The sequence below is a fragment of the Eucalyptus grandis genome, chromosome 9 (assembly GCF_016545825.1).
Source record: "Eucalyptus grandis isolate ANBG69807.140 chromosome 9, ASM1654582v1, whole genome shotgun sequence".
Classification (NCBI taxonomy): Eukaryota; Viridiplantae; Streptophyta; class Magnoliopsida; order Myrtales; family Myrtaceae; genus Eucalyptus; species Eucalyptus grandis.
This window is the reverse complement of record NC_052620.1, coordinates 452,226-516,124: the sequence shown is the minus strand read 5'-3', so window position 1 is coordinate 516,124 and position 63,899 is coordinate 452,226. Positions and strand designations below refer to the sequence as shown.

The following is a 63,899-nucleotide window of genomic DNA, read 5'->3' as shown; positions in this document are numbered from 1 at the left end:
TAATACAGCTGGCAAATCAAAAGAGATCAAACTTGCTTGCATATGGATTTTGAAAAGATTTTGATACTCCAGTGATCACTTCTAGAATTAATTGTGATAGCACCGTCTGTCGCTGTCCTGAATGTCCCAAGCCCAGCCAAAATTCTCCCATTTGGTTCTGTGGTAGCACTTTCTGTTGCAACCGATGTACAAATGAACTTAAACAAAAAGGTAAGATAGTTACTTCTAAAGGCAGTATATATGGAAAGAAAAGAGAAACAATCAGAACTTGCTTCTATTGTTTGTATTGGATCTTTAAAGAGAGAAAAGCTTGCAATTTGGTGGAAGAGACAGCATTTCAGCTTTTCTATTGAAATCTGTTGAAATTCATTTCACTCTGTAATTTTGCTGAGAGATTGACATGACAAACTGGCAACACATCTTTTTCCCTTTTTGGGTCCTCTGTTGATTTTGACATGCACTTTGACTCAGCCAGGGTTGGTATTCCTAACATGATTCAAACATGACATGAATTTACTGAGAAAACACAAATACAACATGACTTTAACTCAAAACTAACACGAATCACCACATTTTCAATCATTTCTAATGGAAAACCCCCAGTAATAATGCTGAATCAATTTTCTTAATGACATGAATTATTGACATGAATATGCTGACAAAACTTGAATTTCCAGACCTACTTTCTATTTTTTCTTCAATAAAATCTTTTATTAATGGGTTTTATCTTTTCCCAAAATAAATCTTGAGATGCTTGATTTTGGTAGAAGCATGTAACACCATTGAGACCCACTCTCATCCTGATGGCTGCCACAGCGAACAGCATGGTTTTTCAGTGGTGGAACTTTATTAAATACATAATCTTTAATCAAATAATTCATCACATGAAGCATAAAAAAGAAAAAACTGCATTTTCTTGGGTGAATGCAGAATTGCATAGTTGCATCTGAAGATGGTAAAAAAGCAAAGAGAAAGGGACAGAGAAGAGCACTTTGTTGCTAATGGCTTGTATCAAATCTTTGATGGACAGGAAGTTGTAGTTGAGAAATGGAAGAATGGCATTTCAGTTCCTCTTGAAATCTGTTCAAATTGTTTGGACTTGAATTATCCTCGAAAAAGACACCATAGACTGTTTTCATCTTTTCCTCTGGATTTCTATGTGTGCACTTTGATTTATCTCTTTTTCTCTTCTTCTTCTTCTTCTTCAAGAGTGCCTTTCTCATAGGTTTTGACTTTCCAATATAAATATGGGCATGCTTCATACATTAATGATTATGTGATACTATCCAAAACTATTCTCATTCTTGTGGCTGCCATAGCAAACTGCATGGGTAGTGTCAGACATAAATTGAACATGGAAATTGTGCAGATAGATTTTACTAGATTGCTATAGATTTTGACTGGTGAAGTTTGAAGTCACGTCATGCAAGAGATAGCTGATTTCTTCCAATGGACATCTTTTTTGCAGGTCCTTTTTAAACATCTACAAGAGCAGTTAAATGTTAATGAGGTGTGTGGCCTAGATTTGAGATGGCAGCAACATCATCCAACATTTGATGTGAAATTTGGTATTTAAGCTCATCTTATTTTAGGTGCTCAACAAATTGTCGTCTTTCTTGCTTCAGACCAGACTGAAAGAATCACACTATCAATTGGCCCCTTGAATTCAGAGGCAAGTCCGTCAAGTTTCGCGCTACAGTCGCCTGCTTATTCCCGTTGGTGCAGCGTTAACTGACTTTCAGTATGCAATTCGAATATTCAGATCTCAGTTCCTTTTTGCCTGTAAAGCATCTTTCCTAATACCTGCAGTTTTTCTTGCCAGAAGAGAAATGACTAGAACTGGTGCCACAACCTCCTTTTTTTCCCTAGGAAATGCACAGTTTCTTCTGATGCTCGGCTGCTGGGTGGGATGCATTGAATGCCCATCAGACTGCTTTCGGAAATGTCCTACCCAAAACATGGAACCAGATGACATAGGGAGGTATTCACCCCTTGCAAGCAGGTGAGCTTGGTCAAATGGAGCCTACTGTAACTGTGAACTGATTGTAACATTTTCAACTATCTGCGTTTGTTGGTGGGATCAGTCTTCGTTGAATTGTTGTGTTGGATTGCTTCTGCATATACTTAAGTTCTGCCCTATGGTGCTCTTGGACTTGAAATGTGAAATTCATAGTTTTTCTACCCACATGTTCTCAATATGAACAATGCTGCTTGCCTATGAATCTTGAGTAGACCATGATTACAGCAATAAATTTTTAGTATCAGCGCATGCATTTTTTTTTATCAAACATTCTGTAGCGCTATTTAAAAAGGGCACAGGAGTTGGTGATGTTTATCAGTTCTCTAGCACAGAAGATTTGCATTCACAGGTAGACTCCTTTTATGTTGGTTTTGTGATCCCAACCTTCTTCCTGGCAAATGTTTAACTTTTTTGGCTGATGGTTTATTGCTACTGTAATCTTTTTCTGCAAATACCTTTTTCCATGTGAGATGAACTTCTAGGATAATGAGTCCTTGGGTGGACCAAGAGTCTTTTTAACTGAGAGTTTCTTTGACCCTTTATTTACTATAAACACTTTAGTTTGACCATTTTGTTGAAAAGGGAAGAAAATATTTGACTGGAGTTGTCAAGCATTGTCCTGATATGAATATGATGTCATGAATCAGTTACAGAAAAGGAAAATGTTAAAGGCCCCTAGGGTACTTGTTAAGCCTCATTTATTGTGCTTTGAAGCATAATATTTCAATTTGAAATCGGGGACTTTTTTCCAAAATGAAGAAAAGAATCTGTTTTCTTATTTCTCCTGAGAGTGATTGCAATGAGTATAAATACATGAACAGATAACCTAAATTAGGTAAGAAAACCTATTTAGGTAAAGATCCTAAGTAGCCTCAATCTCTATCAATATCTAATTTATAGCTAACAAAAATCAAATCAAATCACATAATATCAATGTAATATAATCACGTAATATAATCGAGGGAGAATTCTAGAAGATTTCCTAATACATTCCAACACTCTCCCTCAAGCTGGCTTGAAGATGTCTTCCATAGACAGCTTGTTCACTAGACAATGAATTGCCTTTTATGTAATCCCTGGTCAGAATATTGCCGCAGCCCGATCATCACTTGAAATATACTCTGACATACAAATTAGTCCGCTATCAAGTTTTTCTTTGATGAAGTGTTTATCAACTTCCACATGCTTTGTCCGTTCATATGGCTAACACGGATTATGAGCAATTGCGATTGCTGCCTTATTGTCGCAATACACTTTCATTGGTATGGAACTTGGAATCTATGCGTTCATCCAAGATACCTTTAATCCATATAACTTCGCATACGCCATGTGCTCCGACCAAAATTCAGCTTCAGCACCTTCTTGCCACCACACTCTACTTTTTACTCTTCCAAGTGACTAACGTACACCAATAAAGGTGTAGTAGCCTCAAGTAGATCTCCTATCCATATTGCTTCAGCCCAACTGCATTGGTGAACACCTCAATTTCCCGGATGTCCATGTTTTCAAACATTAGACCTTTACTAAGACTTCCCTTCAAGTAGCCTAGAATTCTATATACTGCTTCAAAATACCTTGGCCCTGGTGAGTGCATGAATTGGCTCACCATACTTATAGCAAACAATATATAAGGTCGAGTATGAGATAAGTAAATAAGTCGACCAACAAGCCTTTGATACCTTTCTCTGTCTATCACTTCTTCAAATTTGGCAAGTTCAAGCTTCATATTTGGTTCCACAGGGGTCTCTCTTGCTTTACATCCTAATGAATTGCTCTTTGAGCAGATCAAGAACATATTTGCGTTGGTTTATAAAAATGCCCTTCTTGGATCTCACAAATTCTATTCCAAGAAAATATTTCAAGACACCCAAATCCTTAACCTCAAACTTTCCTACAAGCTTTCCAACTCAACTTTGTCATCACCAACAATATTATATCATCAACATAGACGATTAGAATTGCACGCTTACCTTCCCTTGAGTGTTTATAGAATGAGAGTTGATTTGGTGATAACCAAACCTTTTAACCACCTTCCCGAACCGGCTAAACCACGCTCTTGGAGATTGTTTAAGTCCATATGCTGATTTTTTTAATTTGTAAACTTTGCTCAGCAAACCCGATGGTAAACTTATAAAACATTCCTCCTCCAAGAAGAAGAATGCATTCTTCACGTCTAACCGATGTAAGGGCTAATCAAATCTGACACAAAGATAGTAAAATTCGAATAGAATTTATCTTGGCAACTAGGGCAAAGTCTCCTGATAGTCCACTTCATAAGTTTGAATGAACCCCTTTGCCACCAGCCTTTGCTTTATATCGCCAACACTCCAATCAGTTTACATTTTATAGTAATGCCCATTTACAAAATTTCAACAATCTTTTTTCCTTCGCATCAAACAATTCCCATGTGCCATTCTTCTTAAGTGCAAACATTTTCATCCTCAACCTGCTACCTTCCACTGTGTGGATCCTTCAAAGCTTCATGGATATTTCTAGTAATAGATATGTGAGATAGATTTGACACAAATGCTCTAAGGATGATGAGACAACTTTTGAATGACACATGTTACTGATTTAGATCTTGAGTACATGATCTAACTCCTTTTCTAAGAGCTATAGGCATATCAAGATTAGAAGCATTAGTATTAGAATTTAAGACATTGTGAATGGAGGGAAAATGAGTACTACTAGGGATCACGTGATGACAAAGGCAAGAGATCATCTCTCGGTCTCCAAGGTACAGATGAGGCTTCAAGACAAAGTTCTAATCGCAACATTTTGAAGAGTTTTTCTTCTAGTATAAACCTGAAGCTCGGGTTTGTTGATCACATTGTGATCTTTGAACTTTTTCTCCCTATCCTTGACACATCAAAGATTCGGCGGAGGGTGTTTTCAAAGATTCAAACAAAGGAGTAGGAAGGACAAGAGAGTTAATCTCTTCACCAACTTAGCCATTCTCCCCCAAGAGATTTGTTAGAAAAAAACGATTGTGACTTGATAAAGATTACATCCATAATGATATGAGTTTTACCAGTGTGGATTGTAACACTTGTAACCTCTTTGATTAGGTGCATACCCTATAAACACACACTTTTCAGTTTGAGGATCTAATTTGGATCAACACCGAATTGGGAGATGGACAAATGTAGTGCCCAACCAAACACCCTCAGGAATATGAGAAAAATACGAGTTGTGGGGTACACTTTTTGAAACAATCTAAGGGAGTAGTGGTTTAATGCCCGAGTAGGCAATCTATTAATTAGATAAGATGCTACACATGACTTTCCCATGAGTATTTAGGTACATGCATTGAAAAATAGATGGCACTCGATACTTCAAGGAGATGGCGATTTTCAAGCGTTCAGCAATGCCATTCTATTGAGGTGTAGTTCGGTGATTGACTGGGAAGGATGCCTTTTCTATCAAAAACTCCCAAAAGCTGGTTATAATATTCCGCACCATTATCAAGATTGAAGAATACTAATAGTAGTACGGAGGTGAGTCAACCATTTGATAAAATAATTTGAACAAGGACTCAGTCTCGGACTTGGCGCTCATCAAGTATGTCCAACATAAACGGGTATGATCATCTATAAAGGTAACAAACCATCGTTTTCCGGTTTTTGTTGGCATGGGTGAAGGACCCCAAACATCACTATGGATTAAGTAAAAGGGATGATGCATGATACTTTTTGGATTATAATGAGCACGATGACTTTTAGAAAAAAAGACAATTGTCACAATGTATTGAAGAAACATCCACATCTTTGAACAAATGAGAAAACAAATGTTTCAAATATCCAAAGCTAGGATGGCCTAATCTATGGTGCCAAACCATTATTTGTTCTTGGAATGGGAAGAACTAAAAGTTCCATACGCTTGAGGTTTTTTATCGAGTCAAAATAGTAGAGACCATCCCTCATCATCGCTCTTTCCCTGAGATCCGATCTTGAAACTCACAATGGGAAGCAAAAAGACAACACGGTCAAGACTCTTTAGGGAAAGTTTGCTAATAAGACAAAGAGGTCAAGTACAGTATTATGAAGTTTAATAGAATCGAAAGTGGAACTGATCCTTTGCCCCCAATAGATGAAAATCTCACATTGGCAATCCGAATTTTTTGGTTGCCTAGGATAAATAATATAGGATTTGAACAAATATGAAATATTAGTCATATGATTGGATGCCTCGAATCAATGATCCGTATAGATTGTAACAACAAGAGGGCATTTAGATTTCTACCTTGGTGGGCAATCACAGAGGGATTACCCGATACGAACCCGGCTTGGAAGATAGTTGTTCATTTCCTTCTAAGATGGTTTAGTTGTTCTTTGGTCGAAGGGAATGCAAGTGACTCATTAGCGAGAGGGGAGGCATCGGGATGACTTATTATCACGGCTGAATGAAGCTGGTCTCCTTGCCTCACTAGTTGTAGAAGCCGGACTCGCCATGAATCCTCCAACAGTCTCCATGTCTCTGACGGGGTTTGCTGCGTAAATCACACCAAATACGGGGTTTCCCCATGATCTTCGCAAGTTAATGGGGATCTTGCTACATTTGCCTCGGAGACTATTGTTGTAGGAACATGGCCCTTCTTGTCTTTTGAATATAGTCAATGCTGAACCTTCCGATGATCCATCCTTTCGCCGGTAGCTAACTTGCCCAAAGATATTCTCGTCTACTTTCTTCTCTCTAAACCTCAGACCCTCCAATAGGTGGAAGAGGCCGGCCCAAGTATCTCGCGTACCTCATCAAACTCATCTTTAAGCCTTGCTAGGAAAGCGTAAATATATTGCTGCTTCTACAATTTTCCCAGACGTGGACAATTACCATCTTCAATACACGTCCACTCATATGATCATTGAATACATCCAACTCTTGCCACAAATGTTTTAAAGAGTGAAAGTATTTCTGATGATTTCCTCTCCTTGTCGTGATCTTCCCCACTTCAAGGTTAACTCGTAGATTTGAGATTGATTACCCAAATTTGAATACATCTCACACACCACATCCCCGAGTTCCTTTGCGGTATAATAGCCTAGATAATTTACACCAATATCTTCTTCCATGGAGTTGGTCGCCCACATCATAATCGCTGAATTCTCTCATCCCCAAACAGCCCAAGTGGGGTCATTCGTCGGTTAGGTATCTCCGATCGGATAGCCAATTTTTCCTCTTTTCGTATATACATTCGAACGGTTTGAGACCAAAAAAATTATCACCATTCAGCTTTATGGAAGTGATCTGAATGGGATGAGGTTCGGGTGGACTTTGTGGAGAAGTGATGGGAGGTTAGACCGGTGATTGATGATTCGATCCGACATAGTGATCAAACAATCTCAAAAAAAAAATTACTCGTGAATAGATAAAAAGGACCTTTGGGCTCGATACCATGAAGAAAAGAATTTGTTTTCTTATTTCTCATAGAGTGATTACAATGAGTATAAATACATGAACATGGAACCTAAATTAAGTAAGAAACCTCATTTAGGTAAAGATCCTAAGTAGCCTCTAATCTCTATCAATATCTAATTTACAGCTAACAAAAAATCAAATCAAATCACATAATATCACGTAATATAATCACGTAATATAATTAGAGAAAATTTTAGAAGATTTCCTAATACATTCCAATACAAAATGTGTTATTGTTCTTTCAAAGTGTGTTGATATGCATTATCAATTTCAGTGGTCTAAGTGCCCACAGGCAATCGGTTACCAAGACCCCATCAAAAAAGATCATTGACAAATGTGATGTACTAATTTGCTCTCTTGATGTTTATCAGGGTGCTGTCACCCGTGAAATGGCAGGACACTTAGCAAATACTCAGGCAGCACACCTCTCAACCGTCATAGTGAAGAAACTACCAAGCAAGTCACTTTACGTGAGCCTGTTAGGCACACAGAGATGGATGATCCTGATGTAGAGGGAAGTCACAGTGAGAGAGAGTCTTTGGCTAATTGGTCTTCTAGGAATTCCCCTATTCGGCCCCATATAATAAGCCAGGCTATGCAGCCCCACTTGATAATCCTGGCTCGTTATATTCCCCTATCTACCCCAGTTCTTGAAGAACCTGCTTCTTCCCTTTTCAGAGGGTAACAGTACATTCTTGTTAGGATTGACTGTCTTGTCAACTCTGTCATAATCCTTTTTTTTTTAACAGAATTGTTTGTCATGCAGCTGCAGAAGATGATCCATTACCAGCTATAGAGGGCCTCCAAATTTCAGGTGATGCATTTCCTGGTAAGGAACTGCAGGCTTGTGGATACTCCATTAATGGAACAACCAGCTGCAACTTTGAGGTGTATATCTGGTCATAAATAACTCTTTGTTTTTTATAGTCCTGGCTGGAGACTTCCTGTTATCTAAGGTGGCATTGTGGTTCTGTTGTTTATTATTTTTCGTGGATGAGACATCTTTTCTTACAATCTTTTATGTCTTATCATGGCACGTTTCCTATTTTAAGATGAAAACTCTAGGAATGAGCTTCTTAGAGTGATAGATTATGGATTCTTGAAGTTGCTTTTGAACTTGATGGGAGGCCATGAGAAGTAACAGGATTTACCGTCTGTTGATAAAGATCTTGAACCACCAGGAGCCCTGTTCAGGATTGGGCGAATATTAAGACAAGACTCAAGCCACAGGATGTCCTAAAAGAGAGTTATATCATGTTAGACCATTCTGCTATTATTGGATAAGGGGTTTGCAGCCCCTTGTTGCCCTATAGTTGATCCTTTTACCTATAAAATACCTAACGTTTAACCATTCTGGATTTCTTGCATCTGTGAAGCTTTCATTTGTGCAAATATTTTGTTGTTTGTCATTCCTGACAATGGACTGCCTTTCTGTTTAACAGTGGGTACGTCATTTAGAAGATGGGTCGATTAGTTATATTGAAGTATGTTTTTTTAGGCTTGCACTTACATTTTCCTTTTATTCTTGAAATATGTTATCTAAAAGCTGGGTACTGTGGATTTTCATATGTTAGAGCTAAGCAACCAAATTATATTGTAACTGCTGATGATGTTGATGCGTACCTTGCCATTTGAAGTTCAACCGCTGGATAATAGGAAGCGGAAGGTACTGATTTTCAATTTTGGCTTTGGCAACTGTGGTAGTTTATGCAGACTGTTATACTGTCAAACGTGCATGTCTTTTGTTCATTGCTTCTCTGTTTTTCTCCTTGGTCTTCATCATGCTTTCTGCAAGTTTTCAGTCGCGGGTCAGTTTTGAAATCAAGAGCCCTAGAGTGAGTACACGCATATTGGCTGAATTCCTGACATTTAGGGAAAATAAAAAAGGCATGTGTTGGAGATTGGGATTTCCAAGTGCTAATAGCAATTCTTCTTATGTCATATTTTCAGCATATTCGCATGAATTGGGTTGTGATTGTTTTTCATGTGTTTTGATCTGATTGAAATTTTTTTTATCCTAGTACGATCTCATTCAGATCACAGTCTTCTTTACCTGGCTGAATCTGAAGTTAGAGAAATTATTTCAAACCAACCATGTTACAGATTCTATATGTCCTCGTTATGTTGGATATCAATTACTTAGCCTCTGACTTGTTCTCTCTTCACAATCTAGGGGAGCTTGTGAAGGTATTTGCTAATGAGCACAGAAAGATTACGTGCGGTGGGTAAAATTATGCTCCGTACTTTCTCATCTATTGTAAATACTATAATTGGTAGTTCATATCACATCCATTTATCCTCTTTAAAGTGAAAAGGATGGAACGATTTAATTACTGTCATAATTAGTAATTTTCCTCTAAGCCATGCTTGTTTGATGTTTTGCCGGTAGAATTTTCAATCTAAACTTAACCCAATTAGCCAAGGAAGCACATCATTATTTTTCTTTCTTCTTTCTTTGTGGTGTAGCTAGTTATGCTAAAAAAATGAAAGCCGTTATGTTGAACCTGGCATATTGCTTGATTATAACCAAATTACCAAACTGCTGGCTTCATGTTTCCCAGAATTCTCCATAACTTTTGTTTCACTCTGTCAGTGAGGATTGTTCCCCGTTTCATGCACCATAAATCTTCTAACTTCTTCTCCTCTTTTGTTCAAGGTCCTATACAGAATACCATAGAAAGGACTTTTCATGAAGGGCATGCATCATACAAAGTTTCATTATCGGTATGGAATCCTCAATGATAATTGTGATTGTTGCCTCAACTGTTCATTGTTCTCTTCACTTGCTAAAAGAAGCATGACTGGCTTTATGTAAGCTGTTGATGGCAGACGGGATATCTTGACATATGGGAACCGCTATATTGGCTGTTAAAAGGGAAGGATACAGCATCAAGTGTACTGCCAGTGATGATGTATTAACAGAAAAGTTTTTCTCCAAATATGAAAGTATGATCTTATTCCTTTTATCCTTTTTTGATACTCTGATCAATTTGTTTCTCAAGCTGTGATATAAGTGCTTGATTCTAGACAAGGGGCCTTATCAATCCTAAAGGGGTAAAAGAACTTCACCTATTTCATCACTTGGCATCATTAAACCTGCAATATGCCTGAGACCATTTACGTTCTTTTCTACTTTAACATCCATCATTTTTGTAAATTCAATTTTCATCTTGAGAGTCTAATTGAGTATTGAAAGCATCATTATCCATCCTTCCTATGTTCTTTGAGGGAAATGAAAGGGGGGCATGTGAACCAGATTTAAATTTAATTCACTAAAATCATGAAGGAAGGGACTAGACACACTTTGATTCAAATTTAAATTTAGTTTACTAAAATACTATAGTATTTTTGTGTTGATGCCTCAAATGTAGAAAATGTGGAAGCCACTGTAACTGGATTGTGTTCTGCATGTCCTTGTCCCCATCAAAGTAGCTATTAATTAACTAACTTTGTTTAGATACTTTTGTTGTCCAAGTTACCTATGGAGAATGTGTTGAGCTTCAATATTTTAGCCATGAGATTTATATATATATAATTACTTTTGTACTGGTGAACTGGAACACCAGAAGTCAGTTTGTTAGCCAATATTTATCTCTGGAAAGAAGAGAACTAAATGAGTAGTATATTTGACTAGAAGAATTCCTGGTGTTTGGTGTCCGTCATCCTTTGTCACAGTTTCCATATTCAATATGCATAATCAAAAGGCTGTTGTGCCTATAAGAGTTGTGTTCATTTCCATAATTTAGTACCATCACTAAGTCGTCATTTAAACTCAATCACTAATATGGTCATCGACGCTCAAACTCTTGGCCATGAAGTTTGGAGCGTGTGTGGCCTGAAGTGGTGGGTACTTTCTTGCCGAAACATGGATACAAATGCTGGATGTAGAACAATGGTAAAAGTTTATCTTTAAAGCTTTAGCTTTCTTGATATGCACAACTTTTTAGGTGGAAGCATGAAGTGAATGTTACATAAGTAGGAAAAGATGTGCTGTAATGAAAGGAAGTCTTATCAGTTCAAACCTTTGCTTTCTTAACAAATATCGATATATTAACTTTGTAATTGGACTAGAGTTGAGTAATAGCTTTGTCCAACATTCCTTTTTCTTCCCTGCAGATTACAATTCCCTATGGAGATGACACGGCGTTCTGGATAATAAGTTCAAATGACAGTGAGCGTTTCTTAAGAGCAGAAAACACTGCAGAAGACATTAGCTGGTAAATGATCCATGCTTGTTATGTTATGTTACTTTCCTATGCCATCTGAGATCCCTATCAGATTTAAAATACGTTAAGACTTTGGAATAGAGGCCAATGAGGTGCTAATATTTTTCACACGGCATGTTTTGTCTAATGTTGGATGGTAAAGAATCGCATGGCACTCTTCCTCCACTGAAAGTGAGAGAAAAGAAGGAATGAACAAGTTATACGTTAGTTCAGGGAAGGATTTTCTTATATTATGATCCTGTTATTTGGCATCATGTTGAAATGTAATTGCTGTTCTCTCTCTCCCTGCAGCTCAAGAGATACGATTGTGCTGACTCTGAGGCTGTTCATCTTAAGGGTACTTTTCTGTTTTTCTTCTCATCACATCTCTTTCCTTATTAATATACGGTTTGAATTATGTACGATAATAATTGTACCGTCCAACAAGAAAATCTTTCAGAGTCAATATCAGAATGTTGATTTAACATAAGTGAAAGTTGAAAACCAGAGTCCCCAATATTCGCAAAATCTACTTCCTAATCATCATTTTTATTCTGTTTTTCACCCTTCTCAGACCCTGGGAAAATATTTCGTGCATGCAGAAGTTTCAGTTAAATGATATCAAGGGGTAACAATGCATTCAGAGGAAGCATCTGTTGCAGTCTGTAGGATGTGCCAGATCTGACAATTTGAATGCCTTTATGAAGTTTCAAAAGTAAAGGCAAACCCACGGCAAGCGAAAGTGATTAATGACTGCTCTTGATAATCAGCAAACTTAAAGTTCACAACCAAAATTAGCAAAGGGAATCATGAAGCAGCAACCCTTAAAAGGGGTCCACGATCAAACTTAACATTTGAATATAACTCAATTTATCAATTATGGGTTTGTACGTGCCATCACCATGTTTCATTAGGGCTACAATTGACTCACTGGGTCTCACTCAAGGACCATAAACATCAGTCTGTTTTCTTCTGAGTTCTGTGTGACTGACATTTTTACTAACCTGACTATGGACATGTATATTGAAGCATATAATTCACAGGGTCCATATCCTGTTGCTTATGCAGGCTGGTGATAAAAGGAAAGGGAGGAAAAGGAGTCTGTTCTTCAACAAGTAAAAAAAATCTCCTCTTTTACCTTTCACAAATGTTCATTGCCTCATTGAGAATTGCAAGTACAACACAGAATCTTTGGATAGCATGCTGCATAGTTCATTATTTGAATTCAGACTATCTGAAGGTGAGTCAGGTATGCCCAATGAGGGCTGGTTGTATAGTTTTTGCATGAAACATACCCTTTCTTCCTTCTGGCCATAACCCCTTTCTCTTGTAATCTTTTCGATGTAAAACCCCTAGGAAAGCCAGAGGAGGGCATTTTTCACTTCATGTACAAAAATTTTGTTTATTGTTTTGGCTCAATATATATGGAGGAGGTATTCACTCATCAGATCGTTTGTTGAAGCAACTTATATTGCTCTAAGTGTCCATGGCCTTGTGAACTGGTATGACAATTTGTCTTGGTTTTGGTTAGTTATGAGATCTTGCCACATGGGGATTGTAAGTGAAGGCTTGCAATTGATGTAACCATTGGCATGACGTACTCTTGTTGAGTCTTCAAGTGATGTCAATGGATAATGTATCCCGTGATTCATAAGTTTAAAAATGAAGTCATGGCGGAAAAAGAAAAAGGATGCTAAGCAACTCACACAGGCAAAAGAAACAGAGTAAGGCTATGTAATCCTCCGGCTGTGTAAATTGTCTTTGGGTTGTGACTTGAACAAGTTGATTATTCAGTTTGTAATTGCTTGTTGAAGCTTCTCCTCCTCATTCAGCATACATTCGCTTGATGTTGTTGGGAGATACTAATTTAGATGGTGAATCAAAGAACAAATCTATTGCAAGTGCAAAATGACATTGTTGATACCGAATGCAACATACTGTGAACTACTTATCTTACCGAAAATCATGCTGTGAATATCATGCTGTGAGGAAGGGGATTTCGAAGTGGATCTATATGCATTTCGTGATGGCGTGTGTGCTTAGGCTTGAAATGTGGATGTGGAGCACTTTGATCCTCTCGTGTCGCCAAGCGCCCTTGTGCCACTAACTTTCCGGCGAACACGTTTTCATTGGAAATGGACATCAGAAAATCTACTCATCACCTTTGGAGCTCTGTAGTAAGGACTGATACCGGCTTGATAATCGCTTTTTCATTCTTAAATCACGCTAGAGATGCTCAGCTGGCGAATCAAAATGCCTATGGTGATTTTGTTGAAATACCTCATCGGGGTCTCCATTCAGAAACTCGATACGTGTGCATACTGCTGCCTGATGAAAAGAAAAACCAGTGATGGGCGAGCCCTGTTGTTTCAATCTTAACAAAAAGATTTTTGTAGGGTTGGGTTCTCGGACATCTAGAAGTGCTCCTTGTACGACCTAATGTGGACGCTACTTTTCGCAACTCGCAAGTCTCTCCAAAATTGGAATATATATAAAATTCAATATTAAAGGGCATTTGGGAGTAGCATTTGGAAAGGATTTTATACACTATTGAGTGTTTGGCAAAAATTTTGTAAACCCCTTGAGGAAAATTAAGCATTTAGAAGGCGAAAGCCCAAGATAAGCAGGAGGCCGCCTTAGGTTTTCGCCGCCTGGGGCTTTCACTTTCTGGCATGTTCATATGATATCATACAACTCTTTTTGTGTTTTTGAAATTGTCTTCACCAAACTTTTTGTGTTTTTCATTTTACCCTCGTTTTGTGACGCTTTTCATCTTCCTTGAGCTGTGAGGGGCCAACAAAGCAGCTCGAGACGCGGCATGCTCGTGGTGACCGTTCTTGGGGGTTGCCTTTTGAGTCACCACGACTCGCGAGGTAAATCACCCAAAACAGCGGCCCCCTTGTTGTGGTCACATGGCGTGGCGACCCATGAAGGTTGCCGCGACCTAAATCTAAGTTGCGGCTTGGAGAGGTCGAGGAGCAAAGGGAGTCCCCACGGCAATGGCGAAAGAGCGTCAATGACGCGAGGGTAGAGGGGGGAGGTCGGGGCGGCGGCCTTGGGGTAGCGGGCGAGGGCAATGGGGAGGTGTTAGATTGTTGGGCTTTATGCCTCTTCGTGGTTCTCAAGAAAAGAGATGGTGGAGAAGAACATGGAGGAGAAGATGTTGTGATGATGAGTTTGACAATGCGATCTCGGCAACACACGACCACTGTGCCCGTCACCAAGGTCACACGACCTTAGGCAGCCTTTGCTTGGGTTGCATGACCCTATTGACCCCTCGGCGGCTCTCGTTGACGGTCTCCGACAATTGCTTGAGGTCTTCAACTTGACGTGTTGACCGTCAACGTTAGATTTTGATAGCTAGCGACCGCTTGCCCTTTGCCAACTAACTATTTTTCCCCTTTTTTAATTGCAAAAGTCCTTTGTAAATGTAAATTTCTCAAAACACTATTATGCTCAAAGGTACTTTATAAATGACTTTTACATTACAATTTACTAAACGCAATTTACATTTTACAAAACTCATTTAATTTAAAGTTTTTTGCATTTTCCTAAAAAATTTCTTTAAAAGTCCAACCAAACGCACTTTATATGGAAGTTGAACTCAGGATATCAATAGTAAAAGCATAAGCAGAAAACCAAAGTACTTAGAGCATGAGCTCCTCTTTTTTTGACTCAATAGTCCTACTTGGGTTTTACTTTATGTTCTATTCATCGTACAAAGCTATCATTCATCAATAATTTGGTCGATTTTATCATTTCAAGAGGGACGATAGCACCTCTGAAAGAGCATGCGACGTGTCCACGCTTTGAAAATGGTCGTGCCGATTTGAGACAAAGGCCAATCGACTAGCTTGGGAGATGATTGCAAAATTGGACCTATCATTAGGAGAAAAACATGTGTGCTTCCCGTCATCATTCAATGGATGTATTGAGAAAATGTACTAAACATTAGTCCAAGTGCTGTACCATGTTCGAGCACAACAATGCGAGATAATTTGACGGTTGCTTTTCAAAATTTCTCACTCTAGAATAAACATTATCGAACCCATTCATCATAGTCCTTGTCTAGATTGAACTTCAACATCTCCTTTGCAAAAAATAGATCTAGTAAACCTTGGGAGGGGAATTTCTTCCCCGAAATCAAGTCAACTAGACCTGGCAGACGTCAATTGTTATTTATTTATTTTTAATTTTTAATTTTTTTGGATTCTAGAAAACCAACGATGATCATCCATTTGGTCCACTAGGCTCAGGTAAATACAAGAATTGACCAGTTGCGAGTCGCTATCCTCTACATATTTTTATTTTTGCAAACATGTCGCTTTTTCTATGATGTCAATTTATATTCGGTCTATGGATCGATGCCAAGTGGTTACATATTTCTATTTTATCGGTCATGCACGTTTCTAAAGTCAAAGTGGTGATTATAACCTTGGCAAGGCAACAAATAGATGGTTAGGCGTGTGTAGGTCCTAGAATGGGTAGGGTGTTTGTCCAACCTGAGCCTATCCTATGAGTAGGGGTTCCAAGTTGGAACCACTTTTAAATATTGTTTCCATGATACCTCGTACTACCTTGTATTTTTCAAATTTGTTTTGTTGAATAAAAGATTATTGCAGTTCTAGTTCCTAAAACGTTGAAAATTCAGTGCAAAATATAAGTAGATAACAGTGTAAAATAAACGTCTATGGGTCTAATAGTAACATGATTCGAAAATGATAATGATATCGAGAGAAAAAAAAAAAGCAACGAAATTAAATCAGCTCTAGATAGGAGCGAGGTGAAATGGGGTTGGAAATTGCTGATTAGTTATGACTTTACACATCTAAATGTGTAGTCTTCATAAAGACAAAGTAATAAATAATCAATTACACATATATCTATTTAAAAATATTATATAGGCTACCATATGCCTTTGTACGCGATACCTTATATAAGGCACGAGATGCTAGGTACTAGGTGTATTTGTCAAGGTAAAATTACAAAAAATTGTTTGTACACCTATTATACGAATGTTAATTTAGCTCTAAATTTTTCGATTTAACAAATTTAGTGCTAAATCTTTTAATAATATATCAATTTAATCATTTCAGTTAATTTTAATTGTAAATTGCCGATGTAGATGCCAATTGTTTTAATACACATAACTAATGCTGACATTGATATATATTTTTTTAATTTTTAATTTTATTTTTCTTCTTTTTCCTCAAGTGTCAACTGGCCAACCTTTGTCTATTACTAACAAAGGCGAACAACCCTCATCGATCTTTAGGTGATGGCCATGGAGCTCTTGTTGGTCGCAAGCAAAGGCTGCCCAAAAGACCCTTGTAAAGCCACCACCTCGATGGTCACCTTCACTTGTGGTTGGCAGGCACTGTGTGACCTTGATCTCTGGCCAATCCTCGCCTATGGTCACATTGGACTTTCTAGAAAAAAATAAAAATAGTTGACAAAAGAATTCCAACATAAATCGACTGTGCCACATAGAGTGACTGGTGTTCAACACGCCTTTAGCCAAAATTTGATTACAAAGATTATATTGACAAATCATTAATAGATCCGATGACTCATTTAACGGGTCGAAACATTGAAAATCGAATCACGTCCGTACAACGGGCTATGACTCTTTAATAATTCTCCCAAATGCTAAACCCCTAAACCGACCATATATCTATTGATTCCATAAATCGAAACGCAAATTACAATTATAAAAAGCTTTTGAAATACGTAACATGATCGCTTGGAACGTCATAAATGGTTCCCATCAGATCGTGTGTATGATAAGCGTATTCGTCGCCCTCGATCCAAAAGTCATGATGATTAGGATCGCTGTGTATGATAAGCGTATTCGTCGCCCTCGATCCAAAAGTCATGATGCTAGAATCACTACTAACTCCTGCAGACGTGGATCGCCTGTTGCCATTTTTCCAAGAAGGAGAAGGAAGACCAAAGACGAAAGAAAGGGAGGTCGTCGCACTCTTTCACGTGGAGGGCAGGAGCAAATTTCTGCAGAAAGCAAGCAGCAGAAGAAGAGAGAGAGAGAGAGAGAGAGAGAGAGAGAGAGAGAGTGTTTGACCGATGGCGCCAACTTTTTGGGTTTTAGGCAATTTCGCATTCCCGCCATTTCGTCTTCCGCTAATCCCTCTCCTCCTCCTCCACCTCCTCCCGCCTTCGATCCCACCGCTGCTTCTCCCCGCCCCTCTCCTCCCGCACGACCAAGCTTTGATCTTTCCCTCTCTTTCTCTCTCTACCTCCTTCTCTCTCTTCTGGGTTTTCATTGCTTCCCAGTTCGAGCCCCCCCTGATTCCCCGATTCCCCGATTCGGGTTGCGGTTTCTGGGGTCCTGATTCGACCGAGAGAGGGAGGAAAGATCTGGGCGGGCGATGGGATCCGCTGCCTTATTGGACTCCGCCGCCGCCGCGACGGCGGTGGGTAACGCTCCAAGCGCCGCCTCCACCGATGACGACTCCTCAAAGTCATCGCCCGGTAAAAGATTTGAACTTTTTCGGTTCTTGTTCGATGGGGTTTCGCGCATTTCGCGTGTTCCATTTAATGTGCCTCTCGCTCCCCCGCTTTTTTCTGTTTCGCGTTCGCCCCCTTTTTTCTGGAAGGGGTGTCATTTAAGGACTTGCTTGATTCTGATTCCCCTTATCGGATTCGGGTGTTGTTCTTGCTTGCATTCCATATGGGTACTTACCAAACTCGCCCAGTTCTCCTGGATGTTTTATGAATTTTCTCCCGGTTTGGTATCTTTTTGAAATCTGGGTTTCGCGTCGCTTCCCCGGCCGAGACGTTTCGTGCTGTTTCGTGTTGTTAAGAGAGTCTCGCTCTCGCTCTCGTTCTCTCTCGCCTCCCTTGACTGGGTTTTCTGAGATTTGCATTTTTTGCTGCTTCTTTTTTGCTGGGGTTCTTTCACTGGGGTTCTTTCACTGGTATCGTTCGTCTTACTTTTGTCATCTTCGTTTTCTTTGGGTTTCTTTGGGTTGATCTTGGTTTTTGATAGTTGGACTGAGTATTTTTGTTTTTTGTTTTTTTTTTCTTTGGTCTTCTTTATCTTACCGTGTTGAGTGTTGAATGGGTTGTGTACTCATAGGGATGGCGAGGAAACAAGGCAAGGAGAAGGCTGCTGTTGGTAATCCTAAGAAGGCATCAACAGCCAACAAGAAGGACAGGAAGCGGAGTTCACCGCAGGATGGTGAAGAAGCTGCCGGTTCCCGCAAGATGCCGAAGCTGGCTGCTGCATGCACGGATTTCAAGGAAAAGTCCGTGCTTATCGATGACAAATCGTCTCTGATCGAGACAAAGAAAGCAAAGTTAGCTGATGAAGAGATTCTGGCGATTGGCCTTACTGCTGGGAGAGAAGAGGGTCGGCCAAATCGGAGACTCACTGAGTTCATTTTGTACAATGAAGAGGGAGTCCTGCAGCCCCTTGAGATGTTGGAAGTTGATGATCTGTTTATCTCGGGTCTGATTTTGCCTCTCGAGGTAAGCGCTGAAAAGGAGAAAGACAAAGAGAATGCTGTAAGGTGCGAAGGGTTTGGACGAATTGAATCATGGTCTATATCCGGTTACGAAGAAGGGTCGCCGGTGATATGGCTTTCGACTGATATTGCTGATTACGACTGCCTCAAACCGCAGCTAGCTACAAGAAATATTACGATCACTTTCTAGAAAAAGCCCGTGCTTGCATGGAGGTCTACAAGAAGCTCTCCAAATCTTCTGGAGGAGATCCTGACTGCGGTCTTGATGAGTTGCTCGCTGGGGTGATACGTGCAATGAGTGGAAGTAAGAGCTTTTCCAACGGATCATCGATCAAAGATTTTCTTATTTCTCAGGGCGACTTCATCTACAACCAACTGATAGGCTTGGATGAGACTTCAAAAGTGATCGTATGTTTATAGAATTGCCTGCTCTAGCTGCTCTTAGAGATGAGTGTAATAAGCATGGCAATTTTGCACAGGCGAAATCGGCATCTTCTGGTAAAGGCATAGTCATTGGTTCAAGATCTATAGATGGAGAGGCAGCAGCTCAGTATGGTTCATCTGCTGGAGGGGCTGAGGAAGATGAGGACGTGAAATTGGCTAAATTGTTGCAAGAAGAAGAATACTGGCAATCAAGGAAACAGAAAAAGAACCAGGGTTCAGCTTCTGGATCATCCAAATTTTACATCAAGATTAATGAAGATGAAATAGCAAATGATTACCCTTTACCTGCTTATTACAAGAATGATGAGCAGGAAACAGATGAATTTATAGTCTTCGACAGTGAACTTGATATGGTTGACATTGATGATCTCCCAAGAAGTATGCTTCATAATTGGTCACTTTATGACTCTGACTCTAGATTGATATCTCTGGAGCTTCTTCCAATGAAATCCTGCGATGATATTGACGTTACAATCTTTGGATCTGGCACAATGACTGCTGATGACGGAAGTGGATTCTGTCTTGAAACGGACACCAATCAATCTTCCCGCTTGGTTCTGGAGCCCAGCACGTGGATGGAATGCCTATCTACCTGAGCGCAATAAAGGAATGGATGATTGAATTCGGATCATCAATGGTTTTCATATCGATTCGAACAGATATGGCTTGGTACTTTGCTGCTAAAATATTCTGCTCGTCTTTCCAGTACTTTTTGTGCACTTGATTTCAGGTTTGCATGTACTTAATGAAGTCACATGAATGCAAATTTAGAGTGCACCTGCCAAGATCGAGGCAAAAGCATATGCATGACACGTGCACGTAATGAGATAGGCGAGATTTGTTTCCATTTTCATAATTTATGAAATCCGAAAATTGAAAGAGCCACTCAGATAAAAGCAGATATTAAAGAGTGAATAAGTATCTACTGACATAAATGCTACACTCCGGAGAATCTATTTCTGTCATGACATATGGAATATGTTTTGATTGCGTACTTCAACTTAGCATTTGATTCTATAGTATGGACATCATGTTATTTAAAATAAGATAATATATCGGTCCCCTTTTTTTGGCAATTTGGCTATGATGGATATATGTAAAATGGGGCCAGATATGGTTAAATTGAAAGCATCATGTAAAGTATGAATTAAACAATTTTCTGTTTGATAGGTAAGTTTTGCGCTGCATTCCAGTGCGGGCGTCAAGGATCGAACCTCTCTTGTGTCCCTGAACCCCCAGAACCCATGCCACTAGGCCAACTACCTAGTGTGAAAACATAAACAGAGTTAAAAAGAATATAAAAGGCTAGGATATGCATAATTGACGTCATTCTAAGTGCATCTCTAGATAGAGACTTCGAGCATTGAAATATGCTAGACTAGGTTTTTGATCTATTAAGAAATATTCTAAGCTTCTTCTGTTTTGGGTATTTGCCCCTTTCCTGACTAGATTTCAATTAAGTTAATGGTATTGTGAAACGGCCTAGCTATATCATGTCTACTTAGTGAGGTAAATGAAATTGGCAGGTGTTTGTCTCTGTGCTTGGCGGGAATCGCACTTGAGTGTGCTTACCTTGCCTAGATAGTCAAAAAGTGCAAATACGTGTTTTACGTCACCTGAGCATTGAACCTATGAGTCCATCAAATTTGTTGGCATTGCATAGAACAACGTACTTTTGACCTAAGAATATACTTTTGTGTCAATGAAGAGAGTATGATGATTTTGTTTTCTCTAAATGTTGAAATCCTTTGGAAAGCGGACTGATGAGGGTTTGATTTGTCTCTGTATATTCAGGTACAGACTCGGAAACCATCAAAGCAGTATGCTTCATGGTATACTCCTGTACTTAAGACAGCAAGGGTTGGAATAAGCATAATTACAATGCTGAAGGAGCAAAGCCGAGTATCAAAACTTTCATTTGCAGATGTCATCAAGAAAGTCTCAGAGTTTGACAATTCTCATCTGGCTTATATTTCTTCTAATCCAGCAGCTGTTGAAAGGTATGTGGTGGTGCACGGTCAAATAATACTGCAACTGTTTGCAGTATATCCTGATGAAAAGATCAAGAAGTGTTCCTTTGTGGTTGGTCTTTCAAAGAAAATGGAGGAGAGACACCACACCAAGTGGCTTGTGAAGAAGAAGAAGATTTTGCTGAAGAACCTGCCAAACTTAAATCCAAGGGGAGCTATGGGACCTGTTTTACCCAAGAGAAAGGCCATGAAGGCGACAACAACCAGGCTTATCACTAGAATATGGGGTGAGTATTACTCCAACTACTCACCAGAGGAAATAAAAGAGGGAACAGGCACAGATGCAAAAGAGGAGGATGACATTGAGGAGCAAGAGGAGAATGAAGAGGATGAGAATGAAGACATATCAGTAAATCCAGAGGAAAGTCCGAAAACTGGTTCCGCACCTAGGCGAAGTAAGCCTTCCTCTACACATAAAGAAGTAAGATGGCATGGGGAGTCCATGGGTCAGACATCTTCAGGTGAAGCTCTGTATAGACAAGCTGTTGTCCATGGTGAAACAATTGCTGTAGGAGATGCAGTAGCCTTGGAAATCGAGGATTTAGATGAGCTTCCTATGCTGTATTATGTGGAATACATGTTTGAAACATCAAGAGGAAGCAAAATGTGCCATGGACGAATGATGAAGCGAGGAACTCAAACCATCCTCGGAAATGCTGCTAATGAGAGAGAGGTATTTCTGGTGAATGAGTGCTCAAACATTGCACTAGCGGATATAAAACAAACTGTTGTGGTACATATTCGTTCAAGACCTTGGGGATACCAATATAGGAAAAGTGATGCTGATGCTGATATGATCGAGCGGACAAAAGCAGAAGAGAGAAAGAAGAAAGGATTGCCACTTGAGTATTACTGTAAAAGCTTGTATTGGCCTGAGAGAGGTGCATTCTTTAGTCTTTCTCGGGATACAATGGGTCTTGGGTCAGAGTTTGCCACTCATGTAAAGTGAGGGAAGTTGAAAACGAGAAGGGAACTTTCAAATTGAATTCATCGAAGAATGGTTTCATCTACAATGGGGTTGACTATCTTGTTCATGATTATGTCTACATAAGCCCCCATTTCTTCACTGAGGAAAGAGTAGAGACCGGAACTTTCAAGAGTGGGAGAAATGTGGGCCTGAAGGCTTACGTAGTATGCCAACTTCTGGAAATAATCTGTCCCAAAGAGTCCAAGAAAAATGAGGCAAACTCTACTCAAATGAAAGTCCGGAGATTTTACCGACCGGAGGATATCTCAACTGAGAAGGCATATTGTTCTGATATCCAGGAGGTGTATCCTTGGTCCCTTTATAGTTGTCAAACCTCTTACATGTTAAATTCTTGATTTCACCATTTGATTTGCATTTCTACTATTATAAGGTACTCTTGCTGTTTAAGAACACATTTAAATTCGTAATTGTTGATTGTAGGTCTACTATAGTGAGGAAATGCAAATATTGAATATTGAGAGCATTGAAGGCAAGTGTGAGGTAAGGAAGAGGAGTGACATCCCATCTTGTGATTCTCCAATGATGTTTCAGCATGTTTTCTACTGTGAACATCTATATGATCCTTCAAAAGGATCACTCAAGCAGGTAATTTGCCTTTCTCCTAGATTCTCCCCAGCAACTTTGATTCATTTTGTAATATAAAAGAACTAATACGGGGTGTTTAGCGGGAGTGTCCTTTACCTGTTTCATTTCTATAAAATTGAAGTAGTAATCACAATCATAGTGGTCAAGTTAAGTTTTTTTTTTTTTTTTTTTTTTTGGGCATTGATCGATTTAAGGTTCCAATCGTGAATCAAAAGATGCATTGTTTGTACCATGAATCTAATTCATGGTAAATGATAAGATTCGCAACAGCTTCAATGGATTGAAGAGGTAGAGTAGCTTACTGAATTAGGTATTAATTTGGAGAATTGATTAGACGATAAGGTATTATTTAAAAGGATCGCATATCATGATTACACTGTCTAATTGATAAGACCCTGGCATACCGATGGTCAATTTATATACTCCCTAAAATGAAGTGATCAAATGTGCTTTCAGTTCTGTAGAAGTACCCATCCCTTCCTTGATGAAGCAGCTGTGTTCATTTCATCCCCCTTCCATTGATCTTATTAGATGCAATTGTTGTTAAATTGAACTCTGACAATAGTGTATAAATATAAAGCAGAGAATGGTCAATTCTCCATTTTTTTTCCCTTTGATGGTTAGCATGTCTATGGTATCTCTTTGTGTTCAAACGTAACCAAAATAAGGTTTCAGCCTCAAGTACACTGTTCAATCTTAAACTAAAGATGCTTAACTTAGGATAATGATGAGTTTAGTTCTTGAGTCTTTAAAACATCAAATCTTAGGTAGGCAATAAAAGTTAGACCTAATAGAGGTTTATTTGGCTAATTCTAGAATTAATTAACCATCAATTGAAACTTGAATGAGAAACAAATCATGACAATATCCTGACCTTATTGCATGATAATTACACAATTTGGGTAGAATGGACTTGTATATGAATCTAATAGAATTTGTACAATCTGAATCATAAGTCCCATGATTGTAGCAACATCAATTGTGATTATGGACTTTCCCTTTATTCCTTTTCCTTTTCTTGGGTTGGCATGATGGATCCTGTAAGTAAGTAAAAGGTGGAGGCGCAAGATAATAATTCTCTCTATTCTTTGTTGATAGTTGCCAAGTCACATTAAACTCAAGTATTCGGGTCGGATTGGATACTGATGCTGCATCTAGAAAGAGAAAAGGGAAGTCCAAGGAAGGAGAGACTGATTTGGAATCGGAGAAACAGAGGGAAACATCTCAAGGGAACAATTTGGCCACATTAGACATTTTTGCTGGTTGTGGAGGCTTATCAGAGGGACTGCAACGATCCGGTAACTTCTCTTCATAGCTTTTGGTGATCATCTTACTTGTCTATGCACAAGTCAGCAGTGACTTGTCTATTCTGACTTGGGAAATCTCCAATATGCAGGAATTTCGACCACAAAATGGGCAATAGAGTATGAAGAGCCTGCTGCAGATGCATTCAAGCTCAATCATCCAGAGTCGTTGATGTTTGTCAATAACTGTAATGTAATCCTGAGGTAGGCACAATCTTTAGGAAGTTTTTTCTCTCATACAACCAAGGAACCATCCAATTGTAACTGTTCTGAGCTTGAAGAGAATGCTAATGCAGGGCCATAATGCAAAAGTGTGGGGACATTGATGACTGCATTTCAACCCCTGAAGCAGCAGAGCTCGCAGCATCTTTAGATGAGAAGGAGAAAAGTAACTTACCTTTGCCGGGGCAAGTAGATTTTATCAATGGAGGACCTCCCTGTCAGGTTATCTTTATCTTTCCTGCATGCTATCCCTACTCTCTATGGTTTGTTATCATGACTCAGACGCATGCTGAGACCAATTAATGTTCCTACCAGGGTTTTTCTGGAATGAATAGATTCAACCAAAGCACATGGAGTAAAGTTCAATGCGAGATGATACTAGCATTCTTATCATTTGCTGATTACTTTAGGCCCAGATACTTCCTCTTGGAGAATGTGAGGAATTTTGTGTCCTTCAATAAAGGGCAAACATTTCGCTTGACTCTCGCATCCCTCCTTGAGATGGGGTATCAGGTAGAATCTTGGTAGTCTGCTGAAAAGGCAAATAGCTGTCAGAGAATTTCTTTTCTTTTTCATTTTTCTGAAAGATTTGTTAACTTTTGCACATGAATATTTGTTCCAGAGAGACATTAATGTGCATGCATACACATTATCTTTTTAGGTGAGGTTTGGCATTCTGGAGGCTGGAGCATATGGAGTTTCTCAGTCTCGAAGAGAGCATTCATATGGGCAGCCTCTCCAGAAGACGTTCTTCCAGAGTGGCCAGAGCCCATGCATGTCTTTGCTGCTCCTGAGCTGAAAATCACATTGTCAGAGAATTTGCAGTATGCTGCTGTTCGAAGCACTGCCAATGGAGCTCCTTTCCGTGCAATGACTGTCAGGGATACAATTGGAGATCTACCAGCTGTAATAAATGGAGCATCTCAGATAAATATGGAGGTAATATTGCAGATTAAGAATGTTGTGTCAAATCTTACCAGATAGGTTAACCTTGCTATATACTTTTCCTCTGTGCAGTATCAAAATGATCCTGTCTCATGGTTCCAGAAGAAAATAAGAGGAAACATGGCAGTTTTGACTGATCATATATCTAAAGAAATGAACGAGCTGAATTTAATCAGATGTCAGAAAATTCCAAAGCGGCCAGGTGCTGATTGGCGTGACCTTCCGGAAGAAAAGGTAGATACCAATTTTTTAAAATTTTTTTTTGGTGGCTATGATAAATAATATGCTATGCGTGATGCAACTAATATTCAACTGTTTATTGTCCTCTAATTAAATGCAGGTTAAATTGTCAAATGGACAAGTTGTTGATTTGATACCATGGTGCCTTCCAAATACAGCTAATCGGCACAACCAGTGGAAGGGGCTGTTTGGAAGATTGGACTGGGAGGGGAACTTTCCAACTTCCATCACAGATCCTCAGCCAATGGGAAAGGTTGGGATGTGTTTTCACCCTGATCAGGACAGGATTCTTACAGTTCGTGAATGTGCCAGATCTCAGGTAAAAAAGTCAATTTCTTCTCTCTGCATTGCCTCTCATGTCTATTATCATCTTCCTTTCCTTGACTTGGAGCAAGGATTATGATGTAGTTTGAAGTACAAAAAGGGATCATGTATAGCTTCAGTGTCTGCTGATTTGGATGAAGTAAGAGAAACATATCATGCTTTTCTGATTTGCAGCTTTTTTCACCTCCTTGAATGGATTGTTACCCTCCTTTGCTAATGTTGGAATCTGTCTGGTATCTGGTGTATGGATACAAAACTGAGTTGTCTTGTTAATGTTACTTGAAAGGGGACTGCATAAAAGGAACCATTTTATGTAAACACCACAGTGGAATGTGGAATTAAGGACAAATTTAACAATCCACAGAGATTGTTTTTTTTTTTTTTTTTGGTAAAAGGTAAGTATATATTGAGCTTTGAACCAAATTTACAGAGATTGTTCAATCTCACTCAACGCAAAAATTGATTGATGCATGGGTTTAAAAAGGGTGACACTCCTTTCCCTTATCACTTTTATGTACTTTGGGTAGCCAATGCTAATTTGCTTCTGTTTTATTCTTTATATCTTAGATTTATGATTGTCAAGTTATCATCTAAATCGTCCAGTGGAATGCTAGTTACCAGAATTGTGAACTGCATAAACTAACAAATTACAGAGGCTTGCAGAGATAAATAATTAATATTGAATTCAATGCGGATGATGTGCTATGTATTTTCCTAATGACAAACTAATTTTTGCTGATGGATGAAACTTGAACTTCTCAAATTGTAATTTTCTCATCTCCCTCCTCTCTGTCTACTTGTGTGACTTCCTGTTTGATTCTGGGGTGATTTTGTCGAGGATTTTGGTGATGTAAATTCATAAGCTATATCTTCATTCTTTTGAACGTTTATTGAGAAAGAACTTCTCCTTCAGCAAGTTAGCAAGGGTTAAGGGCATCTGGTTCAATAGGTTTGGCATGGCAAACAAGTTGCGCAGGCTGTTCAATCAGTGAACTGAATCTAGAATTGAATATGATTTGGATGTTCAGACTCTGGAGTAATAAATTCGCGACAAGATTGCCCTACTACTAAAATGACAAAACCATTAAGACCTTGAATAGCATCTTGTTGGGAATTGTGCCCTGACTATGGATCTAATTTGATCGTATATGAATTCTCATTATTGTATGATTCTTGCAGGTATCCTGTTCACACCTAGTCAAAAAATGTTCTGTATGAATTGCATTGTATTTTAGACCATGGATTACAGTCTAATAGACCATAATTCTATTCTCAATTAGGCAAGAGATTGCATTAAAGGTGAATTACAGTCTAATAGACCATAATTCTATTCTCAATTAGGCAAGAGCTTGCATTAAAGGTGACTTTTCACTTAGGTAATGGTTCACACTGTAGTACTTCGACTCTTTGAACTGCTATATGGCATTACTACTTCTGCATATGTTACTTGCGATGGTAGTTGATGGAATCATGCATACCAAAAGGCAGTTATTTACTCTTAATGGTAGCTGTATGAATGTCTAATTTTAATGTATTGTCAATGCAGGGCTTCCGTGACTCCTATCTGTTTGCTGGACACATTCAGCACAGGCACAGGCAGATTGGTAATGCTGTTCCGCCACCGCTGGCATATGCACTTGGAAGAAAACTCAAGGAAGCTATGGACAGCAAGAGGGTTTAATTTGGAGATCGGGTGGGCATTAAAACGAGCGAATTCACATTCCCAGATTTCTCTCTATTTTGACAGAACAGGCACAGAGCAACTGAAGAAAATTTGCTGATGGGCAAACGGAGTGTTCAGGCCTTTGATCCTTATTGTCTTGAGTATCATGTGCAGGGATTGCATTCCTGAATTGGGAGAAGTCTCATCAAACAGAAAATCAAAAACAAGACCGGCTTGAGTTGCTGTACAGAGAATTTGCTTCCTATTATATACAAACTAGGGACATGCGCGAGGGATTCATCTATGTTGCTGATGATCATGTAGGAGAACCTGCTTTGTACATTAGATTAGCTGTGGTCGCGTAGATCATTCTGGTTATAAGAAGTTTTGGCTTTTACAAAATTAGCTCTTTTACCAATGGTTGTCTTTTCTAGAATGTGAAGTAGAAATCGATCGAAAGACAACAGCGTGCAGGTTGGCTCGGGCAATGGTGAAGCAGCTCCAGGTTTGCGTAGTTTTCAGGTAGAAATTGCCGCAGCTGAAACCTAATCAGTACCCAGTCACTGAACCCATCTCTGGTATTATCATCTTTTGTCTGCGTACAACATGCTAAAAGACCCTTTATTGTCAGCCAAAGAAAAAGTACAACGGATTCCAAGTGCTTCATAGATCATCAATTTGTGAGGAAAATAAACATGCGCATCTCGATCGATATGTCTATGTACATATATAATTGGGCTTGGTCTGGCCCATCTCAGCTGCACGAGATTTGGGCACGCCTAGCTGGCCACCCAACCGTCAATCAGGTCTATCGACGCTAGGACAACAGCTTCCGAGTTTAGGTCAACAACCGTGAGCCAAACTGAATAAGTTGACTCATAGGTTCTCATCTACCATCAATTACTTGCACTTCCGGCTGCATCAATTAATGACTACTACTTCCCTCTGAGAGCGTTTGTTCACATTAATAGCTATAGCCCAGATAACTAGACTTTATATATCACCCGTCACGATCGAGTTGTAATAACTTTTCCGAAAATACTCTGATCCTCTTTCCTTTTAAGCTTATTTAAAGTGTTATTTTCTATAACTTTTTGCAACTCAATGTAATAGCAACCGCATTAATTGAATTGGAAATTTTTTTTTTTTTTTTTTTTTTTTTTCGATCTCTACTCTATTCCTACTCTACACTCACTGCGACTGCGCCCGCCTCGGGCGTGGGAGTCGCAACCCACTCTCAAACTTACGCGTCCCTACCCCCGAGAGGCGGATTAACCCCGCACCTCCCCTTCCATGCCGGAAGGTGGCCACGGCGAACCCCCGGTTATCAATTGGAAATTGAAAATAGCCATTTCCATCTATTCCTTCACAACCTAATAATCCGTACGTTACGTTGCAACAGTGTTCTAATCCCTATAAGAATTCAATTAAAATGTTCTTTCCAGTTCTTTATTTGACTTTGCTGTTCCGTTCTTTGTTAGGAAATAGGGGGATGGCTTGCATTTGGAAATGAAGAGATCGCTTGCTTAATCAATCTTCGTTCTCATGGTTTTCTCAGTGACTACCATCTGTTTGCTAGAAACATTCTGGATATGGGGAGTTTTTTGCTCTTTTTTTTTTTTTTGTTATATGATTGGTCTTACCGTATTTCTACTCTATTTTTCACTCAAACTTTTTGCTTTTGCTTAACCTCCTAGCAGAGCGTGGGAGTTGAAACTCACACATGAAATTAAATCGTCCCTACCCGAACCTCTAAAAAGTGGGAATTCGAAGCCCTCATCTCCCCATGAGAAGGGATCGAAAGACAACAGCGTGCAGGCTGGTTCAGGCAAAAGTTGAATCAGCTCTGGATTCTCGGAGCTTTTGTGGAGAAATTGCTGCAGCTGAAACCAAAGTATCATCTTTGTCTGCATACAACATGCTAAAAGACCCTTTATAGTCAGCCAACAAATTCCAACCGCCTCATAGATCATCAATTTGTCGGGAAAATCGCTCTGCGCCATTTATTCCGTGCCGCCCTTTGCTTCACCATTAATTCGGGTTACACACGGAGTCTGAGTCGATCTTCGGGGCTAGTTTGATGAAACCCAGGCCAAGGCAAGGCATTCACATGTTCACGACAATTGACTCAGCAATTCATTTCGTTTAATCAAAGAGGAACACAAGTGAAAGCAGGGAATTCTCTCGGGTGGGCGCGCCCGAGAGCACGCCGCGCCATATTCGTCCATTCAAGTCAATTATTGGGCACCTCCACGGCGATCTGACTCGGGTGAACGAGAATGCCGTGCTCCTGGAATTACATCTCAAAGTAATTTTACGAAATTAATGATGGATTAGAGGAGGGTAATTGGTGGCATGAGAAAAAAGGGAGCTGACGGGAAGTCAAACCACCACATCATCTGACAAAACAAACGGGAAGTCAAACCACCACATCATCTGACAAAACAAACTCTAGTTTATTCAATCGCCATCGGTGCCCATGTTGGCCATAACGAAAAAATACAAAAAAATCTAACCGAAACCGGCTGCCCTAGAACCACCCGATCCGTTTCCTGATTCTAATCTTTGGAGGTTGGTTTCCAGGTTTCAGGTCAGGATCCGATTGCCCCGACTCTAAACAACACATTTCCTAGCCATGATTTCTCAATAGATTAAAAAGATTTGTTTTGTGGAGAGATGATTATTGTCACGACCAACCCCGGCACATGCACATCCCTTAATGGTCGATTTTAAATTTGCAACATCCCATGAATTGTTGTCGACCCATTCATTTATTTTGCATATGCGGAAACGTAAAACAATCTCCATACAACAAAATAGTGGGATAGAAATGTAGGATATTATTTTTCACAAACCACACTTACAACATTATCGCATTTATGTAAATAGATCAGTTTAACTTTGATTACCCATTAACTAAGCTTCTATTTATAAAACTTGGGTTTACTACTACAATACCATACTTCTCAATATCTCGGGGGTGAGCTGTCACCCTACATCCAGTCTTGACGGAAAACCCGTCATTACTTGGAAGGAGATAGCGAGAGTCCTATTCCTCCTTTATCGCGACCGGCTGTACACGATCCAGCCTTTCTCCATTTAGGGACCTGAAAATGTTAGCCCATTAAGGGGTGAGATCACATCTCAGCGAGTAAATCCCTAATTCCAGATTAGGAGAAGGGTACATCCTGCATGCAATCTAATTACGTTTCTCATATTTTCTTAATACTAGTGCTTTCTTGCATGTTAGTGTAAATCAAATCATGCATAAAATATTGAGATCATATATCATTAGAATATTTTTAACGTATACATATGTAAGAACATAAATGTCACATAATTGCACGGGCCCCAATTATCAGACTAAACCATTGTAGTACGTCCCATACCGCACCACACAGTTCCGTCTTTTAATTAGGTCCCTCACTTTCACCCATTTATGTGTCACAATTGATTTCAATGCACACAGATAACAATCTTCCGGCATCACTGGGCATCGCCTTGCACCGTCGAGCGCGGCATCGTCTACATCTAAATGGCATTCCATATAGGAGCATCGGTCCAAATTTCCATCCATTGCGACCGGCATCCGTTGACGTGGGCATTCCCAAGGAGCATCGTCCGGCTCAAAGGCACGTGACGGAATCATATCGTGAATGCGTATGATCGATGTCACATTTCAATAATCAATTATATACAGCATCCACAGTATCAATTGAGCAATTTTGTAGCAAGAATACTTCAAAAAAACCATACATTCTTACGCTCCCCCAAATTCGAAATCAGAATCCCACTCGTATGAGCTCGAAAAATTCTCAAATTTGGACACATGTTAGAAAACATATAAACAAACATTTTTCATGAAGACACCGATATCCAGATCCTTCTGGATTCGGCCCAGAAATTCTTTCTATCCATCACAAAAATCGGGTCCAGTTCCAAAGAGCCAAACCTATCGAAATTAGTTCGTTTTTGGGTCGAAATCTGCTTCGTTTGACTTGAAATTTAAGTATGTTAAACTAAAAGTTATAACGAACAACTTTCATGAAGGAACCGATTGGAAATTCGACCTCTAAAGGTTATTAACAGCCCTCAGAATCATAATAGGTCATGGGTTACAAAACTGTCCGATTACTGTTATGAGGATGACCTCATTAAAATCGTCATCTTTTAAATTTCTAAAAATTAAGAGAAAAATATATGTTATTATTTAAGATGTTCAAAACATTTCTTCATAATAAAATCCTTTCAAAATCGCAACACAAAGTTGTCTACAAAATTAGCAAAACATACACGTTCTAGAAACTGTTTCAGTAATCAGCTATTGTTCTAGTTCGAATATTCCACCACGACTTTTGTTTTGCTCTCTAAACCTTATCTAAGCTTTTCTATGTCTATTATAACGTTCCTAACCAACATCTATCCATATATAACGTCATCTACATATTTTTAACTTGTACAAATTCCTAATAGAGGTACTCAACCCCTAGTCCAGATTTAGAAGACAACTCACCTAATCACAGCTAACGGCGGCTCTTGTTGGTGGTTGGACAGCAACATAGAGACCAGCCTTGATTCTCTTGGTGATGGTGTTGAGCTGAAACCGCAGCAGATTGTGCTGTGGTATGATGGCAACAGCAACACACAAACTTATAAATTTTTCGGTAGAGGAAACTAAATATGGAGTTTGGTCGGTTGTGCGGTTCTTGTGCGGGTGAGGGGAGTTTTTCCTCACTGAAACTATACGACTTATATATGAAACCATGGTGGTAGGCGGCCGACGTTTATGTGGGTCCAAGAATTTTTGGTAATGTCACGTTCACGCCTTGTTTTGTTTTGTCTCTTAGTTTTCAGTTTGTCATTCAAGAGGGAGCATAAATGGAAGTATCACGTTTAAGGGAAGATAAAGCAATGGTTTGTACGTTGAAAGAGACAAAGGAAAAGAATAAAATAAGAGGAAGAAAGGGAAAGGTGGAAGTTGTTGTGTAAAATACAGCAGAGACTTCCATGTGTGAGAAAAGGGTGGGAAATGAGAGTGGAAATTGCTTGGGAAGTTTCATTGAAGTTTCCTTCAGTTTTTGGCCTAATTTTCCATGGAAATTTTGGCCACCCATCACCATCATAGGTCCCACAAAGTTTTTCCAACGTTGTTTCTTCCAATTGAGATGAAAGAAAATGTTGGAATCCATGTGAACTGCTGAATCCGAATTTTGAAGTTGATTCTCGTGACTTTTTCCCATGGAGATTGAGTTCCTTTCCCTATCAAGTGGTCCCTCTGTCTTTCCAAGTCAATCTCCTTTAAATGTCAAGAAAATTGAGGTGAAATTGTAGGAGAGAGGGATTCATACGAATTTCCTTTTTGAGAAGACTTCTCTTCTTTATTTAATTACCAATCTAACATCCAATTCAATAGGGTCAAGTCCTTTAGTAACCACTTATAATACCTCTTAAATTGTTTCACATTAAAGGTCTTAAAATCCTACTTAAAATATGGCAATTCCTTTGCTATTTTAATTTGTTGATCTTGCATATTTCGTGAAAAATTCCCATCATCAATAAATTTTGAGAAGACGCAATAATGTCTTGGGATGAATTGTGACACGTGACAATTCTTAATTTCTATAATCGACATCATTTCCTTGGTTAATTTCAGTCAAAATGTGATTTTTAGCGCAACTTAAACTATCGGTTAGTTTTTGGGAACTTTTGGTGTACTGACCCGTGGTCGAGTATTCTTGAGCCACGATGTATATTTTCGACGCATTGGTGACTCTCGATTGTCGTGAAAAATCTCGAGATTTCAATTACGAGCATAGGGTACCAAAACAACAAAAAGATCGGTTTAGTGTCGATCGACGAGAAATTTATAATTAGTTGGAATCACCCAATCCTAATTTTGTCTCTATCGAATTGACCTATTTCCGATTTCTGATAGATTTTCGACGTGCCGAACTAATCCTTGTAGACTAACATGGTCGAGCAGTCGATTCCTAGTCAAATTCTCAAGTCTGTTGCATCAAAATTTTTTAATAACTTTCCCGATTAGTCAAGTTATCTCATGAGTGATCAGCTCGAGAATAGTGCTATAGACGTCGACGAAAAGCCCAAATTATTTAATTGAAAACAGTGTTTAAAATCGATCATTCACAATTATGGTCGAGTTTGCGGAGTTTTTCAAGGAGAAATTGTTGCTGCTGAAACCGGATCAGTATCCATTCACTGAGCCTATCTCTAGTCTCATCATCTTTGTCCGCATCCAACATGCTAAAAGACCCTTTATTCAGCCAGAAAAAAAAAAAGTCCATCAGATAAGACTCTTAGACCTAAGTAGGTCCTTAAAAGGCTCACGCCAGCCTGAGAGCGGTCCCCAGGGAATTTAACCCCGTGGGGAAGTAGGAAATAATGACTCCTAGGAAAGATTGGGTAGAGTTAGGATAGGGGCTCGAGAAAGATTCCTACCCTAGTGGTGCTTCACCAGACTCCGAAAGGAGCAGGACACCAGGCCTGATGGCCAACGGCCGTGATGCCAGCCTGGCGGTCCATGCGAAAGCATTCCCCGGAAGGTATAGCCAGATGATGGTTCTTAGGTAACACTCGGCTGGCGGTGAAAAAAAAAAGTGGATCATCAATTTGTCCAAAAAAAACTCTGTGCATCTCGATCGAATCCGTGCTGTCCTCTTGCTTCACCATCAATTCGGGTAACACACAGGGTCGAGTCGATTTTCAGGGCTAGCTTTGATGGAAACCCAGGACAAAGCAAGGGCTTCGGATTCATGAGTATATTCATTCAAACTTCGTTTCGTCTAATCAAAGAGGAGAACAAGTGAAAACAGGGGAATTCTCATGCATGATTAGAGTAATGCAAAGTTTGCCCTCAACGTGATGACATATTCCGGCAAGCACGCCCGGGAGCATGCCGCACCATAATCGTCCATTCAAATCAAATATCGTGCACCTCCATGGCGACCGACTCAAGTGAGGAAGAACATTTGTGCTACTGGAATTTTACATCTAAAATTAATTTTGTAAAATTAGTGACGGATTAAAGGAGGGTAATTGTTGGCATAAGCAAAAAGGGAGCTGACGAGAGGTCAAACCACTGCATCATCCAACAAAACAAATTCTGGTTTATTACATCGCCATTGGTGCCCAGGCAGACCATACATAGAAAAACAAGTAGTCCTAAGACCTATGCTTTTCTGCCACCGGAAACCTGACAGGAACCAGCCGCCCTCGAACCGCCCGATCTGGTTCCTGGTTCTAAATTTTAGAGGTCGGTTTCCTGGTTTCAGGTTGGGAACCTATAGCCTCGACCTTAAATAACACAACTCCTAGCAATGATTTCTGAATAGATTAACAAAGATTTATTCTGTGGAGAGGAGGTTGTGGACGAAATCCTTGACCTTGAGGATCAACTGGGTGGACTGGGCCACCTCCGGGAATATGTAGAAGGCGTGGAACATGGTCGGGAACTCCACCAGCTCCGCCGCCTTGCCGGACTTCCTCAGCCACTCGCAGTACCTCTTCTGCCAGTCCCTCAGTGGGTCGAACCCCCGACGAACACCACCGTCGCCGGGAATTCCTCCAGCCCCGCCACGTCCGCCGCGTTCGGCCCGCTCACGTTCACCGCCCAGTGATCCCGGTCCGCCCTCCGGCAAGAACGCCCCAGCACCAGTCCGTCCGGGGCACCGACACCAGCGGCGCTCCCGTCAGCCGGATCTCCGATTCCGTCCGCTCCGCGCCCCCGAAGAAGGGCTGGATCGCCACCAGCCCCACCAATCGGACCTCGCGAGCTTCCGCCCGGCAGGGAGGCCCTCACAGCCACGTGGTGCGCGATATTGGCCCCGGCGCTGTCCCCGGCGAGGAAGCACTTGGAGACGTCGGCGACGGGGGCAGGGCGGAGGGGTTCTCGTCGAGGAAGCGCAGGACGTCGAAGCCATCGTCGTACTGGGAGGGGAAGCGGTGCTCGGGGGCGAGGCGGTAGTCGACGGAGACGACGACGGCGGGGAGCTTGCGGGCGAAGCGGCGGCAGACGGCGTCGTAGGCCGAGGAGGCGGCGCCGAGGTAGCAGAAGCCGCCGCCGTGGAAGAAGACGAGGACGGGGAGGGAAGCAGCGGGGAGGCCGGGGCGGAGGGGGCGAAGACGCGGAACCAGAGGGGGCGGGGAGGGGTCGACGGTGACGTCGGAGGAGGAGACGCCGCGGACGGGGTCGGGGTTGGGAGGGGACTTGAAGTTGAGGAAGCCGAGGAGGCGTCGGTTGACGGTGCCGTCGGAGCGGCAGCAGAGGTCGGTGACGCGGCCGATGACGGCGACGGCGACGCGGGTCTTCCAGGGCATCTCCGGCGAGGACGGGGCGGGTTTCTTCGCCGAAGTCGCCATTGCGGAGATGCAGGGCACGATGATGGTGGGTGGGGTTCAGTCTCCTACTCCTCGGGTTAAAGTGTCGCGCGGTTCATGGGTCCGAGTCTGCAGGTGGGCCTCCCGTTGCGGTTGCGGATTGGTTAATTTAGGAGGGCGGGAACAGGTGAAAGTGGGGCCCATCAGTAAACACTTGTCTCTTCTGCTTTTCTGAAGGCATGCATTGTCATGATGTCAAGACCGTTCATTGACTACGAGGGCCTCGCCACAGCGCTGCTGATGCTCGTTCATTGATTGGTTGACCAGTCCACGTCACGTTACAAATCCCATATCGATATTTCTATTACTATTGATCATCGCCAACGGTTTAAAAAAGGAGAAAAGCAAATATATACGACCCGACTCTTAAAATTCACCGACGTCCATTTACGAATGATTACCGAGCAAACCCAACGACGACGGTTTGCTTCTGCGGCTCCTGGCTCCACTTCCCGATGCTTACGACAGCCCATCCTTCGTATTCAATGGCCTCCGTCATCTACGGCTCTATTGCAACATGATCTCCGGAGGACATTATCAGCATACCCGAGCGAATTGCACCCGAGATTATCGGACCCATTTCCGAGGCCCTATTGTTGATCAAACCGAGCTTTATTCATCGATCCCCATGTCTCGAAACTCAGTAATTTCTCTTTGTCCTAGTCGCTGGCGATTGTTTAGTCATCTCGTTGAACTCTCTATCTTTGCCGACTAAGAGCTCCCAACAACTACCAAATTTTTACTTTTGCCGTGTCTTCCTTGGCCTCTCCTAATCCGAATCGCCGGACGGGAACTCAAAAACCATAGAGAATTCATGAGTCGAGCACCAACGATTTGCTCGTGCAAAATTATTCTTTCGAGAACATATGGGCCTTGAGAAGTCAACGCGACTATAGCTTCTTCACCCTTTGGCCTTTTTCTTGGTATATTAGCAAAGCTGAGTTGCGGAGGAATGCTTGGTGGGGGACCTTGAGGCTCATAACTTTTTTTAATTTTTCTTTGGTTCAGAAAGAAAACCCTAATGCGTTCGTGTTTTTCTACGGGAAAAGCATAGGTTCGATGGAGAGAGATCACTTTCTGTTTTTTGCCGGAAAGGCAGGGAGAATTCAATGACGTTGTTGACCCATTAAATTGATCTAGAAACGACTCCATATTGAGAAAGGTACGTGGAAAGCCATCTACATTTACTTTTTAGAGGTGAGTCGCAAGTGGACCGGGGTTGGATCTAATGGAATTTTGCGACATGCATAATTGGGCTTGATAGGACTTGAGATCAGGACTTGCCGTGACATTTAAAGGGTCCACGTAAAATGTCAGAATTGAGTTTGTCTAGTCAAGCTTAGTTGGAGCTTTAATGAAAAGCCATTTTTGAAATTTGCCCAAATCTTATCCAGTCGAATCGAGTCCAATGAGCAAAAATCTCTGCCCAAGCCTGCCGAACGACGGTGGGCATATCTCCGACAACATCACCGAGCAACCAAAAAAGGGCCGGAGTTTTGAAGTGAAGATAAGTATGAAATTTTTTCGGCCAAAAAAAAAAAAAAAAAAAAAAACGAAAGACTAGAAAGAATGACATGAGTAAAGGAAGCTGTCTCATTCTAGGTTTGCTTGTATCTCCTACTCTTAGAAAATCCTTGGTAAGGAGCTGTGAAAAGGGCCTGCGGACAATGACAAATTCACGATCGATTTTGTTTTCAATCTCAATCAAACAAGAAAGAGACTTTAGAGACAATGACATTAATTGTTCATTGGAACAATTGTTTGGCGTTGTAGCACGATTGGTCCACCCCTTATTCTTTAGGCAAATAAATTCCTTCTTTTTAATCTAAGGAAAAGTAGAACTTTATAATTTTTATTCAACTACAGTACCGATTGGATTTTCTATAATCTTGCTTTTTTTTATTCATTACTTCTCTTTCTCATAGATAATATAAAAATCAAGCCCATATCTATTGTTATAAACAAACAAAAAAAAAAAATCCAATTGATTAAGGAGGCTCAAGATAAGGTTTTCATAATTAATGATTGAGACGATGCTAATTACGTAGATTATAAACAGTAGCTTTGCCCAAACTGTGGTAGCTAGGTGAGGCTCGAGCAGATATTTTCAAATGTTTAGGCTCAAAAGTATTTTTTGCAATTACCAAATATTTTCAAATGTTCAAAATCCCGTCCAAGAACAAAATAGAAAAAATTGTTTCCGAACATAAATTATTCTCAAAAACAAAAATGCTACCATATGCATCATAAACAATTTGCACAAATTTGTTTTTGGCAACAATATAATATTTTATTAGGCTCACATTATTTTCACCTCTTAAAATTTGCCTAGTTTTCAGGTGAGTATGAGCAAGAAAGACCGAAAATAGCTGATGCATTATTTTATAAGGCTCATGTTATTTTTGCCTCTTAAAATTGCTTCGTTTTCAAGTTGGTATAAGCAAGGAAGACTGGAAATAGCCCATGCGATATTTTATAAGGCATAGATTACTTTCGCCTCTTAAATTTGCCTAATTTTTAGGTAGGTATAAGCAAGAAAGATCGAAAATAGCAAATGCGATAATTTATAAGACTCTGTCAGAAAAAGAAGATGAAGATGCGAAGAAACAATTTTCTCCTTTTTTCATTGATTGATTCTATACATGTAATTCTATATTTAATTACAATGAAGAAAAATAACAAAGGAAATTCTATATTTGCCTATCTTCTTCTATCCTAAAGTATATTTGATTTCCTATCAAAAGAGATTACAAAATCATGTCTTCCAACACTCCCCCTCAAGCTGGTGGTTTGTATATGTCCAAGACACCTAGCTTGTGTAGAAGATATGTATGTTGTCTTTGACAAAGAGGTTTAGTGAATATATTAGCAGGCTGTTCCGAAGTCCTTATTCCTCTTCTCTCGAAAATTCCTTTTTGAATCTTTTCCTGAGTGAAATGACAATCAACTTCTATATGCTTCGTCCTCTCATGTAGTACAGGATTTGCTGCAAGCTTGAGTGCCGAATCATTATCACAGAAGAGTAAAGTTGGCCCTTTAACAAGAGCTCCGAGATCCAGAAGTAGACCCCTTAACCAGACTATTTCACATACAGTCTTGGCCATGGATTGGTATTCAGCTTCAGCCGATGATAAAGATACAGTAGATTGTTTCTTTGTCTTCCATGAGAGTAATGATTCCCCAAATTTAATGCAGAAACCAGTAATAGACCTTCTACTCATAGGGCATGTGGCATAATCTGCATCGCAATAAGTTGTCATTTCCATGTTACACTTTCGGGAAAGAAGTATTCCCAAACCTGGACAAGTCTTCAAGTATCTCACAATCTTCAGGGCTGCATTCATGTGAGACTGTTTCGGACTGTGCATAAATTGACTAAGAGTCTGTACTACATAACAAATATCCGGCCTAGTCATGGTGAGATATATCAATTTCCCTACTAGTCTCTGATATCCTGAGGGATCTTGCAATGGAGGATCATCAGAAGAAGAGGATATGCTAGTGTCATAGCTGACAGAGGTCAGTTTAGCATTTTGCTCAATAGGAATGACTAAACCTGATAATCCTGCTTCTGATATAATCTCCATCACAAATTTCTGCCGACTTAATGAGATGCCTTGATCTGAGCTAGCTATTTCAATTCCAAGAAAATACTTGGGCGACCCTAAGTCTTTGATATGAAAAGTCGAATGCGGATACTTTAAGTTTTTTAACAAAGAATCATCATTCCCCATGATAAGGATATCATCAACATAGATCATCAAAAATGGATGACATACCTTTGTCCAGGTGAATAAGGCATAGTCATACTTGGATTGCTTGAACCCAGCAGCCAAGAGTGCACTTGTGAATTTAGCATACCACTGTCGGGAAGCTTGTTTCAAGCCATAAAGAGATTTACGGAGACGACATACCTTTGACTCCCCCTCTTCTCGTAATCCTGGCGGAAGCTACATATATATTTTTTCATCCAGATCACCATGTAAGAAAGCATTATGGACATCCATTTGGTATAATGGCCAATCACGAAGAGCGGCAATAGACAAAAAAAGTACGAACCGTGACATCCTTTGCTACAGAGAAAAGGTTTCGTGATAATCAAAACCTTCTCGCCGGGTGAAGCCTTTGCCACCAACCGTGCTTTGTATCTTTCTACAGAACCATCTGCTCTATATTTTATTTTATATACCCATTTACATCCAATAAGTTTTCGATGAGCAGGAATGGAGACAACATCCCAAGTGTGGTTTTCCATCGATGCATGCAATTCAGATTCCATGGCCCTTTGCCAACGAGGATCATCTTTGGCTTCATTATAACTAGAAGGTTCTTAACCTTCGGAAATACGATTTATGCAACATAGATGGTCTGCCGACAATCTATCAAAGGAGACATAAGAAGAGATGGGGTATCGAGTACCTGATGAATGTGAAGAACCACATATATAATCCTTCGTCCAAGTTGGTGGTCGAGTGATTCGATGAGAACGCCTCTGTGGCTCCTCTGGTGTGGTGGATACTTCTTCAGTAGTGGTTGTTTCTGAAGGATCCTCCAATTGTGCTGGTTCTTCATGCATCGATTCTTCTATATATGGCTGCTCAATGAAATTTTCAGCAGGACTTGCAAGAGGTGTTGTAGGCAAGACATCAACTTCTCTTGGAGGAGGAGGAATAATAAATGTTCCTCCAGTTGATGAATCTTCCTCCAATAAGAATTGGCGATTTGTCTTCTCTTCTTCAGGTAAAGATGTTAATGAAAAATGAAAAACATCTTCATGAAAAACAACATCCCTGCTGATAAAGAAATTTCCTGTAGAGGGTGCATAAAGCCTATATCCATTTTGCAAAGTTGGATAGCCTATAAAAATGCATTGAGTAGCTCGTGGCGCCATTTTATCTCTATGGCCCACCGTAGTGACATAGCACAGACACCCAAAGACGTTGAGATGAGATAAATCCGGCTTTCTCCCATATAATAATTCAAAAGGTGTCTTTTCTTTTAAGATGCGTGATGGCATACGATTGATGAGGTATGCTGCAGTAATTACACAATCTCCCCAAAACTTTTCGGGAATAGAGGCTTGAAATTTAAGTGCACGTGCCACTTCTAAAAGATGGCAATGTTTTCTTTCTACAACTCCATTCTGCTGGGGTGTGTAAACACAAGAGCTCTCATGTAATATCCCATTTATAGTGAACAAGGAACTACATTCAGTATTAAAAAATTCTTTTCCATTATCAGTACGTATCCTACGGATTGGTTTCTGAAATTGAGTCTTGGATAAGGAAAGAAATGTCTTTAAATGAGAAAAGACCTGGTTTTTTGATTGCATGAGGAAAATCCATGTGGCACGAGAGTAGTCATCCACAATTGTGAGAAAGAACCTGAAGCCATCATGATTTAAAGTATGATAGGGCCCCCAAACATCAGCATAAATAAGAGAAAAAATTTCTGCTGATCGAGAAGTGCTATTTTGGAAAGGAGTACGTGTTTGCTTAGCCATGGGACAAATGGGACATTTAGGATAAGGAAATAATGCACTATGGCCCAAACGGTTATGATTCAGTAAATGAATGCCATTGGCAGTAGCATTACACAGAGATTTATTGAATGCAACAGGAGATAAATTAAAAGGATGTGGAAAATCCAACCAAAAATATAATCCATGGCTGACTCTACCCAAGCCCATCAGTGTCCCAGTCGAACGGGCCTGAAAGAAACATTTATTAGAATGGAAAAGAATGTGGCATGAATTTTCTTCACAGGCTCGGGCAACTAAGATCAAATTGAAATGGAAATCGGGAACGTAAAGTACATTTTTAATAGTAATAAGAGAACTAAGCTTTACATTCCCAGTCATTGTAACTTTGGTGGTATTTCCATTTGGAAGTTGTACTGATATAGGAAAAGATAATTTTGTAATATCTGAAAGTAAATTCCTATCACAGACTATGTGATCACTAGCACCAATCAATAATCCATGCATCCTTTGAAATTGAGTTCATCAAACAAAATGATGTACCGTGAAGCTGCCCCTTTATCGAGGGATCTAATTTCTTCAAAGTTTCGATCAGCTCATGATATTTTTCATGGGTAATTGATTTTCCCATTTGCTGACTGGACACCTGAAAAACAGAGGAAAATTTCCCCTTTTCTTTTTCTCCTGGCTTTCCATGCAACTTTCAACAATTCTCAATTGTATGATGCGGGCGTTTACAATAATCACATTACATCTTACCTCTTCCTTTTGGCTCATTTTTGGCATTTGAATTGGGCCTAAAATTGGTATGAAAAGATTGGGCCGAAATAGGCCCATATGGGCCATCAGATCCTCTAGGAAATGGGCCGCGCGAGCCATTCAGCCCATTGGTGCCAGGCGATTGCAGACCGTCCGATCCAATCAAGTAGCTGCTTCGGGAGCCGTCGGATGGGCTTAAAAGGACAGAATGTGAGCCATCGGATGGAGCAAAGACAATGCCACACGAGCTGTCCGATTGCGTCACCCCTTGGAACGATCGTGAGCCGTCCGTTTGATAGTGGAAATAATCTCCACCGTCCGTGCTCCTCTTAAAAGGCGTCGATCTAGGGTTTTCGTTTTCGAACCCTAGATCCGCCTCTCTCCTCCCTGAGCTTCTCTGTGATGAGCGGAAATGGCTCTTCGCGGCCAGAGCAATTCCGTCTCCTCCTATGCCGTGGTCTCCCGATCTTTGTTGGCTCTCCTCCTGTATGGCGAGTTGATAGATCTGGCCAAGACTTAGCAGAGGCTCCATGGTAAGTATGTGGGATCGAAATGGCTGGTAAGCCTCGTTGAGGATGAGGAGGAATCGCATTGCTTTCTCCCTTTCTTGCATCTGCTTGTATTGTTGTTGGACATTCTCGGGCCAGTCGAATTTTTTCTTAGCTGCCTCCAATTCATTCCACAGACCGGAAATTTTGTTGTATACTGTTGCGATGCTCATGTTCCCCTATTTCAGATCTGAAATTTGCTGTGTTAGGTAAAAAAGTTTCACTTGATCAAGTTTTCCATACATCTCCCTTATCCTTTCCCACATCTTCTTTGGATCCTCCGTCGGAGGAAGCCCGGCCGCGACCTCGGGTGCAATGCAGTTTCCAATCCAGGTTCTTACCAGTTGGCTGCATCTCCTCCAGATTCGTGCCATTCTTTTGTCGGACGGAATCGAGAACGATTCGTCAATAAAACCTTCTTTGTATTTTGTGATAAGTGCCCGTCGGAATTCGCGTGACCAACTTGAATAATTTTCTGCACCTGTTAATTGCTGACTTATAATCTTCAATTCTGGGCCGTCACCATTTGTTGTGTACAGTGGATTGCTGGGTTCCGGCCGACCACTGGTGTTAAGGAACTGATACGGGAAGAATCCCGGTGTAGGAGTCAGAAAAGGATTTGTTCCCTGACTCAAACTCCCGAGGCTGAATCCGTAATCCGCATTTTGAAAACCCTGGTCTGGTACAGGTGCTTCGCCCGTCTGCTCCAGGCTGAAGCTAGGGTTTGCCCCGTCACTAGTTGGTGGACCTGCTTCAGCCCGCGCGCTGCTGTGGTAGCCAGGCAATGATGCGTTGGGGATAGGCCTAGGATACCATGGATATGGCATCCATTGGTAAGGGTGACCTGCAAACGGTTGCCCTGCAAGTGCCTGAGCCTGTTGTTGCCATGGCACGTGCGGAGGTTGGCCTTGGATTTGTTGTTGTCGTTCTGATGCAGGGTCTATAGCAGTTGGATCTCGGTATTCCAAGGCTCGTGTTGAGGCATCGGATGTAGATTCTTCGACGGGATTGGAGGTGAGATCTGGTGGTGTTGACATGATGAAAAATTGATTCCTTTGTTATGTCCTTAATGTAGATACAGATCCTTCAGGCAATCAAGTATTTCTGATTCCTTTGGTAATGCTGTTATGAAATTCAAGGTTGGTGTATGAGTCAATCAGGAGTGGAAGCAAATCAGTTCAGAACCAGGATGGCTCTGATACCATGTCAGAAAAAGAAGATGAAGATGCGAAGAAACAATTTTCTCCTTTTTTTCATTGATTGATTCTGTACATGTAATTCTGTATTTAATTACAATGAAGAAAAATAACAAAGGAAATTCTATACTTGCCTATCTTCTTCTATCCTAAAGTATATTTGATTTCCTATCAAAAGAGATTACAAAATCATATCTTCCAACAGACTCACGTTATTTTTGCCTCTTAAATTTGCTTCATTTTCAAGTTGGTATAAACAAGGAAGACTGGAAATAGCCCATGCGATATTTTATAAGGCATAGATTATTTCTGCCTCTTAAATTTGCCTCATTTTTAGGTAGGTATATGTTGGGATATAATATGCGGAAACGACAGGATCTTGCAATTTACGTCAACATGAAATCACCAGAGAAATAAATGAGAAAAATAAGAACATTAGAAATTTACGTGGTTCGGTCCGAGTATCAGTACCTACGTCCACGGGGAGAGCCAGCGGCAAATAATCCAATATAATAGGAGAATTAGAGTTTACAATCGCTCGAACGTTCAAGTGTTTCCCACACCTAGATCTAACTCCAAACCCTAAGTATTTATAAATAAACAACTTACTTGAGTATAAACTCACACTACAAAAATTACCACACATTCAAGATTTGCGCGGCTTCAAGGATTGTGAATGTTTGCGGCTCTTTCTCAAACGACGTGAACGTCCGGCTCCTTACTTAGCTTCGGTGGGGTGTTCCTACGTAAAGGTCTTTGGCGGCATCAAAACCCAGAAGAAGACGACCTGCAAAAACATTTTCCTTTTATACGTGTGCCGAAGTCAAACTTTGACCTGGGCCCACCATCACTTTTGGCTTCACGTCGGAATCTTCCTACGTGCGTTTCTCCTTCCCTCAGCGTGTTTTATGTGTGTGCGTAAGGGCCCCACGAACCTTTACTTCAAGGTAGATTTCCTTTTTCGAATTCCGCAATAGCAAAGAGGAAACTTTCCTTTTTTATTTTTATTTTATATTTTTTTCTTTTGTGCAGCTCGAAGGAGTCTAGCAAATCGCATTTTGTGAATGCTCAAACTCTAGATATAATTTAACAATTCTTCACCTTGACTTGATTTTTGAAGCCAAATTATAGTGCTCATAATCTATGCTGCTCTCCCAATGCCCCGACGGACGCTCATTCTCCACAGACACCAATAGAGCTGCTCAAGCAGAGCTTGAGCTTTGCTAAAAGAAGAGACTTAGTCATCATGTCTGCTGGGTTATTTGCTATGACAAATTTTTTAACAATAACATTACCCTTAGTTAAGACATCTCGGATGACGTGGTACCTGATATTGATATGTTTCGTTCGCTCGCGATAAACTAGATTATATGCCAAATATATCGCACCTTGGTTATCATAGTGTATGTCCACACTTTTCCGTTCTAACCCAAGGTCCAATGGCAAACTTTATAACTATATCGCCTCCTTCGCTATAAAAGTTAGTGCCATGTATTATGTCTCAGTTGAAGACAAGGTAATGTGATTTTATAAGGACGCTTTCCAACTAACTGCACCACCCGCTAGTGTAAATATGTACCCTGCTAAAGACCTACAATCATCCAAGTCACCGGCGTGATCCGAATCCACAAAACAGTGGTCTCACTGCCATTGCTGTCCCTCTGGTACACTATACCCACGTCTGTTGTCCACTTCAAATATTTGAGGATCCACTTCACAGCTTCCCAATGAGCTTTACGAGGATACTTCATATAGTGACTAACCACGCTCACATCTTGTGAAATATCAGGCGTTGTGCACACCATAGCATACATAATACTACCTACGGCACTTGAATAAGGAACACGGGACATACGTTCCTCCTCCTCCTCCTCCTCAGTTTGTGGTGATAATTTATCTGAAAGTTTAAAGTGCTTCGTTAAAGGTGTATGTACAAATTTTGTTGATTGCATATTAAAATGTGCCACAATCTTCTCAATATATATATTTTTAAGATAGACGTAAAACTCCTGCAGTTCTGTCACACAAAATCTCCATACCCAAAATTTTCTTTGCAGCGCTTAAATCTTTCATTTCAAATTCAGTATTTAACTGCCTCTTCGACACATCAATATCAGACATATTCTTAGCTACTATCGGCATATCATCAACATATAAGAGTAGATAAATCAAAGAACCATTCTCCAATCTCCTAGAGTAAATGTAGTTATCCATTTGACTTTTCGAATAGTTTAAACTAGCCATGAAAGTATCAAAACGTTTATACCATTGCCTAGGAGACTGTTTCAGTCCATACAAAGATTTCTTTAGCAAGCAAACGTGATCTTCCTTACCCAAAATAGCAAATCCTTTGGTTGCCTTAAGTAAGTTTGCTCCTCCAACTCACCGTGAAGAAATGCAGTTTTCACATCTAGCTGCTTTAATTCAAGATCCTGCGAAGCAACTAAGGCAAGTAAAATAGGAATAGAAGTATGTCTTACCACAGGAGAGAATACCTCATTGTAGTCAATGCCCTCACGCTATGTATATCCCTTCACCACAAGTCTCGCTTTATACCTCGCTGCCTCAACACCGGGAATGCCCTCTTTTCGTTTAAAGACCTATTTACTTCCGACAATCTTTTGGCTATTGGGTACTTTGACCAGCTCCCATGTATGATTTCAATAGAGTGATTCCATCTCCTCACTCATAGCCCCTAGCCACTGCGATGACTTTGAACTAGCCATCGCCTCAGAATAAGACGAAGGCTCATCTGTCTCCACCTTATCACCTACAATCAATGCATAAGCAACATTTGTATAACCATAATGTATCGGTGATTTAATTTGCCTTCTCTATCTATCTGCGGCTATAGTTTGCTGCGGCTTTGTTGGTTGTTCATTATCATTGACTTCAGGAATTGCGGCTTCATCTGTAGTCTCAACCTCTGTTACCTTTAAGGTCTCTAGAGTCTCCACTAGAAGCTCCATCTCACTAATGACACCATGATCTGTCTTCTCTGCTGGTTGTGTCTCAGAACTCCTCTATTGAAGCATTACAGTGTCGTCGAAGATCACATCTCTGCTGATTAGAAAACCGGGTGATCTAGGATCGGTGCACTATAGCCGATAGCCTTTTACCTCATGTGCATAACCTAGAAATATGCACTTCTTCGCCCTCGGCTCAAGTTTACCATTACTCGCATGAACATACGCATGATATTTGAATATACGTAATTTAGAGTAATTAATAGGTTTCTCCAACCATACTTCCTTAGGAGTCTTCTATTCGATAGATAGCAGATGATGGAGATCGATTAATCAGGTAATATGCCATGTTTACTGCTTCGGCCTAAAATTCTTTGCCAAGCCCTACATGCGAAAGCATGCATTGAGCTCGCTCAAGCAAAGTTTTTTTTTTTCCATTCTGCCACGCCATTTTGCTGTGGTGTCCTAGGTACTGTGCGGTGTCTCATAATACATTTTTTCTTGTAGAACTTAGTAAAATCTTTATTACAAAACTCCATGCCATTATTGGTTCTTAGGCACTTAATTTGTTTATTTGACTGCTTCTCAATCAATGCATTAAATTTCTTGAACCGATCAAACACTTCATATTTGTGCTTCATAAAGTATACCCATACCTTCATCGAATAATCGTCAATACATATCAGCATATATCAGGCACCTCCTTTCGAAGGAACTATAGATGGGCCCCAGACGTCTAAATGAATATATTCAACTGGTCGTTTGTTCGGGTGAATAGTTATAGTAAACTTAACTCATTGCTGTTTCCCATAGATGCAGTACTCACATAAGTCTAGTTTCCCTATTTTTTTTTATCATTCAACAATCCCCTTTCACTCATCATCATCATACTTACCTCACTCATGTGCCCCAAACGCATATGCCGTAATTGAGTCAAGTTAGAGTTTGACCCACCTGATGAAACTGCAGCGGTTCCAGTCATGGTCTCTCCTAGTAGATAATAGAGAGTATTCACTTTCTTCCCTTTCATCACTGTCATGGCACCTTGAGAGATCTTCGGTACTCCACTTTCAGCGGTGTATCTACACCTGATGTCATCGAGTGTCCCCAAAGAAATAAGGTTATTCTTGAGCTCCCGTACATGCCTCACATTTGTTAATGTGCGCACCACCCCATTATGCATCCGGATTCGAATTTTCCCTTTCCCCACAGCCTTACAAACTGCATTATTCCCCAAAAGAACCCTACCACCATCTGCAGTCTGGTAAGTAGTAAACTAGTTCTTATGATGCGTCATGTAATAAGAACACCCCGAATCTAGCATCCATTTGTCTCTCAACGAAGTAGCAGTCACACGTAAAATAACTTCTGTATTACTATTGCTCCCTTGGGCAACCTTTGCCACACTACTTGTGGCATTCTGTCTATCAACTTTATTTCTTCGCTTTGGACAATCTCTCTTAATGTGTCCCTCCTTGTGACACTCAAAGCACTTCACGCGTCCCTTGGAATTTCTATGGCATGATTTTGATTTGCTTTTACCTCTACTGCTACTAGGTCCTTAATATTGTTCTCTACCCCGAATTGTCATTGCTTGCACTACTCCTTGCACCAAACCGTCATCTCGCAACTTTCTTTACCATTCTTTACAGAATAAGGCGGACTTTACCTCTTCTGAGATAATTATAGTACGCCCCTGCAACAGTGAATCAGTAAAGTGCTCCCATGACTCTGGTAAAGAGGCTAACAACATCATGCCATGTTCTTCATCATCAAGTATCTTACCAACGTTCTTCAGATCCAATATAAGTTTATTAAATTCATCTAGGTGGGTTCTGATAAACGTACCTTTAGTATATCTAAATTGAAACATCTTCTTCAACATGTACAAGCGATTGTTCAAACATTTCTTCACATAGAGTGTTTGAAGTTTTGCCCATAATGTTGCGGCATCTTTCTCCTCAGCAACTTCTATTAATATCTCATCCGTCAAATTTAATAGGATTATACTCTTTTCTTTTTCTATTAGCTCTACCCTTTATGAGGATTTCATTATGATAGACAACTCATCTTCACCATCCAGTGCTTTGGCCAAACCTTGTGTTGTCAATAATGCCCACATCTTGATGCTCCATAACACAAAATTGTTGCTCCCATTAAACTTTTCAATTTCAGATTTCCTCTCAGGCATAATTGCAATAACAGAATTTCCAAATAATAATTAGATAAGCAAAAGCTCTAAATCACAATCAAGAAATACAACCCCAAGCTCCGATACCAATTGTTTGGATATAATATGCGGAGACAACGTGATTTTGCAATTTATGTCAACATGAAATCACCAGAGAAATAAACAAGAAAAATAAGAACATTGGAAATTTACGTGGTTCAGTCCGAGTATCGCTACCTACGTCCACGGGGAGAGGCAACAGCAAATAATCCACTATAATTGGAGAATAAGAATTTACAATCGCTCAAACGCTAAAGTGTTTCCCACACCTAGATTTAACAAAAAATCCTAAGTGTTTATAAATAAACAACTTATTTGAGTATAAACTCACGCCACAAAAATTACCACGCGCTCAAGATTTGCACGGCTTCAAGGACCGTGAACGTCTGCAGCTCTTTCTCAAACGATGTGAATGTTCGACTCCTTACGTAACTTCGGCGACGTGTTCCTATTTAAAGGACTTCGGCAGCATCAAAACCCATAAGAAGAAGACCTGCAAAATATTTTCCTTTTAAACGTGTGCCTAGGTCAAACTTTGACCTGGGCCCACCATCACTTTTGGCTTCACGTGGGAGTCTTCCTACGTATGTCTCTCCTTCCCTCAGTGTGTTTTTTGTGTGTGTATGTAAGGGCCTTGCGAACCCTTTTACTTCAAGGTAGATTTCCTTTATCGGATTCCGTAGCAGCAAAGAAGAAACTTTCCCCTATTTTATTTTTATTTTATTTTATTTTTCTTTTGTGCAGCTCGAAGGAGTAGCAAATCGCCTTTTGTAAACGCTTAAACTAAGAGATATAGTTTAACAATTTTTCATCTTGACTCGATGTTTGAAGTCAAGTTATAGTGCTCATAATCTATGATGCTCTCCCAACACCCCGACGGACACTCGCTCTCCACATATACTAAAAGAACAGACTTAGTTATCATGTCTGCTAGGTTATTTGCTGTGGCAATTTTTTTAACAATAACATTACCCTTAGCTAAGACATCTCGAACGAAGTGTTACCTGATGTTGATATGTTTTGTTCCCTCGCAATAAATTAGATTATACACCAAATATATCGCACCTTGGTTATCACAGTGTATGTCCACACTTTTTCATTCTAACCCAAAGTTCGAGAGCAAACTTGTGACACCCAAATTCTCCTTCTCTTTTCTCATTAATTAGATTACGCATATTAGAGACTAAGATCATTTCTTAGGTTAAAAAAAAAAAATTCACGTTATGCTAGTTCGACCACGACCACCTCGTGCTTGGAGAGACAATTCAAGGAGAAGCCTTTCTCCTCCACGTGGATGCCAAGTGTAGAATGTAAAAGAAAGGAAGGGGATGAGGCAAACCACAATTCTTTTTCTTTATTTTATTCTCTTCTCTTTTCTCCTTTTAGGGGGAATGTTCAGTCGAAGGAACCCATTCTCTTTTTCCCTCAACTACATTTTCTTTTCTCCCTCTCTCTACCAAGACACCCACTTCTTTTCTCCCCTCTTCTCACTTCGTTCCACCAAAACCCGACCCAATCTCCGCCCAGTGTCCTCGTTCAACAGCGGAGTCATCGCTGCCCCGTCCCATTCGGAGCTCCCGCTGCTAGTCCCGATGACTCGACTCGCCCGACGCTTCCTCCCTCTTCTACTGGTGAAAAATTCAAGCAAGTGTGGCTGTGATTAGTGTCCTGGGTTCACAAAATGGCTGTACCTACTTGTGCATGCAAAAATCAGGGTAGATTTCAAGGTTGGGTGAGAGAAATTTGGGAACCAAAGCTCGGTTTAGGAGCTGGAATGTGAGCGACTCAAGTTCAATTCCTTTGCACTAGATTAAGAAATTCTTTTGATTACTGGGTGAGGTGCCGTTGCACGCTATCTAGTGGGTCTTCCTCTCCTTCGATTCTGTTTTGATTCAGCTTTGCTGATGGTGTACTTTTTGTAAGTTGCATGTTCGATTAATGGTCAGCATAGGTGTAGAAACTTTGCAAAGAAGCTGTGATACGTTGTTTTACTTGGTAGAAGGCTATGTGTATTGTGAACATTTGCTTTGTACTGAGTTGTGGAATACTTCTTTATAAATAAAGACCTACTATGATTATTCTTAGATGTTGTAAAAGAGTGTCAAGATGCTGTAAAAGAGATTGGTAGAGAAATTAATGGTTTGGTTGAGCTAGAAAAGAAGAAAATGGTTCAAAATGTTTATGTTTAAGAGAAATATAGGTGAAAAGCCTTTTATTTTGTGTCGCCTTGATTTCTAATGATGAAGATAAGGAAAAGAACATCCATTAGATTGAGTTCAACTTCTAGTTATAGTAATATGGATGCAAAAACGTGTAGATATGAGTAGTTTTCTTGAAACAATAAGTTGTATTGTAGAAAACAACAAGACCTTTGATGATTCCGTGAATTTTCTGTAATTTTCTATATAGAATTGAACTTCAAAACCTTATGGAAGTTGTAGGACACATCCTTAGGAATAACATATCAAAATTTGAGAGCAAATGAATAGGGTTTGGTTAGTAAAACGATTTTTCTTCTGTAGGTACTAAATCTGAAAGTAGCTGCAGAATTTTAGAAAGAACCCTGAAATTACTTTTCTTAATACATTGAGATATAGACTTAGGTTTTTTCATGGAAAATGTTAATCTATGTCTCTTCTATAACATACTAAAATTTCGTAACATTTCGATAAGGTTAGATATACTTTCTGTGTCTGTAATTGAAACTGCTCATTTTAGTCCATAGACTGCTTTGATCCAAGAACGTGCAGTAGTTGTTGTGTCGCCTTTAATGAGAGTTCCTATATATCTTGAAATATTTAATGATGTGTGTTTAGACCTATTTGTGATTGTTCACATGTTGAAGTTGTTGGTGCTGCAACAAGGGGAATTATGAATGTGTGAAGTTGGCTAAGAGTCAATGTGAGACATCGGGTGTCAGGATGCCTGGAGAAGGGTGACGAAGAGTAGTGGTATTCTCTCTAGAGGTCTGAGAAGGGTTGAATAGCTTCTTAGGGGACTCGTGATGCCAAGTTGGGTGTGAGGGGTACAGGGTGGAGTGTCATTTCTCCTTGGGTGATCGTAGACCTAGGGATGCTAGGTTGGGTGCGACGGGTTCGGGGCGAAGTGTCGTCTCCCCCTGGGTGATTGTTGCAGCTAGATTTCTATGGATTCAACAAATTGATAGTTTGTTTACCTATTTGTCGTGCTATTGACCAAATCCAAGTTAGGATTAACCACCCACTTGCTGAGTTTTTATTTTAAAAACTCACACTTGTTTATTGTATCTTTCCTTCAGAGTAGGAGGTGGCTGAGGATTGCTTGACGTCTGGGAAAATTTTGTTTTTGGTTGTCTGACAGCATGTACATACTCGATGGGAGGCGAGATGTTTAGTGTTTGTGGTTCCTAATGTTTGTTTTTTTTTTTTTGTAGAAACCCCCTCTTAACCTCATCTCCCTACATGTAAAGAAACAAAGTTTTATGATAAATAGAGCGAGTGCAATTCAGTTTCTTATTATTCAGCTTGACTGAAATTTATTTTATAATTCCTAAAATTCAAGCAAGTCATGTGACTTGATTTGAGATCCTGACTGTGACATTGAGTGGTATCTGAGCCCAGATTTGTTGGAGTGATAAGGTGTAGGAATTTTAGATGGATGGTAGTATACCTGAATGTTTAGACATAACTGTCCGTGTAACTTGGGACAATTATTTGTATGGGCAGTTAGTTTTATGATTAATGTGGTTTGAGTAACGTGGGAATATTACGTTACTTTTAACTAATAGCATTAATCTCTAACTTCTGATGTGGGTGATGTCCAGAGTGTTTAGGAGAAGATGGTTCAGAGATCGACTGGGAAGGGGAGGTGAAGGTGGAGGACAGTTGGGTCAAGGAGATCAATTGCTTGTAGTGGGAGAGTTTCTCTTTCCATCCCAGCCCGTTAGTTGTTCTCGTCTTCGAAAGATACAACAGGGCATCTGATAACTGGAAGGTCTTGAAAGAGTTAGAAAATGCCATCAAAGTTTACTAGGGGACGAAAGACTGATTACCACCTCGAACTGTTAAAGTAGATACGAACATCGAAAGAGGCTTGTCATATGCTCTTAAAGTTAAAGAGTGCCCACAAATACTATTTTTACGTGAAAATAGGATTTTGTACAGGGAGAAAGAGTTTCGAACAGCTAATGAATTGGTTCATATGATTGCACATTTCTACTATAATGCAAACAGACCTTCATGGGTTGATGGTGCAACCCTGAAGTCACCTTATTAAGTGCAAGTCAAGACCTGAAATTTTTCTTCCGGTACGGATAAGAGAGGAACATACCTTAATATAACAAACAAGGCATTATTTATGTGGGCTTTCTTCTTTCGGAGTATCTGACTAGCACTTGTTCATATTCAAATAGAAAATATGAGGCAATCGGACTGCGGAAGGAGACCGGCCTACTTATCCAATTCTTGCTTAACTCCATCATGCACTTGTCGATCCCATTTAGAAAGGCTTAGCAAGATCTGTGATCGTCCCCTGGAAGTTAGAAAATTGGATGGTTCAATTTAAAGCTTGGAGTTCTTATGCTGATAGTTTTCATTGCATTATGTTTTCTTTAGTTTTGTTTTGGTGATAATCTTTCTGTTACTGTATATATTGTTTTTAGTCACGACACTTTTGAATTGAAACTTACTTCTACATTACTAGTCCACCATATTCAGTGTAATAAAAGTTTCGGAGGAAAAGAAATGAATCTGACTTATTGGATTGGTTAGTGCACTTTTGTCTAATGGGTGCGATTGAGGAGCTTGTCTCCGCCGAGGAGAGAAGCGGCTGCATTTGGGGCGAAAGTGATTCCATTAGTTAAAGTTTTATGGCGACATCATGGGCTTGAGGAAGCGACGTGGGAAAGTGAAGAAGAAATCCGTCAACGATACCCTCATTTGTTTATTTGAAATCCAATTTCAAGGACGAAATTTTCTAAGAGGGGAAGGTTTGTGATGCCGAAATTCTCCTTCTCTTTTCTCGTTCATTAGATTACACATATTAGAGACTAAGATCATTTCTTAGGTTAAACAAAAAAAGTTCACGTTATGCTAGTTCGGCCACGATCACCTCATGCTTGGAGTGACAATTCAAGGAGAAGCCTTTCTCCCCCACATAAATGCCAAATGTAGAATGTAAAAGAAATGAGGGGGATGAGGCAGACCACAATTCTTTTTCTTTATTTTATTCTCTCCTCTTTTCTCCTTTTGGGGTGAATGCTTAATCGAAGGAACCCATTCTTTTTTCCTTCACCTGCATTTTCTTTTCTCCCTCTCTCTACCGAGACACCCACTTCTTTTCTCCCATGTTCTCGCTTCGTTCCACCAAAACCCAACCCAATCTCTGCCCCTCGTAGCCCAGTGCCCTCATTCAGTAGCGAAATCGTCGCTGCCCTGTCACGCTCCGATCCTCGATCACGTGCCCATCATTCATTATTGGTCGACTTTAAAATGTGATATCCCAGGATTATGTATCGTCAACTCTTCATTTATGATAGCACATGCGGAAGCTGTTATAAATCCCCAGACAATAAAGCAATGGGATGGAAAAGCAGGGCCATAATTTTCATATTGAAATTCACAGCCACACTTTTATACAAGCACCTCATAGTATATAATGCAATACTATTCACAGGTGTCTGATCTAACACTTATTCACATATAATCAAGGTCTAACAAAACAAGATGGGATCTCAGTCCTCATCTGGGTCGTACTCAGGATCCTCCTCGTGGTCATCTTCTTCTCCAAAATCTTCCTCCTCATCTGGTTCCACATCAGGGTTCTCCTCTTCAGATTCCTCCTCCTCAGGCTCCTCATTAGGGTCCTGAAATGGTTATTTAATAACCATTGAGACCACGTCTCAGCAGGTTCTACCCCATAAGACTTGATTAGTAAACTAATACGCTAACCGGGCTGTCTATGCACGCACAGGTCAGAGGACTTACCTTGGCCTCAGATTCCACCTGCATATTAGCATAGTTCAATAGGTACCCAAGCAATCACATCACAGATCAATATCTCGATCAATCAACCTAGTCGATTTCATGTCATCACGACCATTTCTTGGTCGGCCCATTCCATACTGTCTATAAGCCTGATCAACTTCCAAGACTACTCACCCTTGGTGATATATAGATAGTATATTATTCTATCTCTAAGTGACATATAGAGTCATCAAGCTGTCAAATCATACCGTACTGTCTCAAGATGACCTATAGAATTACCGAGCCGATATGTCATATCGTACTATCTCAAGATAATCTGTAGAGTCACCGAGCCAGTAGATCATATCGCACTGTCTCAGGATGACATATAGAATCACCGAGCCGGTATACACACAATTTATCATACCGTACTATCCCAAAATGATCTGTAGAATTATCGAGCCGATATATTATACTGTACTGTCTCAAGATAACCTATAGACTCACCGAGCCGGTAGATCATACTATCATGTCTCAAGATGCTCCGTAGAGTCATCAAGCCGATATATATGCCATTCCAAGCAAACAATCAAATAACCATTTTTATCACTTCCGATAAAATGTCGTGTGTGGATACACGGTCGGCTTTAACCAAAATATGATGATTTCTTTTTTATAAATCCCACCATTTTCTGTAGTCCACCAAAACATTTTTGCCACTGTCAACCGACGCCCAGTTATTTTTCAATTAATAACTAATGATTATCCAATTAAAGAATAATTCCCACTTTTACAAATAATTCAGCTTAGCATGAAATAGAGCTCAATTAAATAAACGGATTGCACCACGACAATCAGCATAAAATTGTGGTCATCGGCTATCCTTGCCTAATTTCCGGAAAATAAATAAATAATTAAATTAATTTCGAACATTAACAACTAAATACTAAAAATCCAATTTAGGCTCGTAATACCTAATTGAAGCTCAAACGGGTCGGGAAAAATCCCGAGATGCATTCAATAAAAATTAGTAGCTCTCTACTTGTTAATGACTATGTCTAACCACCTAACATGCATCATTAAGTCACTAATTTAATTGTTCTAAACTAATCTAACCACCTAATTGGATTTAATTAAATATAACCAACCCTTAAGCATAATTAGCAAAGTAAGAAAGCATTAATAGGTAAAACTCACTTGATTAAAAGCAGGGATCAGGACACCGCGATGGCGCGACAACGGCCGAAATTCGAATTTTCGGCAATGTCAACGATCACTCGGGCCTGGCCCAAAGGCCTTGCAAGCCCACGAACTTTTGGGCTTGGTTGATGGGCTTGGGCCTCAAAAACTGGGCTGCTAGATTGAGGTTCACTTGGGCCAAAAACTAAAGATGGGCTGCACTTGTCGACTTGGGCTCCAAAGGCTGAATTTCACATGGGCTGTAGCTTGACTCCTTGGGCTGAATTGCTGAAATCGTGTGGGCTGAAGATGGGCTTGCTGCAGGCTTGGATCCAAGTGAAGATGGGTTGAGACTTGAGTGGACTGAGCTTAAAACTTGGACTTCATTTTGCTGGGCTGATGGGCCCGAGCAAAGGAGCGGCAAGGGCTGAAATTGGCTGACTTAATTCTCTGGACTCAACTGGGTTGCTGGTGGGCCGAAGACATTGGAATCCACGGCTTGCTTCGTGCGATTCACATGGCCAGATGGAGGCAGCAAGTGGGGCAGGAGGATCGAAGATGGCGGAAGCAGCTGCTGGCATCCGTTGGTGGGCTTGATCTGGCGATGTAGGCGTGAGGCTCCGTGGAACGAGGGCTGAACGTGGCAGAGCTGGAAGAGACGCAAGCGGGCAGCAAAGTCTTCGAAGGAGGGAGCTTCGGTGGACGTTGCTAAGGGTCTTCGGTGGTAGTACATGGGGTAGCTGGAGTGGAGATTCTCTGAACTTACGGGCTTCGACGTTGGCAATTGACCGAGCAAGATGAGGATGCGGACATGTGGCGGTTGCTGGGGTAGCTTCGGTCAACAAGATGGAGGAATTGCTGGTTTCGTTGACTGGGTTGAGCAAAGCCACGAGGAAATGAAGTGGGGCGGCAGCAGCGAGAGAGAGAATGAGTGGAGAAGATGGGCTGCTCGAAGGATCAATGAAAGGAAGTTGAAGTTGCCCAGAAAATGCAATTGGAAGCCAGAGCAGTGAAGGAGATGAGGACGGAGGAGACGTGCTCGTGAAGTTGAGGGGAATAAAAGTCCAAACAAAATATCTATTAACATCATTAGCTTGTCTAAAAATTCTTCAAGCTTATCCAAGGTGTCCCCCAATTACTTTCTTGAAAATTAATTTCACAATTATCCAATTTGAGTGCAATTGTTGCACCCCCATGCCTAGTCCGAATTTCTTCAATTTTGGTCTTGATCTCTTCAACAAATTCCTAAAATTGAAGTTCAATTTTGATGTAGAATAATTCCATTCCATTTTCTGCAAGTCCCCAACACCATTAGACTTTGGAAAGCCTAAATTTCTTTAATCGTTCCCATCCGAATTTCCGCTATTTTCCACGACGTCCGAATTGATTTTCCGTAAAAATCCCAAACTCGACGGAATTTCTCCGAAAGACAAGACGACATCCTATAAATGAATTGTGATATGCTCGAACGTTCGATTTCCGAAACTGAATTCAATTTCGTGGTTAAAATCACTCGAACGCGATTTTAGTCCAATCCAACCTATCAGTTAGCTTTTAGGGATTTTACTGCGGTTATATCCCTTAACGGCTTCACCTAATAAATTGGTTAACTCGTGAGTGATCAGCTCAGAGGAAAAATGACCATAGGCGTGTTGGCGAAACGCCCATTTCATATATTCGGGACGGGGTTGAAATTCGGGATGTCACATGCCCCGTCCCATTTGGAGCTCCTGCCGCCAATCGGAAAGACCCGACTCGCTCGACGCTTCCTCCCTCTTCTACCGGTGAAAAATCCAGGCAAGTGCGGCTGTGATTAGTGTCTTGGGTTCACGAAATGGCTATGCCTAGTTGTACATGTGAAAATCGGGGTAGATTTCAAGGTTGGGTGCGAGAAATTTGGGAACGAAAGCTCGGTTTGGGAGTTGGAATGTGAGCAACTCAAGTCCAATTCCTTTGCACTAGACTAAGGAATTCTTTTGATTACTAGGTGAGGTGCCATTACATGCTATCCAGTGGGTCTTCCTTTCCTTCAGTTTTGTTTTGGTTCGGCTTCACCAATGGTGTGCTTTTTGTAAGTTGCCTGTCGGATTAATGGTCAGCATAAGTGTAGAAACTTTCCTAGGAAGCTGTGATACGTTGTTTTACTTGGTAGAATGGCGTGTGTATTGTGAACATTTGCTTTGTACTGAGTTGTGGAATACTTCTTTATAAATAATGACCTACTATGATTATTCTTAGATGTTGTAGGAGAGTGTCAAGATGCTGTAAAAGAGATTGGTAGAGAAATTAATGGTTTGGTTGAGCTAGAAAAGAAGAAAACGGTTCAAAATGTTTATGTTCAAGAGAAATATAGGTGAAAAGCCTTTTGTTTTGTGTCGCCTTGATTTCTAATGATGAAGATAATGAAAAGAACATCCATTAGATTGAGTCCAACTTCTAGTTATAGCAATATGGATGCAAAAACGTGTAGGTAGGAGTAGTTTTCTTGAAACAATAAGCTGTATTGTAGAAAACAGCAAGACCTTTGATGATTCCGTGAATTTTCTGTAATTTTTTATATAGAATTGGACTTTGAAACCTTTATGGAAGTTGTAGGACACATCCTTAGGAATAACATATCAAAATTTGAGAACAAATGAACAAGGTTTGGTTAGTGAAACAATTTTTCTTCTGTAGGTACTACATCTGGAAGTTGCTGCAGAATTTTAGAAAGAAGACCGAAATTACTGCTCTTAATACATTGAGATATAGACTTAGGTTTCTTCACAAAAAAATGTTAATCTATGTCTTTTCTATAACATACTGAAATTTCGTAACATTCCAATAAGGTTAGATATACTTTCTGTGTCTGTGATTGAAACTGCTCATTTCAGTCCATAGATTGCTTTGATCTGAGAACATGCAGCAGTTGTGGTGTCGCCTTTAATGAGAGTTCCTATATATCTTGAAGTATTTTATGATGTGTGTTTAGACTTATTTGTGGTTGTTCACATGCTAAAGTTGTTGGTGCTGCAATAAGGGGGATTGTGAATGTGTGAAGTTGGCTAAGAGCCAATGTGAGACCTCGGTGTCGGGATGCTTGGAGAGGGGTGACGAAGAGTAGTGGTATTCTCTCCAGAGGTTTGAGAAGGGTTGAATAGCTTCTCAGGGGACTCGTGATGCCAAGTTGGGTGCAAGGGGTATAGGGTGGAGTGTCATCTCCCTTTAGGTGATTGTGGACCTCGTGATGCCAGGTTGGGTGCAAGGGGTTCAGGGCGGAGTGTCATCTCCTCCTGGGTGATTGTTGCAGCTAGATTTCTGTGGATTTAACAAATTGATAGTTTGTTTACCTATTTGACGTGCTATTGACCAAATCCAAGTTAGGATTAACCGTCCACTTGCTGAGTTTTTATTTTAAAAACTCACATTTGTTTATTGTGTCTTTCCTTCAAAGTAGGAGGTGGCTGAGGAGCGCTCGATGTGTGGGAGAATTTTGTTTATGGTTGTCTGACAGCATGTACATACTCGACAGGAGGCGAGATGTTTAATGTTTATGGTTCCTAGTTTTTTTTTTTTTTTTAGAAATCCCTCTCTTAACCTCATCTCCCCATGTGTAAAGAAACAAAGTTTTATGATAAATAGAGCCGAGTGCAACTCAATTTCTTATGATTTAGCTTGACTGAAATTTATTTTATAATTCCTAAAATTCAAGCAAGTCGTGTGACTTGATCTGAGATCTTGGGTGCGACATTGAGTGGTATCAGAGCCCAGATTTGTTGGAGTGATAAGGTGTATGAATTTTAGATGGACGGTAGTATACCTGAGTGTTTAGACATAACTGTCAGTGTAACTTAGGACAATTATTGGTATGGGCAATTAGTTTTATGATTAGTATGGTTTGAGTAACGTGGGAATATTACGTTACATTTAACTAATAGCATTAATCTCTCACTTCTGATGTGGGTGATGTCCAGAAAGTTTAGGAGAAGATGGTTTGGAGATCGACTGGGAAAGGGAGGTGGAGGTGGAGGACAGTTGGGTCAAGGAGATCAATTGCTTGGAGTAGGAGAGTTTCTCTTTCCATCCCAACCCATTAGTTGTTCTCGTTTTCGAAAGATACAACAGGGCATTTGATAACTGGAAGGTCTTGAAAGAGTTAGAAAATGCTATCAAAGTTTACTAGGGGACGAAAGATTGATTACCACCTTGAACTGTTAAAGTAGATACGAACATCAAAAGAGACTTGGCATATGCTCTTAAAGTTAAAGAGTGCCCACAAATATTATTTTTACGTGGAAATAGGATTTTGTACAGGGAGAAAGAGTTTCGAACAGCTAATGAATTGGTTCATATGATTGCACATTTCTACTATAATGCAAACAGACCTTCATGGGTTGATGGTGCAGCCATGAATTCACCTTATTAAGTGCAAGTCAAGACCTGAAATTTTTCTTCCGGTACAGATAAGAGAGGAACATACCTTAATATAACAAACAAGGCGTTATTTATGCGGGCTTTCTTCTTTCTGAGTATCTGACTAGCACTTGCTTAGATTCAAATAGAAAATACGAGGAAATCAGACTGTGGAAGGAGACTGGCCTACTTATCCAATTCTTGCTTAACTCCATCATGCACTTGTCGATCCCATTTAGAAAGGCTTAGCGGGATCTATGCATCGTCCCCTAGAAGTTAAAAGATTGGATGGTTCAATTTAAAGCTTGGAGTTCTTATGCTGATAGTTTTCATTGCATTCTGTTTTCTTCAATTTTGGTTTGGTGATAATCTTTATGTTACTGTATAGATTGCTTTTAGTCACGACACTTTTGAATTGAAACTTACTTCTACATTACTAGTCCACCATATTCAGTGTAATAAAAGTTTCAGAGGAAAACAAATGAATCTGACTTATTGGATTGGTTAGTGCACTTTTGTCTAATGGGTGTGATTGAGGAGCTTGTCTCCGCCGAGGAGAGAAGCGGCTGCGTTTGGGGCAGGGCCGAGGATGGAGGATGTGTTGTGAGCCTTGATTTCCTTAGGAAATTTGCTGGAGAGACGGGCCCAAATTCCACCGCAACAACCACCTCTGCCGCCACCCCAATAGCCACCTTTGGTGGAGCATTGCACCCAGGGATTGGTAGAGCAGTTCGTGAAATTAAAGCCACCAAAATTCTTAGGAATGGGACGTCCCAAGGAAGCGGAGCAGTGGATATCTGCGTTTAGCTTATCATGTGCTAATGGCTCTGAGATTTTGAATGAATGTTGGCCAAGTGGTATCAAGGAGGCTAGTCTTCATCAATTTTGCCTTTCTGCTTGGGAATTCAGAGAACATTACCGTTATAAATAAGTTTCAGATGTTTTGATGTGTGTGAAAATCAACAGAGTGAGGATGACAACTTTTTCTGTTGATATCAAAAGTGTCTGTGGATCAAATGTTGGTCAATATTATTAGTTGATGTATCATGTATGTTCACAGGGCAGAAACCATGCTTTTCGTAGAGTTAGTATGAAGAGTTGGTCTTAGAAATATATTAACGGTATTCCCTTTTGATAATCTCTGGTTGCATGTTCGATAATTTTTCTAGATCTTGATATGTCATTGAGAGTAAGTACGGGTTGATAATGCAATTATCAGAGTTGTCATAAATAATGATCCATGCCAAGGTCAAGTCAATTCTTTTAGGAAGATCATACATTCCATCGAAGATGTCGGTTGCCACTTGCCATCATTTTTCTATCTTGAAAGTGCCGATTTCGAATTGGTTGGCTTATAAAATGCAGATTTGGCAATTGCCTCTCCCGTGGTGTTCGCATTGCTTTCTTGGTGTAGCAATAGACAGCCACACTATTCTCTCATCCACATGAAGAGAGGTATCAGGCATTAAATCTACGGATGGCGAATGTTTATGGTTGGTAAAATTGCTTTAAGACTCGAGTAAAGATCATGTCGTAAACCTACGTTGTATTAACCTTAGAAACCGCTAGTGACTCCCATATTCTGTATACGAGGCATAAGCCGTCATGTCCATTAATACTCGTATCATGTGAATTATTGTGGGGGTCCATTCCATGCTTTATACCTTGTTAAGAAAGCTTGCTTAATGGTTGGCTGAGGTCTATGATATATGGTGGCTCTGAAGTGGCAAGCACTGTTGTCTGGATGTCTAGAAGTATTATCATCTGAGTTATGTACATAAATTCTTAGTGCTAGGTGTTTTGCTTGATGAGAGTTTGGGTCGTTAACCTTTGGTAACTCATTTCTTTTAATATTTCTATAACTCATTGGTTGAAAAAGCCGCTGTGGTTCATAATTTGGATGTCCTGGTATGTGGTTCTTGCTGTTTAAGGGAGTGTTTTTCTTGATGGTGGGAATGCGTTTTGCATCCTGCATTTGTGAGTAAGGGTTTAGGAAGTTATTTGTTTTTTCTTGGTAGCATGAGAGCTTCTGAAGCATTTGCTAAAGAATTACCTGTATTGCTGGATATTTGTGTTTATCTATTAATGTGTCATGTTAGAAGACTCTTATTTAGAATTTTGTTATAAACTGACTTGTGAAAATGTCTCCTCAATGAGAATAGTATTTGCATATGTGAAAGGTCTCTTCTCTGTTTGTACGCTCCCTTTGGCATTTATGGCTTACAAATTTAGAACAAACATCTGAATGTCACTGATTTGATGAGATGTGCCTTATTTTCAGAAGTTGAATTATTTTTCTCACTTTTGCCTTATCTTGGTATGGTATTTTGCAACTTGCCTAGTCTAGTCTAGGTGTCATATTCCCATTTCACCAAGCTGAGACATTAAATCTCCATTTTCATGCATGTTGACTTTTTTTTTCCTGGTATATATGAATATTGGTCTTGAATTGAGCTGTGGATGGCTATGTGTAGGCGAAGAACTACTGAGGTCACTCTTAGGTGTTGTTGGAGAGGTGTTGGGGTACTAAAAGAGAAGTTGTAGAGTCTAATGGTCTCATGATAATGTTTAGTTTGTACATGAGCATGCCTCTCATCACTTGAAGTGTGGTTATTGTATAGTCATCAATAAGGTGACAGATGCCCTTAGTAGTCGGTTGCGAGTATGACAAATTTTGAACCGAAGAGAGCAAGTATGAGGACGAAAGTGATTCCATTAGTTAAAGTTTTATGGCGACATCATGGGCTTGAAGAAGCGACATGGGAAAGTGAAGAAGAAATCCGTCAACAATACCTTCATTTGTTTATTTGAAATCCAATTTCAAGGACGAAATTTTCTAAGAGGGGAAGGTTTGTGACGCCCAAATTCTCCTTCTCTTTTCTTGTTAATTAGATTACGCATATTAGAGACTAAGATCATTTCTTAGGTTAAACAAAAAAATT

The 63,899-nt window shown here is 40.2% G+C and overlaps 1 protein-coding gene, 2 long non-coding RNA genes and 1 pseudogene across 3 annotated transcripts; 2 read left to right on the top strand and 2 right to left on the bottom strand.

Moving 5' to 3' along the window:
- Positions 1 to 8,102: 8,102 nt before the first annotated feature.
- LOC120288090 lies at positions 8,103 to 8,923 on the top strand. Its single transcript, XR_005546347.1, has 3 exons — positions 8,103 to 8,116; positions 8,202 to 8,323; positions 8,878 to 8,923. It is a non-coding gene; the product is annotated as an uncharacterized LOC120288090 (long non-coding RNA).
- Positions 8,924 to 17,988: 9,065 nt separating this feature from the next.
- LOC104418005 (DNA (cytosine-5)-methyltransferase 1) lies at positions 17,989 to 28,287 on the top strand. Its single transcript, XM_039302086.1, is given in 18 exon segments — positions 17,989 to 18,129; positions 18,737 to 19,276; positions 19,279 to 19,524; positions 19,527 to 20,117; positions 20,120 to 20,244; positions 21,369 to 22,521; positions 22,524 to 22,867; positions 23,007 to 23,171; positions 24,270 to 24,298; positions 24,300 to 24,469; positions 24,568 to 24,679; positions 24,772 to 24,919; positions 25,013 to 25,210; positions 25,359 to 25,404; positions 25,407 to 25,636; positions 25,715 to 25,876; positions 25,983 to 26,201; positions 27,753 to 28,287. Coding segments are annotated over 18 exon segments (4,716 nt in total). The 5' UTR covers positions 17,989 to 18,026; the 3' UTR covers positions 27,888 to 28,287.
- A 6,622-nt stretch (positions 28,288 to 34,909) lies between these two features.
- On the bottom strand, positions 34,910 to 36,277 carry LOC104420088 (annotated as a pseudogene).
- Positions 36,278 to 55,051: 18,774 nt separating this feature from the next.
- Positions 55,052 to 57,628, bottom strand: LOC120288179. The gene is made up of 2 exons (XR_005546476.1): positions 56,584 to 57,628; positions 55,052 to 55,286 (listed from the first exon to the last, which is right to left on the bottom strand). It is a non-coding gene; the product is annotated as an uncharacterized LOC120288179 (long non-coding RNA).
- Positions 57,629 to 63,899: the final 6,271 nt, after the last annotated feature.